General features: G+C 47.8%; 1 long non-coding RNA gene across 1 annotated transcript; it reads right to left on the bottom strand.

Moving 5' to 3' along the window:
• Positions 1 to 26,497: 26,497 nt before the first annotated feature.
• Positions 26,498 to 42,638, bottom strand: LOC142818712 (uncharacterized). The gene is made up of 3 exons (XR_012896316.1): positions 42,202 to 42,638; positions 29,469 to 29,564; positions 26,498 to 28,804 (listed from the first exon to the last, which is right to left on the bottom strand). It is a non-coding gene; the product is annotated as an uncharacterized LOC142818712 (long non-coding RNA).
• Between the last annotated feature and the right edge of the window lie 29,451 nt (positions 42,639 to 72,089).

Genomic DNA, 72,089 nt, shown 5'->3' with positions numbered 1-72,089 from the left:
TGCGGTTCATGTACTGGGAGGCCTGGTGTTCCGGGGCACGGATGGGGATGTGCATCCCATCGATGGCCCCCCCCCGCAGTTGGGGAAGCCGAGGGCGCCGAACCCCCGGATGACGGCGTCTGGGTCAGCGAGGCGGACCACCCTGTGGAGCAGCACCCAGTTGATGGCCCTGACCACCTGCGGAGAGACACAGCAAAGCGCGAATCAGCGGGGCGCCCGGGTGGCTGGGAGTGCTCGTACCCTGGCAGTGCCCCGCACCCCACTCCCGGGAGCAACCCCCCCGGGCGGCGTGTAGTACGGCCGGGAGAGACCGGCCCTCCGGTGCAGGGCACTTTTGCCTCCTCCCCCCCGACCTCCCGTTTTCCCTGGGGCGGCCCATCCCCTCCTTGCAGCCCCCCTCGCCCCCAGCCCAGTGGGTGGCGAGTGCCGTACCTGCATGAGCACCGCTCCGACGGTGGATCTCCCCACGCCGAACTGGTTCCCGACAGATCGGTAGCTGTCCGGTGTGGAGAGCTTCCAGAGGGCGATGGCCACCCGCTTCTGGAGGGGGATGGCGGGCCTCATGCGAGTGTCCCTTCTGCGCAGAGCAGGGGCGAGCCACTCGCAGAGCTCCAGGAAGGTGTCCCTCCTCATCCTGAAGTTCTGGGTCCACTGTCGGTCGTCCCAGCGCTCCAGGACGATGCGGTCCCACCAGTCGCTGCTGGTGTCCAGACGCCAGATGCGGCAGGGCACGCCTGTGCCGGGGCGCCGCCGCAGCTGCTCCATGGCCCCCAGGGCGGCCAGGCGGAGAGGCAGGGGGCTGACATTCACCAGGTGGAACCAGGCAGCCTCGAGCCATTGCTGGCAGGCTTGCAGCAGCAAGTCCAGAAAGTGCACCAGAAAGTGCAGGGTGAGCTCTGGCTCCATGTTGCCACCTGTGGCGGCCCCCCCGAAGGGAAGCACCGACACAGACGGGCACAGAGACCAACGCTTTGCTGTCCCTCAGTGAGGTAGGCAAGCAAGCGGAAAAGCTGAGAACCGGCTGTCCAGGGGGGTCCCTTTAAGCACGAGCCTCAGATAGCCTCAGACAGCAGCCACACAAAGCAACTACTGACCTGATGCCCTGCTGGAACCAGTTTCAGCTGCCCTTAAATGCCCCCCTGCGTCCAATCAGTGTGGACGCGCTAGTTCGAATTAGCAAAATGCTAATTCGAACTAGTTTTTAGTTCTAGATGCACTAATTCGAATTAGATTAGTTCGAATTAGCGCTGTAGTGTAATTATACCCGGAGGGGCTGAAATGTTCTGGTCACAAGCTATGGGAGGTCGGAGCTGAGGCCCAGCACTCTCAGCACCCTGCAGATGTGGAATGAATCTACTCTGGTGTGGTTCTACTTCTCCGGCAGACACAACACAGTGCAGAGCATTATTCATGAGTTACAGAGCCTGGAAGGGAAATGAAAGGGTCACTGAGGTCATGAGCTCTTCTCAGCTGATCCCTGAAGCTAGGTTACCAAGGTTCTTTCATTGCAGGGAAAGTTAATAATCCTGCTGTTTTTCAGGGAGATACCTAAATGCCCTGTCTAATGACTTAAGCTGGGATGTGAATGTTCTGTGCAACTGGGACCATGTACCAATTGCCTGAGGTGCATGGGGATTGATTGCCAGAACTATTGTGGGCACTGTAATATCGTAACGTTTCACTGAGCAGTCAGAGAAGAGAAATGGTTAGCCAGGTGGTTACTTGCTATCAATCTACTATATATTTCAGGGTACTTCTACACTACAACGTTAATTCGAACTAACTTAGTTCGAATTAGTTAATTCGAACTAAGCTAATTCGAACTAATGGATCCAGACTAAAAAACTAGTTCGAATTAGCGTTTTGCTAATTCGAACTAGCATGTCCACATTAAGTGGACCCTGAACCGGAGTTAAGGACGGCCGGAAGCAGTGCCAGCAGGGCATCAGAAGAGGACTTAGAGCATGGAGATGCTGTCTCAGGCTAGCCGAAGGCTGTGCTTAAAGGGTCCCGACCCCCACCCTGGACAGACAGTTCTCAGGGGTGCCCCGCTTGCAAAGCAGTCCTGGCTTGGATTGCCCGGACTTCCCACACTGGGCACATCACACCACTCAGCCATCAGCCCGGCTGCACTTGCCGCAGGCTGCCATCTGAGGAGAGGGGGCAATTGGGGGGCTGCAGGAGAGCTTCCACCCCCAGAAGCCGGCAGAGCCAGCCCAGTCCTCCCCATCGGGGGCTCGTGCCCCATTCCTCCACTTACCCTTCCCTAGGCCCTCTTGTTGATGTACAAAATAAAGATAACGTGTCTTCCAAAATGGAATCTGTCTTTATTGAACAAAACTGGGGGAGGCTGGGAAAAGGAGATGGGAGAGGGAAAGAGAGAGGCTGGGAGAGGAGAGGGCAACTAAAATGATCAGGGGTTGGGAACAGGTCCCATATGAAGAGAGGCTAAAGAGACTGGGACTTTTCAGCTTAGAAAAGAGGAGATGGAGGGGGGACAGGATAGAGGTCTCTAAAAGCAGGAGTTGGGTGGAGAGGGTGTTTACAAGAAAAGTTCTTCATTAGTTCCCATAAAGAAGGATTAGAGGACACCAAAGGAAAGGAATGGGTAGCAGGCTTCAAACTAGTAAGAGAAAGTTGTTCTTCACAAAGCAAAGAGTCAACCTGTGGAACTCCTTGCTGCAGGAGGCTGTGAAGGCTAGAACTAGAACAGAGTTTAAAGAGAAGTGAGATCAAGTCATGGAGGTTGAGTCCACGGAGTGGTATTAGCCAGGGGGTAGGAGTGGTGTCCCTGCCCAAAGTTTGTGGAAGGCTGGAAAGGGATGACACGAGACAAGTGGCTTGGTCACTGTCTTTGGTCCATCCCCTCCAGGGTCCCCAGGGTTGGCTGCTGTCAGCAGACAGGCTACTGAGCTAGATGGACCTTTAGTCTGACCCAGGACGGCCACTGTAAGCTCAGGGCTCAGGGTCGGGGGGTCTCAGTGGACCCCCTTGATTTTCATGCACACCTGCTCCTGGGTGGCCAGGCTGGCAGTTATCCTGCCCTAGATGGCCACTTTCCTGTGCCTAGTGCGGAGGTCGTGGACGAGGTCCACGATGTCCGCACTAGTCCAGGCGGGTGCCCATCTCTTGCGGTCCCGGGCAAGCTCCCGGGAGCCGTCAGCCTGGTCCTGGGAAGAGGGGGTGGGCTGGGGGGCATCTGGTGGCTGGCTCGATCTGTGCCAGGTGCAGGGTCTGCTGGCTGGGTGCTGGCAGTCTTGCACCTGGCCCGGGCACTGTAGCCAGCCCGTGCCCCTTTAAGGGGTCCAGGGCCGGGAGGGAGGCAATAGAGTTTCCCTGGTGTTGGCCAGAGTGGCCACCAGGGAAAGCTGGGGAGGGCTAGCCTCCCACTAGTTCGAATTAAGGGGCTACACACCCCTTAATTCGAACTAGCTAGTTCGAACTAGGCTTAATCCTCGTAAAATGAGGTTTTCCTAGTTCGAACTAAGCGCTCCGCTAGTTCGATTTAAATTTGAACTAGCGGAGCGCTAGTGTAGCGCCTATTAAAGTTAATTCGAACTAACGTCTGTTAGTTCGAATTAACTTTGTAATGTAGACATATCCTCAGAGAGTTTGTCTGTCTGTCTTTGTTCAAGAACTCCCCCTAAGTGGTAAGAGTTAGGACTATCAATGGCTGAACCTCCCCCCACCAATTCATATGGGAACATAGCTGGTGGTTCCCCTTCATCAGGGAGCAAGGGGAATGTGCACAGTTTGCTGCATTCTTCACTTTGGCTGGGGAACACAGGGGGCAGACAAACCTGGACCTGCTTCATCTGGGGGACATGCAGCTCTCTTCCCAACTGTTCCCGCTGGAGCTGCTGTGTCCATGGAGAAGAGCTTTTCACCTGGCCCCAAGCTGCTTCTCCTGATAAGAGGGCTGGGATAGACTTCTCTTCCCAGGGCAGCCTGAATACTGAACCCCTCTTCTCCAGTCCCACCTCAGAGCAATGATTCAAATGAAGCATTAAAAAACAACAAATAGTCTTGCAGCACCTTAGGAACTAACAAAAAATGTAGATGGTATCATGAGCTTTCTGGGCACAATTCACTTCTTCAGATGAATGGCACATTAGAAGTCCAGATCCAAGAATAAATAAGGGAAGGTGTGGGGGGAAGGGGAGGAGGTGAATTAGAGTGTTCAAGTTACAAGAAGCTGATAAGAACAATTTGCACCTTCCCTAAGTGCCCATTGTTTAGTAGTTGGTTAAGTCATTAGGCTGTGGAAGGCGGTGTGCTAGACAGCCAATGTCTTTATTCATACATCTATGATAGGAATCAAACTTGTAAATGAAGTTAAGTTCCAACCCTTCCTCCCTAAGGTGCTGCAAGTCTATTTGTTGTTTTTTAAGTTTTTCCAGTTACAGAATAACCCTCTGAAACTTTCAAATGAAGCATGTACATTTTCATTTTATTTTCCAAAAAAACAAAAGTTACTTGAGTTAAGGTGCTGAGCAATGCTAGTTTTCTGTAAAGGGACAACTAACAAATAGTTCACTATAGCAGGGCTGAAGTTGAGTCATTGGTGGCAGTAGATGGGAAACACTTTTATTCACTACGAACTTCCTCTCAGGGTTCAGAGCTAGCATCTCTCCAGTGCTGGTCTGAACACTTTCTCCCACCTGGGAACTTTATCCCATTCACATGAATACTGGTGCAAAGCTGACCTGATTGTTATAACATTATCAGCAAATCAAGACATTTCTTGGAGGAGGGAAGAGCTTTGTGTGGTACTTTGCCTGTTGTCTTGAAAGGGGCTGAAGTCTGCTGCTCTGACTACCACACACAAGTTCAGCATCCCAGAATCCAGGGCAAAGCATCTGATTCAGAACAGCCAGTGACGTGTACCTGACTGCCAAGCTGAGAGCGGAATACGGCAACCAAGCCTTAGCTGGCACACGGTAGGGTGATGGTATTTTTCCCATTATGTTTCACTTACGACTGAATCTAGCGAGGTGCAAGCCAGGGACTTTGAAATAGGAGATGCACTGCCAATTGCTTAAACGAACCCGCTCTTGTTTAGAATATCCATTTTATTCATAAAAAAGTAACATACTAATGGTGATTATCATGTAAATACGACAACTATAGAACCCCCTCCTGCAAACCCCGATGAACATGTCAAAGTTGAGCATGTGGATGGACTTCGAGAATTGTGGCTACATTTATATATTATCACTTTGCACCGGGGTGATGAAGTGGAGCGTTCTGACTGAGCAAATGCCTGTCACTACAGTTTCTATCTGTCTGGCTGTTAACATGTTTATAGCATAGGGTATGTCTACACTACAGCGCTAATTCGAACTAACTTACGGTATGTCTACACTACTCCGCTAGTTCGAACTAGCGGGGTAATGTAGGCATACCGCACTTGCAAATGAAGCCTGGGATTTGAATTTCCCGGGCTTCATTTGCATAAGCGGGGCACCGCCATTTTTAAATCCCCGCTGGTTCGAACCCTGTGCCGCGTGGCTACACGCGGCATGAACTAGGTAGTTCGAACTAGGCTTCCTAGTTCGAACTATCGTTACTCCTCGAACTACCGTTACTACCTAGTTCGTGCCGCGTGTAGCCATGCGGCATGGGATTCGAACCAGCGGGGATTTAAAAATGGCGGCGCCCCGCTTATGCAAATGAAGCCCGGGAAATTCAAATCCCGGGCTTCATTTGAAAGTGCGGTATGCATACATTACCCCGCTAGTTCGAACTAGGAGGGTAGTGTAGACATACCCTTAGTTCGAATTAGTTAATTCGAACTAATGGATCCAGACTAAAAAACTAGTTCGAATTAGCGTTTTGCTAATTCGAACTAGCATGTCCACATTAAGGATGGCCGGAAGCAGTGCCAGCAGAGCATCAGATGAGGACTTAAAGCGTGGAGCTGCTGCCTCAGGCTAGCTGAGGGTTGTGCTTAAAGAGACCCGACCCCCACCCCAGACAGACAGTTCTCAGGGGTGCCCCGCTTGCAAACCAGTCCTGGCTTGGAGTGCCCTGAGTGCCCACATTCGGCACATCACAGCACTCGGCCATCAGACCGGCTGCACTTGCCGCAGGCTGCCATCTGGGAAGAGGGTGCAATTGGGGGGCTGCAGGAGAGCTTCCACCCCCAGAAGCCCGCAGAGCCAGCCCAGTCCTCCCTATCAGGGGCTAGTACCCCATTCCTCCCGCACTCCTTCCACTTACCCTTCCCTAACCCCCCTTCCTGATGTACAAAATAAAGAAAACGTGTGGTCAAAAATAGAATCTGTCTTTATTGAACAAAACTGGGGGAGCCTGGGAAAAGGAGGTGGGAGAGGGGAAGAGAGAGGGTGGGAGAGGGGAGGGCAACTAAAATGATCAGAGGTTTGGAACAGGTCCCATATGAAGAGAAGCTAAAGAGACTGGGACTTTTCAGTTTAGAAAAGAGGAGATGGAGAGGGGATATGATAGAGGTCTATAAAAGCATGACTGGGGTGGAGAGGGTGCATACAGAAAAGTTCTTCATTAGTTCCCATAATAGAAGGACTAGAGGACACCAAAGGAAAGGAATGGGTAGCAGGCTTCAAACTAGTAAGAGAAAGTTGTTCTTCACAAAGCAAAGAGTCAACCTGTGGAACTCCTTGCTGCAGGAGGCTGTGAAGGCTAGAACTAGAACAGAGTTTAAAGAGAAGTGAGATCAAGTCATGGAGGTTGAGTCCATGGAGTGGTATTAGCCAGGGGGTAGGAGTGGTGTCCCTGCCCAAAGTTTGTGGAAGGCTGGAAAGGGATGACACGAGACAAGTGGCTTGGTCACTGTCTTTGGTCCATCCCCTCCAGGGTTCCTAGGGTTGGCCACTGTCGGCAGACAGGCTACTGAGCTAGATGGACCTTTAGTCTGACCCAGGACGGCCATTGTAAGCTCAGGGCTCAGGGTCGGGGGGTCTCAGTGGACCCCCTTGATTTTCATGCACACCTGCTCCTGGGTGGCCAGGCTGGCAGCTCTCCTGCCCTAGCCGGCCACTTTCCTGTGCCTAGTGCGGAGGTCGTGTACGAGGTCCACGATGTCCGCACTAGACCAGGTGGGTGCCCGCCTCTTGCGGTCCCGGGCAAGCTCCCGGGAGCTGCCAGCCTGGTCCCGGGAAGAGGGGGAGGGCTGGGGGGCATCGGGTGGCTGGCTCGAGCTGTGCCAGGTGCAGGGTCTGCTAGCTGGGTGCTGGCAGGCTTGCACCTGGCACGGGCACCGTGGCCCGCCCGTGCCCCTGTAAGGGGTCCGGGGCCGGTAGGGGGGCATACGAGTTTCCCTGGTGTTGGCCAGAGTGTCCACCAGGGAAAGCTGGGGAGGGCTAGCCTCCCACTAGTTCGAATTAAGGGGCTACACACCCCTTAATTCGAACTAGTAAGTTCGAACTAGGCTTAGTCCTCGTAAAATGAGGTTTTCCTAGTTCGAACTAAGCGCTCCGCTAGTTCGAATTAAGTTTGAACTAGCGGAGCGCTAGTGTAGCGCCTATCAAAGTTAATTTGAACTAACGTCCGTTAGTTCGAATTAAGTTTGTAGTGTAGACATACCCATAGAGTGGTATTCTAGGGCCTTGCGTAATATCACAAAATCATGACTATGGTCTACATTAGGACCTGAGTTTCCTCTTGTGTCTCCTTTCCCAGAGAGAGGGGGAACTTTTAAGAGATTCGTGACATTTTCCTAAACTTCTGTCCTCATTCCTGTCTTGCACCAGTGAGACAGCAAGGTGAGGAAGTTGACAGCATTATCAGAAGAGAGAATCAACATGTGTTAACTTTCTAGACAAATACTAGGTTATGAGCAAGATGCCTCAAAGATTATAAACTAAACCTAACACAAGACACAGGAGCCGAGTTCTCAAGCTTTATTACACTGTGAGCCCCTTTCGAAGACAGAAATTACTCGGTGACCCCAGGAGCTGGAGCCTGCGCCCACTGGAGCCCCACTCGTTTGGAGAAGGCCAAAGTCTGAGCTCCACTGCTCCAGGTGTGGAGGACAAAGCGGCCTGTAATCTGAGCCCTGCCAACCATGACTGAAGACTTTGGGCAACGGGGCTCAGGCTGTAGCCCCAGGTGCCAGGAAGTCTAAGCCAGCCTCAGTGACTCTATTAAAATGGGCTCACGACCATTGTTCCCTCCAATTGTTTATGTCCGTGTGTGGAATGACTTTCATTATGTGCACCAATATCGAGGTGTTGGGGATGGGGCTGAAGGGCTGGGATGCAGAAGGGGGCCCAGGGATCGGGCAGAGGGTTGGAGTGCCGGGTGGGGGCTCTGGCGGGGGGTATGGGCTCTGGGGTGGGGCCGGGGATGAGCGATTCAGGGTGCAAGCTGCCCCAGGAAGAAAGGACTACACCCATCCCTCTCTCTCAGCAGCAGCTTGGGCCAGGTTAGAGGTGCCTCTTCAAGGCCGCCACAGCTCCAGGGGGCACAGCTGATGAAGAGGCGCCTGTCTCCCAAGCCGGGGCAGGTCGGGGGTAGGCTGGGTGGGAGTCAGAGAAGGGCGCCTATCCCCAGGCAGCAGCAGCAGCTCTGGGGCAGCCCCAAATTGGGTGTTGCGGCAGGGGGAGAGGCATACTCCTCTGGCCCCAGCAAAGAGCTGCCATGGCCGGGAATGAGGCACTCCTCTCTGAGTCTCAGCACGGAGTTGTCACAGCTAGAGGAGTGGCACCTCTTCCCGAAGGCCCACGGCAGCTCCGTGGTAGGGCCAGCAAGGACAGGTGCTTCTGCCTCAGACACTGCAGCTCTGTGTTGGAGCCAGTGGACAAAGGTGGCGTTCTGTGTGGCTGCCCTGAGCCTCTGCAGAGGGCTTATTAGGCAGCTGTGCAGCTGTCTGGCCGAGCATCTTAGAGAGAATTTAGGTTGTGCCCATTTTGGGGCCCTCATCCACTGCTGCTCTAGAGTTAATACACTTCTGGAGTAAACCATCCAGCCCATAATGAATGGAACTGATTCTAAAGGTCCGGCTTTGTATGGCCAATAATACTCAATGCAGATAAGGAGAAAGGACCATTGTACTTAATCTCCATTTCCATGCAGTGTCTGAATGTCAGATTATCTAACTACCTTTGGCCACGTGATTTCATTAAAAACAACCACAGTACGTCACCCAAACTGCAGCCACCGGGAGTCAGGAATTGGTAACATTTTTTATAATTGGCTTTTAAAATGTATGATAATATGAACTCTTCTTGTATCTTTTTGCACCTGTGGCTATAAATGGAAATTTCCTTATCTATGACACCCAGAAAACTTGTGTTGGCAGGTCCTCGCTCATTGTTAAGGGCTTGATCTTGGTTTAAGACTCTCTCTTCATTTCCTTTCGTTTATTCTGCTCAGTGACATCTGTTAGGTCTGCCTTGTGATTAGAGCGTTGCTTATAAGTTCTGGGCTGCACACGGTTTATTATTATAAGGTTGCTTATAAGGGCAAAATTACTAAGCACAGAGCTACATGTTCTAAAACAAATGACAAATCTTCACTTTGGCAATCTTTTATGCATTCAGATTCAGCACTGAGATGTCTAATATCTTAATGTACAAATCTCATCTGCAGGCAATAAATGATGGGCTCAGAATAATTATGATTTTTTGTGGCACTGCTGTGTGTCTAGAGGACCCCACTGAGAAGGATACCCCATTGTGTTAGGTGATGTATGTATAAGCTGAAGTCACACTGAAAATCTGAAACATAAAGAACTATATGGGATTTCCAAATCAATAGAAGAAAACACAATACAACCAATGCAGAGCAAATTTCCTCGTGTTAATGTATCTATCATGGCTGGACAACTGTTGGATCCTCTCAGTGAGAAATAGGACTGAATCAAAGTCATGGATGGAAACACCCCCAGGATTTCAAATCCAGATGTGGATCCACGTTCACACTTTGTGTTGTTTTTACTGTGCTCATGGACAATTTTCCTTGCAGTTTTACTGATCTCAGCACTAATCCATGAGGCAGCCCTGGGCTGGAAACACACTCTGAAATGATGCTGGGTTTTAAGACATCTTATAAAAAGACATAAAATTACCACATCATTTGGATGAATTAAATTAATCTCATACTATGAAACAGTTTTATGAGGTGTTTTATATTCGATGTGGAGCTGTTCTACGTGGTGCATGCAGCGTGCCTGCAGAGAGAGAGAGAGAGAGAGAAAGAGAGAGAGAGAGAGAGAGTCAAGATTAGAAATTGCTGGAAGAGACAATCCAGACAAACTGGAAGGTGGTTTTCTCTGCATTATCTATGCTGTACAGAAACAGCTTTCAGTATGTGCGGCTTTTGCATGACCTAACATTAGCTTGGTATGTGTCTATTTTAGTCCTAGCACCCAGGAAAAGTCTCCTGAATCAATATGTTGACGTGAACTGTTTTTTCTTAATAATTTAAAGAAATAAGATTTGGAATAGTTCATGTACATGAGTTTGAAGAACTAAAATCACCTGCTGACCTGAGGTGTAAGGTTGGTAACAGCTGTGAAAGCAAAACTTCCCCCCGCAAGCTGCATTGCATGCCATTCTGTCATCTTTTGTGTAGTACAGACTGACCAGCCTGCCAAATGATGCTAGGTCTTGTGATTATTGTATTAGGTGGACAATTGCTCACAGGAAATCATTTTGCACATTTAAGGGGTGTGAATATGATGGGTGGCAGTGACAGAAAACCCCTTGGGGCTGCTCTCGGTTGTGCTGCTAGAGCCACTGACACTTGCTTCCTTGCTCTCTTACCATCCTGTCTTGCTGGGTCAGATCTCCTGGTCTCCCCCAGCCAAGGCACAGAGCTGAGATCACTGTCCCCTCTGAAGAGCAATGAACATAAGAACGGCCATATTGGGTCAGATGGTGACCAACGGTCCATCTAGCCCAGTATCCTGTCTGCCGACAGTGGCCAATACCAGATGATCCGGAGAGAGGGAACACAACAGGTAATCCTCACGTGATCCCTCCCGTCACCCGTTTCCAGACAGAGACTGGGGATGCCATTCCTACCCAGACACTAAGGGTATGTCTACACTACATGCCTCTGCCGACAGGCATGTAAAATAGGCTACCTGACATAGTCAATGAAGTGAGGATTTAAATACCCCTGGCTTCATTAAAATAAAAATGGCCACTGCGCTGTGCCGGCTCAGCTGATCGTCGGCACAGCACGCGAGTCAAGATGTGGCTTGGTTGACAGGTGAAGCCTTTGTTGACTGCTCCTGTAAATCTCGTTCCATGAGGCATAAGGGAGCGGGCGACAAGGGTTTCCCCTGTCGACCGATCCGCGTCTTGATTCGTGCACTATTCCGACAATCAGCTGAGCCGGCACAGCGCGGCGGCCATTTTTATTTTAATGAAGCTGGGGATATTTAAATCCCTGCTTCATTGACTATGTTGGGTAGCCTATTTTACATGCCTCTGTCGGCAGAGGCATGTAGTCTAGAAATACCCTTAATCATCTCAGCTCTGAGGAGAATGCAGTTTCAGGCCCAGTATCCAGGAAATCAACCCTCAAATGGGATCAGAACCCCACATAAATCATTGAGGCAAGCCCCCTTTAAGAATGAAAGGAGGATGTTCACACTGGGTACATGAACACAGCGTGCTTATTTCAAAATAAACAATTTTGTATTTTTTTTCTGAAATGGCTTATTTCGAAATAGCACGTCTACACTACCTAATATGGAAGTGCTACCTGGATTTAGAGCCCCAGGAGGCACTGGGGAGTAATTACATTGAATGGTCCCGGGAAGGAGCTATTTCGAAATACCAGAAGTGGAGTGTTCACACTACTGCTATTCCAAAATAGTTTTATTTCATGAATAAGTATTATTTCTCATAGAATGAGGTTTACAGATTTCAAAATAAGCTGTCCATTATTTTGAAATTATTTCAAAATAACGGAATTGCCGTGTAGATGCTTGCATTGTTATTTTGAAATAATGTCAGATATTTCGAAATAACTGTGCTGTATAGTCCCACCCTCTGATTGCTCCCCCAGGTAACAATTATTGGCACTGGGCTTGATAATAAATAAAAGTGATTTTATTAAGTACAAACAGTCGGATTTAAATGGCTGCAGGTGAAAATGGACAGAGCAAGATAAATTACAAATTTAAAATAAAGGAAAACACATGGCTAGATCAAACACACTAAAGCTTATCGCAAACTTACCCTAAAACGGTTCTTATTTTGGCTAACCCTCCAAGCCAGGGAAGATCTTTTTCTCCCTGGGGTCTCTGACTCCTTTTGGGTGTCTCAGGCCAGCCAAAGAGAAGGGGCCTGAAAACTTTGCATCTTACCTAGACTTCCTTTTGGTGGGAATTCTTTGTTTCTACATTCCTCCCTTCCATGGAAAATTACCTGGTTAGATCTTACCAGTTGGGGTGGTCACCAGTGTTCCTGCTAAGGTGCATGCCTGCGTGGCCATGCACAAAAAATTCTTCCCTCACGCAGCAGGCAGCTGCTCTGATGGGTGGGGCCGATTGAGACAGTGTGGTTACGGAGCCGCTGGGGTGGGGGACCAGGACCTGCCTTGGCCATGTGGTGGTGGGGGGAGGCCTGCTCTGGTGGTTGGGGCTGCCACATAGCACGGGGGCCAAGGCCTGTTCTGGCAGCTGGGGCCAGGAACGGGATCTGCTGCATGGTGTGCGGGTTGTGTGCTTGCTCCAGTGGTTGGGAACGGGATGTGCTGATTGGCTGGGGAAGTGAGGGGGGTGGGGCGGAGGGTCTGCTCGGGTGGCGGGGAACATGTGTGTGTTAATAAATTGGGTGCCACGGTGGCACACATCCAAACCAGTGTACATGACCTCAATATTGGTGCACAAGCCAAAACTCACTCCACTCATGGTTGGAAATCTTGAGGGGAACACTGGTGGTCACATGTCTTCTTAAGACCAACCACTGCTTAGACTTAAAGAGACTTAAAGGGGCAAAGCAGGCTGTTTATAGGTGATCACCCAGACATTGAGGTGTCCGAGAGTTGGAAACATCCTTGATGGCTCTCATTTGAACATTTAAAACTATAAACCATTCCCTACCCCATATCTCTAACTTTACATACAAGAATGATACATATACCAAATAAGATATGCAGATCCAGCAGACTGTGACATTAAAATTGACAGGTATTTTGTCCAAAGCATCTTTGAATTATGCATCTTTGTATACATAAGACAATCAACCCGGGGCGGGGAGGACGGGAGGAGGGATGAACCTTCACTCTGAAATCCAGTCATCCCAAGGTAAAATAATGTTCTCAACTTAAAATGCCATGCCATGTCTTTTTGTCCCATGAGATTTTCTTTAGTAAAGATAGTGATGCCTGGACCTGTATCAGACAGGCACTTTCCTTTCCAGTCAAATTAGTTAGAAGAATAAAAACACTGAAAATGCTGGATAGGTTGACTCTGCAGATGGTCTTGTATTTTTTCACACCATATAGAACAACATCTCTCTGGATTGTTGGAGTTTAATAATTGTATGCCTGTAGCATGTGATCCAATTTCATTTCATGTCAGCTTCCAACTGACGGCTTAACACAAGTTATTGAACTAGGAGTAAAGGGGTGAATTTTAGGTAATGTCTATAGAGCAAAGTTATTTTGGAATAATGGCCGTTATTCCGAAATAACTGTATGTGTCCACACAGCAATAGCATTATTTCAAAATTATTTTGAAATAACAGGTGGCTTATTTCAGCGTTGGTAAACCTCATCCTATGAGGAATAATGCCTCTTCTGAAATAGCTATTTCAAAATAGGGGCTGTATAGACAGGGCAGATTCAGTTATTTCAAAATAAAGGGTCTCTAGCTCTTCCCTCAGTGCCTTGCTGCCCACTCAGCAAAACTCTAGAGTCACCCCTTCCCCTGGAGCCCTTAAAGCAGCAGCCTCAGAGGAAACAGCTTGTGCCACACAAGAGGCTCTGACTTCCCTGAGCCATCCTGCTGCTGCCACAGCTTCCCTTTGGGTGACATAAGCCAGTCTACAGTAAGGAGGTTAAAATGCAGTTAACTGACTGGTCAACTAGTTGATGGAATTTCCATCTACTAGTCAATAGGCACTTCTGCATTCTTCCTTTGAAATGTACAAGAGCCCCTGCTGTGGCTCGTGTACATTTCAGAGGAGGAATGCAGAACTCAGCGTACAGCCCGGGGTCAGCGGGAAGTCCCTTTGATTCCGGGCTGCACGCAGGTGCCTTCTTTGAAATGCACAAGAGTCCCCAGTGGGTGCTTTTGTGCATTTCAAAGCCATGGAGCCTGGGATCAGCAGGGGACTCCCCAGTTGACCCCAGGCTCCCTGCAGCTGCCCCTTTGAACTGTGCAGATGCGTGGTTCAAAGGGACAGCCGCTGCATAGCTGATCCGCAGACTCCCCAGCTGATCCCGAGCTCCCTGCGGTATTTCCCGGGAACCCGGGGTCAGCTCTGTAACCACTGGTCTTCATCCCCCACCTGCATGACAATGTGATCCCCCCACTCAGAGCTGGTTTCCCTAGCCCAAAAGCAGTGAGTATGTTAGATCTGCCATAGCCAAATGATACATCAATTCATCATCCTCTGAATCTAAATATGATTCTGTCAAAACTGATCCCCACTCTGCCACTCTGAGTGCAGAAGGTAGGGGTCCGCAAAGAGCTTAAAAACGTTGCCTCTTCAGGCTCTGCTGACAAACCACTCCCCTCCAGAGTAACAGATACACTGGCTCTGAGAAATAAACAAAAAAGGTGCCACAGCCAAGTGAAACGAAGCCCTTTCTTCCTGAACCTAGGAAGAAAGCACTTGGACTTCTCCAGGGGTACCCCAACCTCTTCTGCCACAAGAGAGCTTGAAAAAATAAAGAGAGAACCAAGCTGCAGTCTCTGGTAGCTGAGGGTATGTCTACACTACAACGTTAATTCGAACTAACTTAGTTCGAATTAGTTAATTCGAACTAAGCTAATTCGAACTAACGGATCCAGACTAAAAAACTAGTTCGAATTAGCGTTTTGCTAATTCGAACTAGCATGTCCACATTAAGTGGACCCTGAGCAGGGGTTAAGGATGGCCGGAAGCAGTGCCGGCAGGGCATCAGATGAAGACTTAGAGCGTGGAGCTGCTGCCTCAGGCTAGCCAAGGGATGTGCTTAAAGAGACCCGACCCCCACCCCGGACAGACAGTTCTCAGGGGTTCCCCGCTTGCAAAGCAGTCCTGGCTTGGAGTGCCCTGAGTGCCCACACTCGACACATCACAGCACGCAGCCATCAGACCGGCTGCACTTGCCGCAGGCTGCCATCTGTGGAAAGGGGGCAATTGGGGGGCTGCAGGAGAGGTTCCACCCCCAGAAGCCAGCAGAGCCAGCCCAGTCCTCCCCATTGGTGGCTCGTACCCCATACCTCTCTCACCTCCTTCCACTTACCCTTCCCTAGCCCCTCTTCTTGATGTACAAAATAAAAATAACGTGTCTTCCAAAATGGAATCTGTCTTTACTGAACAAAACTGGGGGGAGACTGGGAAAAGGAGGTGGGAGAGGGGAAGAGAGAGGGTGGGAGAGGGGAGGGCAACTACAATGATCAGGGGTTGGGAACAGGTCCCATATGAAGAGAGGCTAAAGAGACTGGGACTTTTCAGCTTAGAAAAGAGGAGACGGAGGGGGGACAGGATAGAGGTCCCTAAAAGCAGCAGTTGGGTGGAGAGGGTGCATACAGAAAAGTTCTTCATTAGTTCCCATAAAGAAGGACTAGAGGACACCAAAGGAAAGGAATGGGTAGCAGGCTTCAAAGTAGTAAAAGAAAGTTGTTCTTCACAAAGCAAAGAGTCAACTTGTGGAACTCCTTGCTGCAGGAGGCTGTGAAGGCTAGAACTAGAACAGAGTTTAAAGGGAAGTGAGATAAAGTCATGGAGGTTGGGTCCATGGAGTGGTATTAGCCAGGGGGTAGGAGTGGTGTCCCTGCCCAAGGTTTGTAGAAGGCTGGAGAGGGATGGCACGAGACAAATGGCTTGGTCACTGTCTTTGGTCCATCCCCTCCAGGGTCCCTAGGGTTGGCCACTGTCGGCAGACAGGCTACTGGGCTAGATGGACCTTTGGTCTGACCCAGGACAGCCATTGTAAGCTCAGGGCTCAGGGTTGGGGGTCTCAGTGGACGCCCTTGATTCTCTTGCACACCTGCTCCTGGGTGGCCAGGCTGGCAGCTCTCCTGCCCTAGCCGGCCACTTTCCTGTGCCTAGTGCGGAGATCGTGGACGAGGTCCACGATGTCTGCACTAGCCCAGGCGGGTGCCCGCCTCTTACGGTCCCGGGAAAGCTCCCGGGAGCCGCCAGCCTGGTCCCGGGAAGAGGGGGTGGGCTGGGGGGCATCGGGTGGCTGGCTCAATCCGTGCCAGGTTCAGGGTCTGCTGGCTAGGTGCTGGCAGGCTTGCACCTGGCACGGGCAAAGTAGCCAGCCCGTGCCCCTTTAAGGGGTCCGGGACCGGGAGGGGGGCATACGAGTTTCCCTGGTGTTGGCCAGAGTTGCCACCAGGGAAACCTGGGGAGGGCTAGCCTCCCACTAGTTCGAATTAAGGGGCTACACACCCCTTAATTCGAACTAGCTAGTTCGAACTAGGCTTAATCCTCGTGGAATGAGGTTTTCCTAGTTCAAACTAAGCGCTCCGTTAGTTCAAATTAAATTCGAACTAACGGAGCGCTAGTGTAGCGCCTATGAAAGTTAGTTCGAACTAACATCTGTTAGTTCGAACTAACTTTGTAGTGTAGACATACCCTGACTTCTCAGTCTTAGGCATGCAGACACACATAGACAGACATACCTCCTGTACCTTCTAGGACACAAGATTTGAATAATCACCTTAAAAAGTGATTTTTATTGCAAAACAAAAGAAAAACTTGATAAAACATACTTAGTTGCTAGATATTACAAAGCAACTAAGGAAAACAAATTAAAACACAGAGAAAATCTCTGGGAACAATACTTAGATGGTAAACGGTGAGGGGAGGCATAGATTCACACAGAGCAGTTCCAACCAAATCACAAAATAAAGAAAATACTTTGATCGTGACTAGATTAACCTTTTCTCAATCTTTTCTTGGTACAGTCCACTTCCATGCTCCGAATTCATTGGAGGCATGGTGGTCCTGCCTGGGTTTAAATAATTCTGTGTCTCTCAACTCCTGGTTTTACTCTCCCACCCAAAGAAAGCAGGCAAGGAATCTATATCCAATTCAGATTTCAACACTCTACCTCGACTGGTTCTTCTGCCCCCCTTTCCCTCCTCCCCCCCTCTCCCCAGTCAACATCCTTGCTAGCTACCTGAGTTTAATCCCTTAATCACCGGGTGCTGGTCAGCACTCCTCCTATCCATCTGATGAATCTGAATATGAATCTGATGAGTCATCATTGTCCTCTAGTGGTCCATAATTGGGTATGCTGCAATGCGTGAAGTCTTTTGCACACTGCTCATGATAAGGGCTAGAAGGCTGGGATCCGTGTTTTTGGTGCTCAAGTTGGTGCAAAAGCAAGCTGGAAACCCAGGGGCATCTGGGAAGAAAAGAGGTGGCTGATAGGATGTTTTTCATGTTCCTAACATTCCGAGTGCTGTATTGAGCTCTCCCAGATGCTTAGTGAGTGAAGATGATGCAAGGTCCTGTGGGAGGCCTACCCACAATGCTTTACTCTTTCTGTTGATGAGGGAGCTATAGATGTGGCCATGAGTTGTTGACAGCAGGTACCAGAAAAAATGGTTTGGGAGTTTCCAGTTTTGGTTACTTTTGCCTGTCGACAGTGCTTTCTTCACCAAAACCTGCCAGTGTAGACATAGTTCAAGACCACAGGGAGTCCGGAAGAAGGGGTGCATACAGATCACACACACAGGCAATACACTGTGTACCCAGCTCTTCACAATGTGCTGTTTGCGACACCCTCAACTGCAGGCTTTTGTTGTGTTGCCTGCATGTAGTTCTTGTGGGTGGTGGCTCAGTGTTTGTGTGCACATAGCAGCAATGGCAAGAGGCATGACAGTGAGTGGGGTCGAGCGAGGTGAACCATGCCTGCCAGGTTCCCCCTCAGTGGATATGGGATACCTCCAAGGCCAGAGGGAGCTGCTAAGCAGGAAACCTCTGTTTCCTCTAGTCTCTCCCAGCCCCCTGGGCTGAGCAGAAAGGGGCCTGGCAGGTGCTCGCAGGGACATGAAGCTAGCACAGAGCTCAAGCTTTTCAAAGGGCAGGAGCTTGGAAAATGCTATTACAGCAAAAGTACCCTCAAGAGTAGGCCTGAGAAGGGGCTACTGAGCTTGTCAAGAACAGCCTGGAGCTCTGGAGACTTGTATCCTGGCTACCCATGCCAAAGGAGCAACCCACAACTAAGAGCTGTGCAGGCCAGGCTAGGTCAGCAGCAAAGGACTGACATGGAGCCTCCATAGTGAGACACACCAGAGACTCCTCCTGGTCAAGAAGCCTGAACGTTATAAACTGACCTTTAATAGAGGCAGGACTGGAAAGGACACCTAGGAGATCTTGGCCTTAACCCCACCCAGACTTATTTCTGAGTGCTCCTGACACTCACCAGGGCTGGCGCCTGTAGGATCTAGCAGATGAATTGTTGTCAGTGCTAGCCTCTGAGTCATGCTACACCTGGCATGCTGAGGAGCTCTGGTGCAGCACTTAGTGATCACTAAGCTCTGAGACCTCGTGGAAGGGCAAGAGCTTGGTTCTCTGCATTGGCGTGGGGAGGTAATGCTCCAGTTTTCCTTGTCAGTCCATAGCAGCCTGGCCAGCTGTGCTCAGGACCACCACCCCATGTCTCCCAGGCATGAGGCATGATGGCTCAACCATAACAGAGATCGACAGCAGCTGCCACACCATCTCAGAGGTCTTCAAAGCATGGGCACAGCCGCAAAAGTGTTAAGGTTGCTAGATCCCAAGGGGACAGGCCCATGACACATAGGTAACTAGACTGAGCAATAGCACCCCCCTCTGAGGTTCAGAGCCCTGTGGGAGTTCCTCCCTGATAGAGTTCCTACACGGAACAGGCGATGGATCTGTGTCTTTGGCCTGTGTGGTCTCTCTGTTGTGGAAGCTCTGCCCCTGAGGCAGCATGTGAAATATGCCAGACCTGACTCTCCGGGAAACAACTTTGAGGACCTCTGAGGAGCAGAGATCAAAGCAGCGATGTGCTGCCAACGGTATCAACAGTGTCTCCCACCACATCGTTCCCCCTCACTTCCACTATCATGGAATAGAAATTAATGGATTGCCAATCATCTCATCGTTATGTCTCACTCTTACCGCCTGACTAACACCGTTTGGCTTTAGCACCTGCCCAGAGGGGCCAGTGGGGGTTTTGCTGGAGCTCTAAATGTCTCATAAAAGATGGGTTGGCTGAGCTGGGTGAGGGGTCGCATGGCCGGAGTCTGTAGGCAAACTGTGCTCGTTCAACCCTGCCACCCTGTGGGAAGCAGGAGTGCTGCAAGGCTCATCCTGCCCGAGCTTATTTTCAGAAGTTTTGTCAACTCAGGCATGGCTAATCCACGTCTCAGTAAGATCTCCTCTCCCGCTCAGGCGCTCCATTATTTCAGTGCCTGAATCGGGAAGTTTGGCTACAGAGCAGGGAGGAGGGGGGCTGCAGGTCACTTCTAGGCAACCTAAACTATGAAGAGTAGCCAGAAGTGGGATACTTTGCAAGACCTGGGAGTGATCTTTTGCTCAGGGGAAATAGTGAAAAGATCCATAACTTCTCCCCGACTCCAGAAAATGCTCCTGGCCTGGCATTTCCCTGCTGTTGATTGTCACAGCCCCTTCTCTTTATCCCTGCCCTCTCTGCTCCATGGTCACTAAATTAATAACACGTGTCATTTGTGACTAGCTCAGGGGATTGCTCATACTGTGCAGAGCCCTTTGCCTTTAGGTTACGAGTTTGACTCCTGTGCAGGTTCACAGTAGAGTCTCGCTCATTTATTGGCCTAAATGAAATAAATCAGATGGACTCCATGGTCTCAATCCATCTCTCAGTAAGCAGATGTCCGTGATGGACAGAAGGGATGGAACAGTTAGGAGCTCAGTTTAGAACAGCAGTTCTCAGATGGAGGCCTGGGATCCCAAAGTGAGTTGTGACCCCATTTTAACGGGGTTGCCAGGGTTGGCAAATGCTGGGGCCTGGGACCCACCACCCAGGGTTGAAGCCACAGCTCAAGGGCTTCAGACCTGGTGATGGGGCTCAGCTTACAGACCCCCTGCCCAGGGCTATATCCCTTGGCCTTACTCCTTCCCCACCACTCAGAGTGATGGAACTTGGGCCTTGGTCCCTGCTCCAAGGGCTGTACAGTAATTTTTGTTGTCAGAAGTAGGGGTGGGGTGGTGCAATGAAGTGTAAGAAACCCCGGCTTAGAACATCCCCATGTGACCATGCACAAGTCATGCGGTACCCACTCCACAACTGCGAGTGAATATCCCAGTGCTTTCTGTTCTCACAGGGCTGTGACAAGGATGCATAAACTGAAGATTATGAAGAGCTCAGACACCAGGGAGATGGGGCCGCCTGAGACAGGCATCTGAGAAACTACTGCGGCAGTTGGCTCTATGCTGTCTGAAAGCTAAAGGCCTCAACAGGCCATGGACACTGAGTTCCTGGGCTAGCGAGCTCTGTCTAGGACAGTCACACTGGAATGGGTGGGATGAAGCTTGCACGACCGCTATCTGTGCTGCCGGTTGTGTGGATGAACCAAGGGCTCTCTTGGGGTCGAGCCAGCACTAAAGTCACTAAAAGCTGTAGTCTGACAATGTAGTGCTGAGTATACCCATCATGTTGCACCTCTAGGGCATGTCTACACTACAGCGCTAATTTGAACTAACTTAGTTCGAATTAGTTAATTCGAACTAAGCTAATTCGAACTAACGGATTCAGGCTAAAAAACTAGCTTGAATTAGCGTTTTGCTAATTTGAACTAGCATGTCCACATTAAGTGGACCCTGAACCGGGATTAAGGATGGCTGGAAGCAGTGCCGGCAGGGCATCAGATGAGGACTTAGAGCATGGAGCTGTTGCCTCAGGCTAGCCGAGGGCTGTGCTTAAAGGGACCCAACCCCCACCCCGGACAGACAGTTCTCAGGGGTGCCCCACTTGCAAAGCAGTCCTGGCTTGGAATGCCCTGAGTGCCCACACTGGGCACATAACAGCACTCGGCCATCAGCCTGGCTGCACTTGCCGTAGGCTGCTATCTGGAGAGAGGGGCCAATTGGGGGGCTGCAGGAGAGGTTCCACCCCCAGAAACCTGCAAAGCCAGCCCAGTCCTCCCCATCGGGGGCTCGTACCCCATTCCTACCTCACCTCCTTCCACTTACCCTTCCCTAACCCCCCTTCCTGATGTACAAAATAAAGAAAATGTGTGGTCAAAAATAGAATCTCTCTTTATTGAACAAAACTGGGGGAGACTGGGAAAAGGAGGTAGGAGAGGGGAAGAGAGAGCGTGGGAGAGGGGAGGGCAACTAAAATGATCAGAGGTTTGGAACAGGTCCCATATGAAGAGAGGCTAAAGAGACTGGGACTTCTCAGCTTAGAAAAGAGGAGACTGAGGGGGGATAGGATAGAGGCCTATAAAAGCATGAGTGGGGTGGAGAGGGTGCATAAAGAAAAGTTCTTCATTAGTTCCCATAATAGAAGGACTAGAGGACACCAAAGGAAAGGAGTGGGTATCAGGCTTCAAACTAGTAACAGAAAGTTGTTCTTCACAACGCAAAGAGTCAACCTGTGGAACTCCTTGCTGCAGGAGGCTGTGAAGGCTAGAACTAGAACAGAGTTTAAAGAGAAGTGAGATAAAGTGATGGAGGTTGGGTCCATGAAGTGGTATTAGCCAGGGGGTAGGAGTGGTGTCCCTGGCCAAAGTTTGTGGAAGGCTGGAGAGGGATGGCATGAGACAAATGGCTTGGTCACTGTCTTCGGTCCATCCCCTCCAGGATCCCTAGGGGTTGGCCGCTGTCGGCAGACAGGCTACTGAGCTAGATGGACCTTTGGTCTGACCCAGGACGGCCATTGTAAGCTCAGGGCTCAGGGTCGGGGGTCTCAGTGGACCCCCTTGATTTTCATGCACACCTGCTCCTGGGTGGCCAGGCTGGCTGCTATCCTGCCCTAGACGGCCACTTTCCTGTGCCTAGTGCGGAGGTCGTGGACAAGGTCCACGATGTCCGCACTAGCCCAGGCGGGTGCCCGCCTCTTACGGTCCCGGGAAAGCTCCCGGGAGCCGCCAGCCTGGTCCCGGGAAGAGGGGGAGGGCTGGGGGGCATCGGGTGGCTGGCTCGAGGCGTGCCAGGTGCAGGGTCTGCTGGCTGGGTGCTGGCAGGCTTGCACCTGTAACGGGCACCGTAGCCAGCCCGTGTCCCTTTAAGGGGTCCGGGGCCGGGAGGGGGGCATACGAGTTTCCCTGGTGTTGGCCAGAGTGGCCACCAGGGAAATCTGGGGAGAGCTAGCCTCCCACTAGTTCGAATTAAGGTGCTACACACCCCTTAATTTGAACTAGTAAGTTCGAACTAGGCTTAGTCCTCGTACAATGAGGTTTACCTAGTTCGAACTAAGCGCTCTGCTAGTTCGAATTAAGTTCGAACTAGCGGAGCGCTAGTGTAGCACCTATCAAAGTTAATTTGAACTAACATCCATTAGTTCGAATTAACTTTGTAGTATAGACATACCCCTAGCCGTGAGGAGACTCGGTACGTCTCAGCTCTGTGTCACAGCGCTTCACACAGCTCAGGTGTCTCTGGGCTCCTGGGAAGCACAGCCCAAGGAAACCGTGGTGCACAGCAGAGGCGGAAGAGCCATGCAGGATGGTAGGGTCTGCAAAGTGGGCTGTGCCTGAGTTAGGATGACTGGAAATGATCAGTCCTTCTGGTGGGCAGCGTGAAAAGTGGGTGTAACTCCTTGATGGGATGAATTTAGCCTGGTATTGCCAAAGAAAACATACTGGTGCATGGTCTCCCCATCAGTACTTTTCTCTGTGTGCATGCAGAGGGTCTGTCTGATAAGGCTGATAGGCATGGTGGACCCATTGCACCACAGCAGGGCAGGCACTAGGCGCTGGTAACCCACGATCAGGTGGACGTGCTGTGCGTAGGGAGAGGCAGCTCCCAGGATTGTCTCAGGAAGGTGAGGCAATGCTTTGGGAAATAAGCATGGAAGAGAAAGAACCTCTCATGCACTCCCCTGCCCTGCCAGCCCCCAGATGCCTTCCACATGGGGCTCATGTTGCTTAGTTCCTCAGCCACCCAGGAAGGATCTCAGGTCACTGATGAGCAATGTTCCTTCTAATTTTTTCTATCCATGCACGGAATGAATTTTCTTATGTGCATCAAGGCGCATGTGAAAGTGCACCACCAAGAGAAACACATGCTGCCTGCTGCACTGTGAGCACTCTGCTAATCGGCTGGGCAGTACCAGAATCTTTCCTGGGTGGCTGCCCACAAGCCACTGCTGATGATACACCCTTGTCCCCTAAAGATCTGATAACCTCTCTGTTTTGCTCTCCTCTTCTCTGTTTGATACAGTCTCATCACTGCAGTATCTGAGTGCTTGTAAGAATTTAGAGCACAATAGTCACTTTCTCTTTCCCATCCCCACCTGGAGGAGAACTAGCCAGATGAGTTTGCAGGATGGTTTTGATCCATTCACATTTGTTTGTGTGAGTGTGTTGGGTCTGTGTGTCATGTGTATTGTGACAGACCCAGGGCAGCTAGCTACAATAGAATGGTGGAGGGCAAATATAAAGGATACTGGGTGAATAGTTTTCTGTTCCCTGAGTGAACTGGCCAGGGCATGTAATAAAGGCAGGCACCTAGGGGTCAATTACGAGCTTGCCTGAAGCAGCAGATTAATTAGGGCACCTGCAGCCAATAATGGCCTGCTGGGGCCATTTTAAAAGGCTTCCCCTCAGGGAGGAGGTGCACTGAGAGAGAGCTAAGGGCTGAAAGTGTGGTAGAGCTCTGTGGAGCAGCAGGAAGGATTGCTCAAGTCCTAGGGAGACGGTATTGGAAGGGATCATTTGGGGGAAGTGGCCCAGGGAAAGGCTGCAAGACTGGGCAGGGGGGAGAAATGTTGCCAGTTGCCACTGTTGTAGGGTCCCTGGGCTGGAACCTAGGGTAATAGGCAGGCCCTGGTTCCCCCCCAGCCTTTCCTATGCTACAACAGAGTCTGCCCCTGATTATAGACTTGCCTATGATGAGAATGGCTCAGTGGACTGTGACCTTTGCTTCTACCGGAGGCTGTGTGGAGAGTCACAGAAAGCCTCTGGGGCAAGCACTCTCTGCCAGGAAGCACAGGACCTTTGGGGCACAGCCAAAGATTTGCCACAATATGAACATGTGAGTGACAGTTAAGTGATAGAAATGAGTTTTGCATTTGCTCCTGGATGTACTGAGGCATGTGGCCTCCCCCAGGAGTGAGCTTGGTGATCATCTGCAGGTAAAGTAGTGGTGAAAGTTCAGTCTCCTGCATTCACCAGTCCTCTCCCTGGACTGGCAATATCACTGCAGCTGTCGTGCGCTCTCATGGTCGGGGAAGGAGCAGCTCTGTGGGGGATGGGTGCAAAACTGGGAGAGGAGGAAATGCTGCCGGTTGCCACTGCCTTAGGGCCCCTGGGCCAGAAACTGGAGTAGCGGCTGGGCCTCGGTTCCCCGCAACTCTCCCCATGCCACTACAGAGTCCCTCTCTGAGGCTACGTCTACACTGGCGGGTTCTTGCGCTAGAATGCTTGTGCAAGAACACGTCCACACTGCGATGTGCTTTTGCGCAAGAGCATCCATGGCAGTGTGGACACTCTCTTGGGCAAGAAAGCTCTGATGACCACTTCAGCCATAGGGCTTTCTTGCACAAGAAACCCCGGCCGTGTGTCCACACAGCCCTCTTGCGCAAGAGGTCTCACACCTGTTAGAAAAGAGCGTAGCTCTTGCGCAAGAAGCTCTGTCTTCCGATGCCGTACTGTAAATCTTCTTGCGCAAGAGCGGGTGGGCAGTGTGGATGCTCTGCGGGTTCTTGCACAAAAATGGCCGTTTTTGCTCAAGAAACCGCCAGTGTAGACATAGCCTGAGAGGGGGCACCAGGAGTAGTTGTCCCCACAAGCCCTGGGGGGGTTGCTCAGAGAAGAAGGCCCTAAGATATTCCAAGACACTTCCATTCACCCCTGCTGCACCTTGGAGGTAAGACAGGGAATTTGCTGCTCAGTGATTCAGGATGCAGCCCAGCAGGTTGACTATGGACATCATTCTTCAGTCAATGAAGAGGAGGTCACCCAGCTGTGCGTCGTGTGCTGGCTGAGTGCTATTGCCCTGGCAAAAGCCAGGCTGGAGTGATCCAGGACACTGGCAGCTAGCAGCCAACGCAGGAGACTGCTTTTTTTTGCAAGCCTTACAACTTGCTCAGAAGAGGGAGGTCAGACCCTTTCATTCCAAGGCCCAGTCACCAATGCTCTTGTTGCTTCCTGTGGGTCCCAGCTGGTGTACGGTGCCATGTGGCATTGCTTTTGTAACATTTATATCAGACTCCTGCCTTGTCTGGACACTGAACGAGCTGTAATGGAGTTTGTGTAAGAAGAGCCCTACAAATCCGTAGGTAATGGCTTGATAGACAGGGGTAACCACATCTGCGGGTGTGAATGCAGATATTTGCCAATCATTTACACAGATGCAAATTTTGTATCCATGCAAGGCTCTAAGTATAAGGGCTATGTAAACCCATCCACTCCCCGTCTACCCATGACAGGGGTACTCTGCTAGAAGTGACAGTTGAGTGCTCCACAGCCCTTCCAGGCAGTTTGTTTAACAAGCGCCACATCCTGCAGGTTTCCCCTGGGACGGACGTCAACAAGACACTCTGGTTTCTCAGCAGAAGCCAGTGCTGCTTTGGGTGCCAGTCATAGCACCAGCTTTGCTATGGCTGTGAGTTGGGAAGGAACCCCCCGATGGCAGCAGTACCAAAGTGACCGGCCTAACCCTGCTTTGTCACCGCAGTCTGCGTCGAGGAGGTCCACTGAAGTCCATGGAGTTGCACAGGCATCAAACTGGGGTGAATGAGAACAGAATCAGGCCCTGTCTGTGTAGGGTTGCCAGATGGTTTCCACAAAAATACCGGACACACTTGACATGACATCACAACTACATTACATCTTATTTAGCGAATATCGGACGTTTCTATTTTCTCAATTTGTTTCCTGAACAAAAAGCTCAAATACTAGACTGTCCGGTTCAAAACTGGACACCTGGCAACCCTATCTGTGTCCCAGGGGGCCCATGCTGCCAACTCTTAGGATTTTATCACAAGCCTCTTGTTTGGTGTTTTTCATTAAGCTCCAGCTCCTGGAGTCACATGATTATGGCAGAATCTCAGCTTTTGTTTTCAGGGATACATTTTTCTAGCCCTCATGGCTGCAGAGAAAAACTTGAAAATGTGACCCAACTAAATCAAAGGCTCATTTAACAGAAGATAAAAAACCAACCAACCAATAACCCCCCCAAAGCCCCAACTCCTCCCCCCAAACAAGCAACAACAAAAACCCAAATAACCTAAATGGATTGTTTTCAAAATCCCAGCACTTTTCAGCCAATCTCCAGTTTCGGTGGGCCCAGACTACAGATCTTAGAATGCTTGAGGCTGGTAGTGCTGCTTTACTAATGAGCCATTATTCCTGGAGTCTCTAGTTTGTAAATCTGGCCCTGAGTGCATGGGGCACACTGCTAGGACAGTGAATTGGCAGGTTCCTGTGGTCCTCTTCCAATACAAACAAGACTTCGCTTGCATGTGCACTGTATGCACGCAACTGCCTACAGGCCTGGATTCACTCAAGGCTTTGCTGGCTACATGCAAATAGCAAATGGTAAAAAAGGAGCTCTGTGCTGCAAGTCCAATTCTTGCTCTCTCTTCTCCATCAGTCACCTGCAACCTACTGAGCCCTGGGGGCAGTGGAGGCAGAGCCTCGCATTGCTCAGTTGTGCCCATTGTGGCTGAATGAGCAGGCTTAACAGTTCTGAGGGGAGACTTGTTCCACATTGCTTGGCTGGGAGATGCTGGGTGAGGGAGTGGGTGGTGTGGAGGAATGCCAGGGTCCCTCCTCGCCAGAGCAGCATAATTTCTCCCCTGCTCTGATGGGAAAGACGTTTACAGTCAAAACCAAATCCTCTTTGTGCGCACGGGATTGATAAGGAGAATATTTTGCTCCTCTCTACACAGAGACAAATTCCTTTATCTCTTCATTAAGCTACATGACCCACCTGAGGTAAGTAACTTTACTTCCTTTTTACCATGGAGGAAGTTGAGACAGGGACAGGGGAAGGGATACTCCCAAGGTCATCCAGTGAGTCAGTGGCACAGGCAGGGGTTACGCACTGACCATCCAACCCTGTGCTTTAGCCAAGGGACAGCCCTTCCACCCTGCTTTGATTTAATACTGCCTTCCTTCCAAAAGTAGCTCATTTCTCACTCCAGGGGAGGGGGCGAGGACGGGAGTTGCATGTGTATTGATATCGTTCAAGATTTGAGCCAATGTCTCACTGACGTCAATCTTGACCCCTTGTGGAAGCCAAGTCTCACTTTACAGTTTAGCGCTTGCCTTAGGGAGTGGTCTCTCCCTGTGAAGAGTAGCTCTGAATGCAACAAATGCTCAAGACTGGAAATAAACTAATTACAAGATCCTCCCCAAGCGAAAGTTTAGCCCTTCTCTTGAGTAAACAAAAGATACAAAGTCAAAGCTTATGAGAAGCAAACTCACTCCCACCAGGGCCTGGAACCCCAGGGTTTTATCTAGGGAACGCCGACCCCCTGCCCTCCCTCCCATGATTAAAATAACCAGCTAGGCTAGATAACAGAGCGCTGTCTTAGGAAGAAGGGACCGATGAAGTAAGATTGAAAGAACTGGGCATGTTTAGGAAAGTTTGAATGTCCAAGCAGTGTGTGGCAAGGTCCAACGGGTGAGGGTGTGGGAGCACCCCGCGACTCCGCTCGTCCGTGCCTCTATCGCCCCTTTTGTCTCTGCCCTGCTGTCTCTGCCCTCGGTCCGGCACGGGAGCGCCCTGGCTTGCTCTCAGCCAGGGTTGTGGAGGGCTCGCTGCCCGCGGCCCTACTCACGCGCTGTTACCGGAGTCGTGTCCTCTGGCGGGCTGGCCCTTCTTTGCTCCTTGGGCTGGGAAGGCGAGGTCGACCGCTGGCTGCCTCCGTCCTCCGGTTCCCGGGGTAGGTCACCCCGGGGTTGGTCTGGGCTGCAGGAGTCCGGCTCTCCTTCCCCGGTCTGCCGACGTCACCCCCGGTGTTGCCTGCAGGTGCAGAGGGAATGCCGCCAGCCCCCTTCCCTGGCTGCCCGCCCCCTTTATGCGCTGGCACGTCCGGGACGTGCTGGTTCACCCTTTGCCCCCCGGCCTCCTCCTCCCGGGTCCTAGCGCCCGCCGCGGGCGGCGCACCTGCCGCCGCATGCGGCCCGGCGGCGGCCCGGCCCGCCGAGCACTTAACCCCGCGCCCCCCTCGGCCGTGCCGCCCGGCACCTCTTTGAGGGCACGGGTGGCAGTACAGGGAGTGTCTTCCCCGTCACACAGTGACACAAGGTTCCATGAGACATGGTTCAGAACACACCACACAGTCACTTTACAAAGGCCAGCCGGCAATGCTGTGGGGTTGCAAAGGGAGATGGTGACCTTCCCCAAAAGGTGTCCTCTTGCTCCCCCCTTGAAAGTCACTTCTCTTGCCTTTTCTGACAGTGAGGCTGTGTGCTGTAGGCAGGCTGGGCTCCATCTCATCCTAGTGAAGTATCAGCAAGCTTGGGAGGGTTGTATATAGGTTCTGTGCAGAAGTCTTCAAAACAGCTCCCCAGGCACTGCTTGGGAAAAAAAACCCCACTTAGCACCTGCCAAGTCATTATGTCTACCTGTTCCCCTATGTTTTAATCCACGCAGTGCCTTCAGCTCTGGGCTGTGGAGTGGCTGCTATATTTGCTAATGCAATAGCTCTTTCCTCCTTCTCCCAAACACCTATGCATGAACTCTCAATCTTGGTCTACCCCAGGGACATGTCTGCACCTGCTATGTTGCCCCACATTTCCACCACTGCTACCACCAGTTCATTTCCAAGAGGGGGTACAAGTCCTAGCTCATAAAGAGATAGAGGAGGCCACTGGCATTTTAAGTGCTGGATTGTATAACCTTTCTCAGCCGAGATCTGCATAATACAGTGCTTAAAATGCCAGGAGCTACCAGCTCCTCTTCTTCCTCTCCTGCTACTGTCTGAGGTTGCGCTGGTGGTAGTGATGGTGGGAAACTGTAGGAAGAGTTTCCTAATGTAGCCGGGGCACCATTTCAGATTTTGGTGGTGGGGGCGTGATGACCCATGCATGCTGTGATGGGGGGGGAGAGTGGGTAGAGTGACAGCAGGGGGATGGTGGACTGAGGACAGTGGTTTCAGCAGTGTTACTGAGCCTGCTCAGTACAAGTCAAGAAGCAAATGGGGGTGGGGTGGGGGGGGGAGAGGGAGAAGAGACCAACCTCGTCACTTCCTTCCAGGAGTGGAGGTACTGGAAATCTCTAGTTTTTTTGGCAGAAAACTTATCAATTAGCTGACAGGAGCACTGCATCTAATTCCTATATAAAGGAAAGAAAATTAAATAAATGTTAAACCCACTCAGCTCTAATACTAACATATTCTGACATCTTATGGCAAATTACTTAAAGGACACTGGCTAGCCTTAAAATTTGATTCTACATTCTTACTTCATTAATAACTCTGTGGAGGGAGAACGACAGACCCTGTTAGGACTCATGGACTCTACCTCAGCTCTGGGAAGGGAGTGGGGTCTAGTGGGTTACAGCAGGAGGCAGATGCATTTTACCTCTATAGATCAGAATGGCCATAACCTTTGGTCATGACCTTTAGTCAGACCAAAGGTCCATCTAGCCCAGTATCCTGTCTTCCAACAATGGCCAATGCCAGGTGCTTCAGAAGGCATGCACAGAAGAGCCAATCATCCAGTGATCCATCTCCTGTTGCCCATTCCCAACTTCTGTCAAACATAGCCTAGGAATACCATCCCTGCCCATTCTGACTTGTAGCCAGCGTTCCCTGAAGCTGAGCGCTTGGGCACCCTCTGAGTAGAGTTTCAAATGCCACCGAGCTGATTAGTAGAGCACCCACAGCCTCCCACAGCTAGCAGTGTGTGTTTCTACTGGTGGTGCACATTGGCTCAAGTTTTGGCATACATAAAATTTATTCCACACATGAATGAAAAAAATTACAGGGCACACTGCTAGTAATCATTGATGACCTATCTTCCTTGAACTTAGTTTGTTCTTGTTTAAGCCCTATTATAGTTTGGGCAAAGAGTTCCACAGGTTGACCATGAAGAAATAATTTTTTGTTTGTTTTAAGTCTGCTGTCTATAAATTTCATCAGGTCAGCTTCTTGTGTTATGTTAGTGAAGGAATAGATAACATTTCCTTATCCTATTTTTCTACACCATTTAAGATTTTCTAGACCTCTAACATACCCCCACACTTAGTTTAGTCATTTATTTTCAAAGCTGAAAAGTTCCAGTTTCTCATCTCTCCTTATATGGAGACTGTTCCTAATCTCTAGCATACCATGACTTTATAGAGGCAATATATTTTCTGTCTTAGCTATTGCTTTCTTAATGATTCCCCATATTCTGTTAGCTTTTTAGATTGCCACTGCACAATGAGCAGTTGTTTTGAGGGACCTATCCACAATGGTTCCAAGATATCTTTCTTGAGTAGTAAGAGCTCTTAGACCCCATCATTTTGTATGTACAGTTGGGATATTTTTCCACGTGCATTTCTTTGCATTTATCAATGCTGAATTCCACATGCCCTTGTGTTGCTCAATTACCCAGTTTCCCGAGATCCCTTTGTAGCTCTTTGCAATTTGCTTTGGTCTTAACTATCTTGAACAGTTTTGTATCATAAGCAAATTTTGCCACTTCACTGCTTAGCCCTTTAAGACCATTTATGAATAAATTGAATAGCAATGGTCCAAAAGCAGACCCCAGGGGCCACACCACTAGTTAGTTTTACACTCCCCCCCCTATATTTTAAATGGAGTACCCAGAAATGTTTTCACAGTCATCTAATGATCCTGCAATTAATTGAATGTCAGGCCTTTTGTTCTCTTAATCAGAGCCTCCTTCTGTTTATAAAGTTAGCAAGTTAGAGAAATGGTCAGAGGTAAACAGGATGAGGTTTAATAAAGAGAAATGCAAAGTGCTCCACTTAGGAAGGAACAATCAGTTCCATACATACAAGATGGGAAGCGACTGTCTAGGAAGGAGCATGGCAGAAAGGGATCTAGGGGTCATAGTGGACCACAAGTTGAATATGAGTCAACAGTGTGATGCTGTTGCAAAAAAAGCAAATATGATTCTAGGTTGTATCAACAGATGTGTTGTAAGCAAAACTCGTGAAGTCATTCTGCCGCTCTACTCTGCACTAGTTAGGCCTCAGCTGGAGTACTGTGTCCAGTTCTGGGCGCCACATTTCAAGAAAGATGTGGAGAAATTAGAAAGGGTACAGAGAAGAGCGACAAGAATGATTAAAGGTCTAGAGAACATGACCTATGAAGCCAGGCTTCATGAACTGGGCTTGTTTAGTTTGGAAAAAAGAAGATTAAGGGGGGACATGATAGCGGTTTTCAAATATCTAAAAGGGTGTCACAAGGAGGAAGGAGAAAATTTGTTCCTCTTGGTTTCTGAGGACAGGACAAGGAGTAATGGGCTTAAAGTGCAGCAGGGGAGGTTTAGATTGGACATTAGGAAAAAATTCCTAACTGTCAGGGTGGTCAAATATTGGAATAAATTGCCAAGGGAGGTGGTGGAATCTCCCTCTCTGGAGAACAGGTTAGATAGACATCTGTCAGGGATGGTGTAGACGGAGCTTGGTCCTGCCTTGAGGGCGGGGGGCTGGACTCAATGACCTCTCGAGGTCCCTTCCAGTCCTATTGTTCTATGATTCTATGATAAACAAACTCCCTGTCCCAAAGGCAAAGCTGGGAGCAGCATAAACTCTGTTGGAGCTAAGAGCTGCCTCTAGAGCCAGGGCATGTGTTTTAAGCAGAACTGAACATGAAATTCAAGGGTTCAAACTTTGGGAAGTCTATAGACTCCCATAACCAGCTCCCTTGTAGTGTAGATAAGGCTCTAGTCCAGTGGTTCTTGAACTTTTTGGCTGTGGCCCACCTGGCTCAATGCAAACCTTTCTGTGGACTCCCAGTTACTAATGGAAACTTGCTGGTAATTACATAATTGCACCTGAACCATTTTGCTAGTGCTGCAGCTAGGCAGAATGGTTTAATTTAACCAATAAGAAAGGAAATATGAATTTAAATTATTAAACAGAAGAAGTGCTTTAACTTTCTCATGTTACTTAATGAAACTTCATTTTAAATAAAGTAAAATATTAATTTATGTCCAATACAAAAGGTTCCCACGTTTTCTTGATGTATGGCAGGGGTGGGGAACCTTTTTTGAATCAGGGGCTATTGGCTCACAGAAAGATCAGTTGGGGACCACGCAAGTGAGAAGAAAAAAACCCTCCAAAAAAACCCAACTCTCACTGATGTGGCTCCCAACTGAGACACTTCACTCCTCTGGTGCTCCAGCCTCACCAGGGGACGGGGAGGGACAGGGAGGACTGAAGTTCAGGGCTTCCCATAGGCCAGATTTACTCTTCTGGAGTTTCAGAGTTAGTGGATTTTGTGGACCCCTCTAGGCTCTGGGGTTGGGACAAAAATGAGGGGTTCAGTGTGTGGGACAGGGCTGCCAGCAAGAGGGATGGGAGTGCAAGGTCTGGGCAGGAGGTGGGGTTAAGGAGGGGGCTGAGGGAGGGGGAGCACTTCTTCCCCATGAGTCAGATCATGCAGCGAGGCTTGGGGCTTTCTCTCCTCCTGCTCCCGCCAGCAGGAAGCTGGTGCGGGCCTTCTAACCTCATGGGTAAGGGAAGGCAAAGCTGGAGCATCAGCGCAGGCTGCCTGCTGTGGGGTGAAGGAGGGGAGCTGAGCTTGAGCTGTGGACCACCTGGAAGGTGGCCGTGGACCAACAGTGATCTGCCTTAGTGGCTCCAACCTGAGAAGAGTCCAGGGAGAAGGTTGCACTATGTATGTTGCTGCTTTAACACAGACATTCTTGCTTATTGCATTATGTTAGTGTGCCATTAGGATAAAGGCGCAAACTCAGAGCGACTCCTGGTTCTGATTTGTTTGGAACACAGTCTTGGGAGATGGACGAAAACTATTCACCCTGAGCATTTCCCAGCAAGCTGCCCTGGCTTCCGGTCAGCGTAAGCCTCGGTCTCCCTGATTTAGCTCCCAACTGGAAGCTCCTCACTGAACTTCCTTTGAACCAGGGGCAGACAAAATACTGCCCAGGGGCTGGATCCATCCTGGAGTCCAGCAGGAGCCTTGGGCAGGTTTCCTGCCAGCCATGCCCCCTTCCCCCCAGTTCAAAATGTCTTGCTGCAGGGACTACGTGCTTCTTTGAGCACCGCAAGCCACTGGGGGTCTTCACGCACCTCCCCCCCAGCATAATTTCACAGCTTCCATTGGCCAGAAACTGGCCAATGGCAACTTCCTGGGCTTTGCTTGCAGCGTAGGCATCACACAAAGTACCACTCTCCCCCACCCCATCCATGGGCATGTGGCACATAGAACACTTGGCCCCTACAGCCAGCTGCTTTGAGTGGTGTGTGGGGGCAGGGAGCCTGCCTCAGTTCTGGTGAGCTGCTGGTCAGGAGCCACGTAGGTAAGCGCTTCCTGGTCAGAGCCTTCACCTGGCATGCCAGCTTGTCTCTCCCTCCAACCATCTGCTTCCCCTCTTGCCACAGGTCATAACCCCCTGTCAGACCCTGCATTCCCTCTTACACCCCCTCCTCCAGGTCAGAATCCTCCTCTGCACCCCCATCCCTTGCCCCAGGTCATTAGCCCCTCCATCTGTACCCCTTCTTGTACCCTGAGCTCCCTTCTGCACCCAGCCTCCATCCTAAACCCCACACCTCATCCATTAATATCATAGAAATGTGGGATCCTTAACCACTTGCCAAATTCTCGTGGTGCCCCGCCCAATCGAAATTATTGCCCACACCTGCTCTGAACTCTGGTTGGCAATTTGCCACCACTGTCAGCCTACAGTAGCAGTGGGGCAGAGGGTCCTCTGACATCAGAAGACTTGAACACCCTGACACTGGGGTGTTTCCTCTTGGGAAAAATTGTTTCTGCAATCAGTGTGTCCGGCCCTAGTCTCAGCGGTAGGAAGGAATCAGACGTGGGTTAGGAAAACAGCACAAGAGTTTCAGGAGATGGATGCAGCTGAATTTAACTGAAACAAGGGAGAGAATTGGAGTTCTGACCAGCTGTGTCCCGCAGTGCTCTCCCGCACGCTATTGCTACCAGTGTTCCAGCGTTCTAGCAGAGCCAGTCTGCAGTTTGAGATGGACTCTCACGGGGCTCACACATCAAGGCCACGTTGCCTGTATAATGTTCCCCTGCCGAGTTCCCCGAGAAGATATTTTAAGGTTTCTCAGGCATTTTCATAGCATGGACCACATCTTAACAAAGACTCTGGTACAAGGCCAGCTCTTCTCATTCACAGCCATAGGGGACCACCCTCCCTCCCATTCATGATTGCATAACATTCCTGTGCCTCATGCTTGCATAGCAAATACTAGCAGGAAAGTATTCCATGTATTTTTAGCTACCTTTAATGGGATGTAGCAACTGGAAGCAAGAAACAGGTCAGCAGGCAGCTTTCTACAGCTTTCCCACAGATTACAGATTAGGAACTAGTAGGCTATTCTATACAGGGACTGTATCTGGTGAAAGGTAGAGGCTGCTGTGACCTGCAGAGGACTGCACTGGTTCCCAGCCAGCCCCAGAAGCCTGGTCTGCAAATGTGGTATATAGGTCCCCTGCAAAGAAGTTCCAGGGTTATGGCCCATCTACTAACCAGCTAGGCGATGCAGACAATGATAACCTACCTAACATTGATATTTTTTACAGCAATCAGTGCCACTATTTACCAGATTTATCATGTCATTATATAGCGGGTCATGCGCTCACTGATACAGCACCTCCTGCTGGTCTCCTCAAACCTGGAATAATCCCTGTTGACCAGTGTCTTGCCCTGAGTTACCTCTCTTCTGTGCAACTTCTTCAGGCCCCTATGTCCCTTCCAGCCCTTGCCCCTTTCCTCACAGTACTGTCCCGCAGCAGTGGCCTTGAACTTTGAGGTCCTCCTCTCCCAGGGAACCCCAATTCCCTTATAATCACCTCACCTCAGTGACCCCACTGCCAGTTGTCATCTAGCCCCTGCCTCAGGGGCAAGCTGCAGTTTGAAAGGGCCACTCATCATTGGCAAGAGGGTGTGGACCTGCTACCATCTCCTGCTCTGGCTGCTTCCCTGAAGCCCTAGTATCTCTCAGGCCCCTGTATCAGGTCTGCAGCCTGGGACTGGGTCAGGCCAGAGCTCCCCGGCCCTGCCTGCCTTTCACCAGAAGTGCTCTGTCTCATGCACCCTCTGTAAGCTTCCCAGGCAGCCAAGTCCTTCCTGCTCAACAGCTGGAGCCAGAGTGATCACCATTCCTCCTTTGCAGCCTTATATAGAGCCCAGCATGGGCCTGATTGGCTGACTGCTCCCTGCCTTAATTGGCCAGGTTTGTGCATGTCTCCTCTGGTCTGTCTGTCACCCTCTCCCTGTTGGAGTGGGCGACAGCACCATTTCACGTTACCACAATGAAAACATTTTGCAACTGTGCTCTCCTCTCCAAAGTATTTCTTTGACTGATTCATGCAAATATTTTCCTGCTAATTAGATGGAATGACAAATGTGAGGACAGTGAAAACATTTCCTGGAGCCACTGACAGCAAACAAAAGGGAAATTGTCTAGATCCTTGGAATTATATCAGGAATGGAGAATTGGGGAAAAAATGTAATGTGTGTGAAGTGCAAAGGAATGTGAAACCCCAGTAAGTGGGTGCTTTCCATTCACATTCTTATTGGGCAGCCTGTTGTCATCGGACAACACAACTGCTCCTCTTCCTTGCAAATAAAGAACATGCAAAGATATATGTGCACATGGTAGACCGATAGGGAGAATCACAACACCATGGGACTCAGGACATCCCACTCCCTTGGTGTTCCAACTGGAGAGAGCTGGTTATACAAATCCCAAGGGAGGCTTGCAGACCCCACTCCCTCTTTTCAGAACAGCAGCTAACTACATCTACAATGCCTTTTTTTGAAGAAGAAGAAGCAATGCAAATGAAGGCCTCATTAGCAACTTCTCGCACTTCATTTGCATATTCTCTTCTGATGCTTTTTGCGGAAGAGGTTTTTGTGCCAAAAAAAGCAATGCAGATGGGTCCATTTTGTGCAAAAATACCCTTTTGTGCAAAAACATGTAAACCTCATTTTTGGAGGAATAAGGGTTCTTGTATAAAAGGGTTTTTTTGTGCAAAACGGACCCGTCTACGTTGCTTTTTTTGGTGTAAAAACCTCTTCCGCAAAAAGCATCGGAAGAGAATATGCAAATGAGAGTGTGAGATATGCTAATTAATGCTCCATTTGCATTTCCTCTTCCGCAAAAAAGCAGGAGTGTAGATGTAGCCTAAGTGTGTGGGAGAAATAGTAATAATTCTCCAGGCCAGGGTCTATCTCTAAGCATCAGGGTTAAAATGAAGCATAATTAAAGAAGCAGGCGAGGAAGCTCTCTGGGTGCTGCCAGCAGTTGTTAACATGTCAAGTGAGGTTTCCAGGCATGAATAGGACAGACTGTACAGCTCTTAAGGACTTATCTACATGGGGATTTTTGTGCCCAGTGTAGATGCACTACACCAATGCAATGCACCCCAGTGTGAAACCAGCACATCTGCATTGGGGTTTTGCATGAGCACAGTTATGCCCATCCTAAAAGCCCTGATGCAGACATGCTCTAAGTTGCCTTGTGCCCTCTGTAATGTGTGAAGCTCCCAGCTCAGGTACTAAAACTTCTCTGGGGCATTGCTCTTCTTCAGTGTCCCAAATAGAGTGAAGGGAAAGATGTTGTTCAGTCCTCCTCGAGCTCAACAGGGAAAGTGGACATATGAGAGCAGGGACACTGGTAGGCACAGGCTAAAGTGCCCATCTGGAGTGTTACATATTAAGGGAATTCTACTGTAGGAAGAAGGCCCTGGCAGCCTTAGGGTGGAGTCTGGACAGTGGCAGAGTTGTCAGCAGGGCTCAGAAACACCCCCTCCTGCAGAGTTCTAGGGAATAAAGTTAGACATCTGTGTCTGACCTGTGCCAGTTGACTTGGGCTCAAGGAACTTGGAGTAAGGGTCTGTTGATTGAAGTGTAGAAGTTCAAGCTACCTGAGCCCACATGTCTACACTGCATTTAAACAGCCTCTTTGCCTGGGCGCTTGAGTCAGCTGGTATGAACTGATTGCAGGCTTTTAACTGCAGTCAGACCCTAAGATGCTAAAAGGAGCTGATATGTAGTGGAAAAAAGCAGAGTATAAGAACCAATCTAGCCTACAACTGGAGTGTAATATGGAGCCTTTCACTAGGTCACACGTTGAAATCCCAGTGATGCTAAGTCTTGTGATTTATTGAAACACTCAGGATATTTCATGAAGTCTCAGCTGCAAAACTAGAGAATACACAAGAGCCTCTTCTTCCATTTAAAAAGGACATTTCTAGGCCCCTCACAGTTGCAGAGGGAAGCTTGAAGACATGCAGCAATTGTGGCCTAATGGCTGAGAAACCAGAAGGCAAAGACAGAGAGCCCCAGATGCATTATTTATATAAAATCACATGACTTTTGGGGGCCTGTCCCATGATTTTTGGATGCGTGAGCTTGTCAGTATTGAAGTGCAACCCTAGGTATTGGTGACTAAACAGCTAAGGGCTGCTCTGTGGTTTGCCGCGTCAGTGCCGTAATTGCTGTCTAATGGGACAGTTGTTAGCCCATTACTTGGGCTGTTCACCCACAACCTGGCAAATCTTTTTAGGTTTCCTCCTTGCCCCCAAAATTGTTGTGAGATCCAACTTTATATCTTACTTGCAAACCAGGAGCAGTGAGAGAACTCAGTGCCAGCGGCTGTCCCATACAGTACGCATAGCACTCTTCTCCCATTCTTTACCTCTGCTCTGTGCTTGTCTGAGGGCTTGCTCATCTGACTGTCAACCCGCCCTCCTCCTCCATTTACTTTTTTCCTGGTCTAGCCATTCTCTAGAATGGCTCCTGAAAGTCTCACTGAGGATCCAACATGACCTTGCACTAAATCCTCTGTGCCATAGGCTTGGCACATAGATAGGAGCATTACAAAGCTTTATGATCTGTTTCTGTTTCCTGTAAAAGTGTAAAGGGAGCAAGTCACACCAGAGCTGCCTGTGTGCGTGGGAATGCGCATGAGAAGCTAACCACATGAAGGAGACCAGAATAAGCTCGAGGGAGTAAAGATGGCAGTACAGCAGACGCTGGGTGGTAACAGAAGAAACCACTGAAAGGCCAGGACTTTATCAAGACTATTAAAAATGAACAATGATAGTGTTAGTGTTCTGCTAAACCAAGCCCTAACCACATTTGCTTCCTGTAAGGTGCTATTTATCAGTAACATGCAGCACACTCTAAAGCGGTGTTTCTGGAAGTGTGCCGCAAAATCACTTTGAGCAACACATTAACTCGCCTCCCCAGTTTGTTTATTTACTGGTGCCGTGGCTACACAGAGCCTCGCTGCTCCCATTGGCTCTGTTTCATCCTTAGGGGAGCTGCAGGAATCGGCGTGAGGTGGGCCACAGCTCCCCTTGGCTGCAAAGGATGAAACGGAACCAATGGGAGCCACGAGGCTCCGTGGCCACAGCACCAGTAAATAAAACTGGGGAGACCAGTTAATGTGTTGCTCAAAGTGATTTCGCGGAACACTTTCAGAAACACTGCTCTAAAGCACAATAAAGTCAGAGAAAAAAATGCTTTGGCTCAGAACCCGGTCAGGATAAAACCTTATAGCTCCACTGGCTTCAAACTGCTGAGGCCAGTTTGTAACAGGTGAGGATCTGGCTCATTGTTTCACTTCCTGGCTCATTATTTGATAGCAAGCGATCCGAGCCCTGGTTGTGTGAGGTGCTGCACATCTCTTGGAAAGTGCTGAAGGCCCTCAGTTCTTTCTGAAGTTTACAGTCATTGAGAGCACTCAGAATACCAAGAACTGGGCCACTGGAAATGGTTCCCGGCAGCTCCTATTGGCGAGGCCAGGGTAAGGTGGCCACCCCACTGCATTTGGCTCAGCGTGAGGGACTCTCTGCATTGTCATGGGACATGTGCACACACATCCCCGTACTCCCACACACACATTCTGGTGACCTGATATACATGTAGAATTTCTTGCTTTCTAACCTGTCTCACACCATAGCTCCATCCAGCCTTCTGTACTTCACTTGCCTTTGGCAGTGTTGTGATTAGACTATAACAAAAATATTGTTTTATTTTTTCAGTACCCTACATTTTATGCCCATTTTCTTCCTTGGGGGCAACTGTCCCCAGGAACATGTTTGTATTATGAGCCATTTCTTCCTTTCTGCCCTCCCCAAGGCCACGCAGTGTATGTGCACCTGGGGAAAGGCTGAGAAAACAAACATATGACAGATGTTAGTTGTGGGCTGTGTCTAGACTGGCATGATTTTGCGGAAATACTTTTAACGGAAAAGTTTTTCCGTTACAAGTATTTCTGCAAAAGAGAGTCTAGATTGGCACGGATGCTTTTGTGTAAAAAGTGCTTTTGCGCAAAAGCATCCGTGCCTAGCATAGACACACTTTTGCACAAGAAAGCTCCGATGGCCATTTTAGCCATTGGGCTTTCTTGCGCAAAAATTAAAGGTGCATGTCTACACTGGCCCTCTTGTGCAAGTATTCTTGCGCAAGAGGGCTTATCCCTGAGCGGGAGCGTCAAAGTATATGCACAAGAAGCACTGAATTCTTACATTAGAATGTCAGTGCTCTTTTGCAAATTCAAGCGGCTAGTGTAGACAGCTGACAAGTTTTTGCGCAAAAGCAGGTGCTTTTGCGCAAAATCTTGCCAGTCTAGACGCACCCGTGTTGTTTAAGGCTCTTTTGAAAGGTGTTCAGATGCTTCAGTGATGAGGACTCTATAAGACCCTATATTTAATTCAGGGACAGCCCGTTCATACAGGCGAACTAGGCGGTCGCCTAGGGTGCCAAGTTAAATGGGGTGCCAAATGGTGGCGCAATATCATTGAGGGGTTTGGAGGTGGGGGTGCCGATTGCATGGTTCGCCTAGGGCGCCAGTTGCTGGCAGCTAGTCTAGGGCTGCCCCTGATTAATTAAATCTGTTAAGGCACTCTCTAGCCCTTTGCTTAGCACTGATCTGCCTGTGGTGGCAAGGACTCAGACAAGCAGCAGCTGTTACAGGTTGTGTCTCCAGTAAGGGAATATGGGAAGACACTTTTCCTGACACAGTAATAGCAACCCCAGGAATGGACTGCCTGTGCATTTTTTGGAGTCTAGGTTGACCCATTCAAAGCACGTCCCAAACCTCAGATCAGTAGAAGCCCAAACCTGCCCAGGGTCAGACCTTAAGCTACAGACAGGCTGTCCTGGGGATTGCTCGCATCTACCTGCCTGGTGTGCATGACTAATCTTTGTGATGCTTTTCATCTGTCAATCAGTGGAGTCTTCTGGGCTACTGGTCTCTAACCAACCTAGTAGAACTAGAGCCTGAAAAGTACCTGATGGGTAGGAAAAATGGAGTACTCAGTGTGATGAGTTGGGCTCCAGAGATCCCCTTGAAATTGTCACTTGATGGGCTGATCACACTACTGAACCCTTCTACTTGCTCTCAGGGGTACCCCAACACCATCTCCTGCTGAGCCAGAAGCTCTGCTCTTCCCCAGTAAAGGCACAGAGTTGAGAAAACAGCCCCATAGCAAAGTAACACAGACACTGAGAACAGCTCAGCTCTGGGAAAGTTCAGTCAAAGGGACTTGACACAGCATGCTGGTGCACAGCCCAAATGGGACCAAGATCCAAAATAAATAACCCAGTTTCATGATGCATAATGCTTATATAGAGTGAGCTCATAAGGTGTTCTCCCCCTTCATCAATGAGAAGTATGCACAGCTGCTGCCCGTCATCCCCGATTTAACAGTTATTTACACTGGGTTTGATAATAAACAAAAGTGATTTTATTAAGTGTAGAAAGTGAGATTTAAGTGGTTTCCAGTGATAACAGACAGATCAAAGTAAGTTACCAAGCTAAAACCAAACAAAACGCACTAGCTAAGACTGATACACCAAGGCTTTGTCTACACTTAACATTTAAAGTGCAGCTGTGTTAGCACTTTAAACTGAAAGTGTGGCCATTACACAAGCGCTAGGTGAGAGCTCTCCCAGTGCTCTATGAAAACCACCTGAGTGAGGGGAGTAGCTCACTACACTGAAAGTGCAGCTTCCAGCACTGTAGTTTGGTTCACACTGGTGCTTTACAGCTCTGTAATTTGCCGTGCTTGGAAGATGTTTTTCACACTCCTAAGACAGAAAGATACAGAGCTGTAAAGTGCCAGTGTAGACTCGGACCAAGAGAAGTTGTTACAAATCATAATTTCTCACCTTAGTTCTTATTTAAAGTAAAGTCCTTCTCAGGCCAAAGCTGGTATTTTTTTCTGACCTGGGTCTGGCAGTTTTTCTCCACCCTTGTCATTAGAATTCTTTTATTTCTATGTATCCTCTTGGGGTGGGGAGCACTCTGTGAAGCCAGTCGAAGACAATTATTGTTTGCTTCCCATTCCCAAAATTCAAGATGGCTTCCATCACCAGGTGGCATGGTCACATGTCTTTGTAGGTCCAACCATAATTCAGGCTTACAGGAAAACCAAGACTATTTACAGATCATTGTCATGAGCACTAAGCCATTAAGTTCTTTTTCTACTGTATTGCTAATGACCTTCACCAGCACATCTAGATATATAACTAGCATTATACTTCATAATTCTGACTTCATATACAAGAATGATACATGCAAACAAATAGAATATACACAATCAGGGCTTTTCAATGATAGGTCACATGCCCCATTTTGCATAAAGCATATTCAGGTTATGCATATTCATATTCAAAACCACATTTCCATAAAAATATGGGGGTGTAGCATCACATTTACTGATTTGGAAATCAGAGTCCACTGAGGAGATAATACAGCTTAACAGGACTAAGACCTGGCCACATACCTCCCAAGCAGCTCCAACGGACTTTATAAACATCAATGAATTAAGTGTCCCAGCCTCCTGAGACGGTCTCCTGTTTTGCTTCAGGAGAAGTGAGAGTCTGTGACTTGCCCATTCTGAGAGACAGCCAGGAACAGAATCCAATCCTCCTTCCCAGGCCTCTGCTTTACCACACATCGAACTAGGCTTGTATTTGAGGGCACAGTAACTAAAGGGTGATAATGAAGTCTATGAGGAGAAGGCCGGAGCATGATGAAATGTTGCCTTCTGGGCTTGTAGTCTCCATGGACCACAGCTCTGTACTGACCAAGGTCACCGTAACTTTCTGTGTTAAACATTAAGTACTGCTCTTAAACTCCCAGGAAGTTGACCCTGTGGCCCTAAAGCAAAACAAAGTGTGTGTTTCTCTCATTTAAGTGACTCTGCTCCTTTTCACTCTGGTTGCATAACTTTTCAATGCTTGTTCTGCCTCCAGTTTCAAAATGACTGTGTTATATATCTGCTGTTTCCCGTCCCCAACCCAGCCAAGCCATGCGCAGACCAGGTCTCAATCTTCCCCCTGCACAGTCAGACAGCAACAGCACCACAGAGAGATCCTGCCACTTCCTTCAACAGGATAGTGACAGGTCGCTGCAGGAAGCACCTTCAGCAAATGGCTACATTTATGACAACTTTCTCAGTTCAGATTATCTGCTTGCCCCGTCAGGGGAGGTCTGCAATCCATGCAATTTAACTAACCAGTGTCTTGTCAATCTCTGGATAGCAGTGTTGCCTAGTGAATAGTGCACAGGGCCAGTAGACTGGAGCTCTCTTCCTGAGCCTGCCATTAGTTGCATCATCATGGGCAAGTCACTGCCCTCCTGGTGCCTGAATTTCCCTTTTATGTGGGGATGATGCTACTGACCTAGTTTACAAAGCGCTTTGAGAAGTACTGATGAAAAGTGCTATGTAATATTATTATGGGGAAGTTATAATATTATAACTCCTTGCCAGAGGATGTGGTGAAGGCTAGAACTTTAACAGGGTTCAAAAAAGAGCTAGACAGATTCATGAAGGTTAGGTCCATAAATGGCTATTAGCCAGCATGGGTAGGAATGGTGTCCCTAACCTCTGTTTCTCTGGAGGTGGGTGACAGGGGAGGGATCACGTGAGGATTACCTGTTGTGTTCCCGCCCTCTGGGACACCTGGTATTGGCCACTGTCAGCAGACAGGATACTGGGCTAGGTGGACTGTTGGTCTGACCCAGTATGGTCATTCTTATGTCCTCAGAGACCAAATGTCCCTCTCCAATCCACTACAATTATCTGTTTTTATGCGTCAGCAAACTTCCCAATTGAACGGCTTGAGGGAGGCAGGCTTAAGGTGTATTTGGTAGCAGGCCTTGCCTTTGGAATTTGCCTGCACTAGAAATACAGCGGAGTACGGCTACAGTCAATAAACAGTGTAAGACTGTTCTTTGTGCAGGCCCCTCTTCCCTGAACTTCCATTTCTGTTTTGCAATACTGCAGTCCAGGGTGGGGGAGTGAGTGCAATTGTGTCCCCTGTATTTTGCAAGGTCTGTCTGACCTTAATGGTAGCCAGTAACTCACTGGACCAGGTGCTGCACTGGAGAGCCGCTGTTGCGAACTTCCATGGTTTTCAGTGGGTATCAAGAGCATTCAGTATCTTGTGGGCTCAAGCCCTCTGCTAGGTCCCATTGCCTAGAAGACACTTCTTGCTGAGGGAGAGGGTCCATTTGCTGAGTGTGGTCAGTCAATATATGAACTGACACTTAGTTACCATCCCTATTTAGTGTTTCCATGTCTGCAATGACAGAGTGGTGCTGTGTGCTCTCTCGCTGTAATGGCTCTTCATGTTTGTCCCCAAACACTCATTTCTGCATTGGTTTCTGTTTGGGGTTGCTGCTGCTGTTGCTACAATACCTGCTGCCTATTTTTAGCAGCAATTTGTTTCTGCCTCATAAAAAACAGTGCTGGCTCAAGGTGGTGGTGGTGAGGAGTGGGCAGAACATGGTATTTTCCTTCTGCCTGGACTGGAGTGTTACTTCAGATCACAGACACAAGTAATGCTTTCTACAGTCTCCAGCCTGTAAAATGTCAAATAAACCCTTTTAAAGGGAAGTCCGGGGACTGGGGAATATTATTTTGAACTGGACTCAACTGAGCAAAAGAATCTGCTCCCTCGACCACTTTCTCATGCATGTGCCCCAATTTATTCCTACTGGTAAATATCAATATCTGGAGGCCCAACATGCCTATGCAAATTTCAGTTCCTGGCCCTCCCTGAGCTGAATAGTGAATTTCCTGCCACCTCACTCTGAGCACGCAGTGGGTGACAGATGTGAAGAAGTGGAATGCAGCTGCCCCACTGCCTCTCAAAACCAGAAAGTAACCTGAGGCACCAACCCACGACCCCACTCCTGTGAATAAAGCCCCGCCCCCTTTTGACTGAGATCCATGTTTACCACATCCTGCTCCCTGAAGCAAAGCTTCTGTTTTGGGAGAACACATTTATAGAGTGATTAGAAGTCACTGGGAGAGTCAGTCAAGCCCTGAGCCAGCTCTTGACCAAGTCTCTTGTAGCTGTACCTGACATGCCCAGTCTTTTGCTTGGGTTGCTCAGTACTGAAGATCTGACAGACTTTGAGTGGAAGTTCAGAACCTCACAAACTCTTCTCTGTTTTCTCTCCCTGTTGCGTAACAGGGGCCTGATTCCAATAGGAAGCTTACCCCGATCCGTCAAAGTCTAAGGGCTCGTTTAATGGAGCATACAATCCTGCAAAGCACCTTCGTAATCCTGCAGAAGCCACCCACAGCACCACTGATTTTTTCTTTGAAGAGGAGGCTCCGCATTTGACCCAAAGCAGTGGGTGGCACCTCTTGCACTGCAGAGCTGTCCGCGGGGCTGTCACCATCATGTTGCCTTTTGTTCTGCAAGACTGAGTCAGGTTTAAACGTTGTCAAATATTTATTTATTTATTTGGGTGCAATCTGTGCCATTGAGTGCAAAGGCAAGATCTGGCCCAACCACTCTACTGTTGCAGGAAGATCCACAGAAGCTTTATTGGTTCCTGGAAATAAAGGAAGTGTTGCTTCAGTACCAAGACAGAGAGAAGACCATCACCTGTGAAGCACAACTCTTCGTGCCACCTGAGTTTTTCTCGGGTGTCCCATCACCATGCCAACCAGATGTCAGTCTGATGGCTAAGAGGAAAAGGTGGCTCTAGCACCTCTTGATTAAAGTGATGGAAACGGGTGAAACTTGGGTTAACGTCCTCTCATGTGTCTGTTGATGACATTTGTCTGGTAGTGCTTTGTGTAGGCCGGGGGTTTTGCTTCAGCATTTTGTTTTGGATGCAGCTGCATTTCTGCACAACAGTAGTTTGGAGGACTCAGTGCCTTCCAGTAACCAGTCCTCACATTGTAAATGTGAACTAGGGAACTCACCAGGATGCCATCCAGGGTAACTTCTCGAATGGGCTTGCAGGGATGCCCCTGAACAATAACGGAGCGGTGTAGGCATCTACATGTGCCCAAAGTGCAGCGTTCCTCATATGGACAGAATGGTAGCTCATGAACCATTCCCTCTGATGGCTGAGATTGCACAAGGGCTCAGTGTGTAGAAAGACTCCTGGTTCAGATGCTGAGGGGCATGAACTTGACCTGACACCTGGAACTTGGTGAACCCATTTATGCACCTTCTCTCCTTACACAGAAATCATTGTCTTTCTGCAGCACAGGTGCTCTATGCCAGTGTTTCTCAGCCAGTGGAACAAGTACCCTTAGGGGTACTCAAGAGAAGTCTGGAGCATATATCAACACAACTGAAATTTGGAGAAAACTGAATTGTTGTTTAAAGTTTTACAGCATTTTATTATTTTTGTACTTTTTACACCCAAAAATTTCATCACGCGCCCGGCTACGGTTAAGTTGTTTAAACAAATGTATTGCAATGGTAGACAAAAAAAAATGTAGGTACTGGAGGTACTTACAATTTTCTTTTAAAAGGGGTACTTTATAAAAAAAGATTGAGAAACACTGCTTTATAGTTCCTTGGGCCTTGGAGACCCTCTGATCACGTTCACTAGTGGAACACAACCTGACTGTGAGGGGAAGGTGTCAAGTGGGCAGTAAAGAACACAGGAGCTAGTGAGCTCTCCAAATACAATAACAGTTGCCCATTTCTGGGTCACATTGTGCCCTGAGATTTTGCCTGATTCTACTATTCCATTCCTAAGTTCAGCCTCACTTGTCCTGGCAAGATTTCACAGTGTGCGTCATTGCTGGCGGGGCTCAACTTTCACATCAAAGAAACCAAGCAAGAAAGATTGGCTGTTATTTCTTTCATTGCAGTTTGAAACCTCTCCCCAACCCTTTATCCCCCTCCCTCCTGCAGTAATATATCTCTAAGCATCCATCTTCCCCAGCGGATTCTGTTTCCAACGGTGTATAAACAAATCAAGGAATGCAAAATATTTTGGTGGCAACTAATTGCACATCTTCTGAAATTGCTTAAGTCCCACAGAATTTCGCAGGGATACTTTGCTCTGCAGTTCCTCTTATGAGCCAAGGAAACCCAAATCCCTTTCTTGCCTTTATTTGCAATGCTTCTGAAGAATTTCCTGCTTAAAACATAAAATTGTATGTTAGTTCTGTCTTCTTCATCTCAACTGAAGCTAATATCGTGAATAGGGGAATAGTCTTATCTATTAGTTAACACTAATGACTTTATAAAATTGCAGCTGTGTTAAAATTAGAAAGATTTGCATTAAAGACAGATAAAAACAGGCAATTTGCTGGCTTGAATAACATGGAAATTGCCTCGAATGGATGTAGCCTGCTAGATAAAAGCTTCTCAAGCCCCTAGAAATTGCAAAAGGAATTAACTGGGGCTGTTAGTTGTTGGATTATTATGTTTACTACCACATTAGACTCACTTACATCTGGAGAGAGGGATTTTTACCTTGTATTTATAGTCATGGAGTATTTATAAAGAGCATATATACCTTGCAAAGTAAAATCCTGTACAAGACATCTTGATGGTCCATATTTTTCTCTCAGTTGCTACCAGATCAATTTTGCTCACTTCACAAGTACAAAAGTGGCTTGGGTTGTTGGGACCAGAAAGTTCAGCTGGCTGCTTTCTGCTTCCTTCATCATGAGCCGCTATGAAGGGTCTGCTATTTTTTAACCCAGTCATTAAATCCAACCATACAGAAATACATAGGGACAAGCCATGAAATGGAACTAAGTGAGACTGGCCTATGGGACAAAAATGACCTTTATTTTCACTGGGAATTTGGTGATGGGTCTAGAACCCTGCATCCTGTTGTTGTGAAGCTTTTCTGAGTGGGGACTGGCCGAGCAGTGCTGCAGCCCACCTTGGCAGCTGGCAGCAGCTCCTTTGCTGGAACTCATTAGGCCTGAGGCCTTGAGGAACCTGCGTCTGGAGGAGGACACTACGGACTCTAGGTCAGGTCTACTCAACTTTGGAAGCTCCAGGGGCCACAATAATACTCACAGCACATGCCAAGGGCTGCAACTTAAATGTGGTTGCATATACATGCAAATAAATATGTAAATATATGCAAATAGCCTCTTTTACACTGACAGGCACGAATACAAAGATTAAGGCAATACTACACAACATGCAGGTCCCATTTAAGTCAGTTCTGCTGATATTAATAAAATGCAATATTTACCCAATTTCCATCCATATGACAGCACTTTTAATGAGCAGTCTGGGTGACCAAAGCAAAGCTGGGAGACATGAATTAAGCCAGGAACCCAGGCATGGAGTATCCAGCAGCATTCATGCCTAGGGAATCACTAACACTTGGAACAAGAGATATGTGAATAGAACAGGGAATATTTAGTCAGATGTGATCAGGTTATTTTCTTTAGTTTTGGATTTGTTGGACTTCCCTGTGCTGAGCACATGTCGTTACCCCCTTACACTGTAATTTTCTAGAGTGAATCCCAGGGAAGAAATTCTCTGTGTTTTAATCTTACTTTTGTTCAGTTGCTCTATAACACATAGCAACCAAGTAATGTTTCAACAAGTATATTTTCTTTGTTTTGTTAATAAAAATCACACTTTTTAGACCATGATCTGATTCCTGTGTCCTAGGGGTCAGCAGTTCTGTGTTCATGTGCTTAAGACTGCATGCCTTTGGCCTACTACTAGGAAAAATTATAGTTTTTCAAGCTCTCTCCAGAGGGCAGGATAAACCCCATACAACAACAGGAAAAAGCACCAAAACATGCACACTGTTCCCTCACTTTGACTATTTCCTTTCCTGTGATGATGCGTCACAGTGCAGTGACAGTACTGCTGCACCGTTAGCACAAGAGTGATGTTTTGAAAAACAAAAGTTCTCATAAATATCTCCTGAGTGACAGAGAGAAACCCACATTAATTTGTGTGGATTATAGAAGGCATGGGTTTATGACAATGCATATTAGCTATTAGCTATACTCCATACAAGGATGCAGATTGAATTTAGCCTGCAAATTAGAGTCTTCCAGGTGCTTTCTTGCAGACAAATACTATACAACTTGCTGACTTCCTTCTGCCAGATGTGTGGCCTTCATCCTCTCTGCAAAACATTTTGCCTGCAGAGCATGTTTTCTCAGCTAGTGTCAGATTTTCCTAATTAACCGACTGCTACTGTGCTTCAGCCTTTCAGAAACTATTTATTTCTGCCAGTGGCCAAATCTGCAGGTTGCAGGATGATTTTATGTTTAGAGATGGAATAAAATTTGCAGGATGACAAATCCAGATAAAAAAAGTTTTCTTTGTACCTCTCAAATTTAAAGGCAGGAAGATGATTTTCCGAATAACGGTTGAGAATTAAGCTAGTTCCCAAATTGGTACATGAAAAGTCACAGCCTTATTGTTTCGAGGAAACATGTGTGGTTGTGAGCCATGTACAATGTATTAATTCAGTAACTAAAGATTTCATTATCTCCTCTGGTATCAGCTGAAATTAAGGGGCATTTCTTGTGAGGTGCTGTTTTTTTTTTTTTTTTAATTAAAAAGAAGAATTTTAGGGCAGACAAAAGCTGATACATTGTTGCGACTAATACTCTAGCCAGTACAAGTTTTTAATTAGTTTTCTGTCAGAGCTATATAGAGGGGCCATCAGATCATTTGGAATTGAGTACACTTTTCAGACTGCTTTATTCTATACACAGTTATAGTCTTTATGTTTCGTTGGGACACACCACCATTTTAGGCTTCATTTTATACTTGGATTTTGATTCATTGATCTTAGTATAAAAATCAGCCTCTTGGATCTTGGACTCCAGTCTAAATTTGTGGACTATAAACCAGAGGAGACCCAACAATAGTCTCCCATAGTCAGAGCTTACACATACCCAAACTGAGGCCCACATGCTGAAGTTTTCCTAGTCGAACAGAAAGGGAACTATGTCTTGTCTGTGAGCTAGGCGTGTAATTCCCAGCTCACTGGCTCAATGAGCGCAAGTAGGAGTATAAATAGTGTAGCTCCAGTAAAGATTGAAGTGGTGGCGAGGCTTAGCTGTGCATCCATAGAGTTAAGGTGCATTTCCTGTCTGATAAAATCTTCTCATGCCAATCTGCATTCACCATGCCTTCTGAGAGCTGTGTGAGAGGGCACTCAATAGATTGCAAGCTCTTTAGGGCAGAGAGTGTTTATTTCCTCTGTGTTTGTACAGTGCCTGACACAGAGTGGGGGGCATCCTGGTCATGCCAGGGCACTACCACAATACTAATAATCAATATCAACAAGGAGAAGAACATTACTACAGGGTAGTCTGCCCATCAAACAGAGCCCTGTTCTGTTATCACACCCAACTGAGAAGTCTTAGAAAGGAGGCTTCTGGGTTGCATGAGGAGCTGCAGGAGGGATGTGTTCTGGGAGTTGGAGGAAAGGGTGTGTCCTGCTTCAGCACTGATAGACAGAGGAAAGGCTCTGTGAGCTGTAGCAGGGGAGAGAGGAACTGCTCTATTTTGCCTAAGTTTTATGATTAAAGAAACAAACTGCCCTGAGAGAAAGGTCTGGATGTGGAGTTTTTCCTGGGAACTCTTCAGCCTCTGCACCTGATCCTGAATGTGGCTGAAGCATGGTTGCTGATTGGCTGGGCTTGTCTTTCATCTTTCTATAGATGCTGCTGTGGGTTTATACTGGAGAAGGCAAGTGGAAGTCCACTGAGGGCTTGGAATGGAAGATGGCAAGGCTTTTGATGTTCCCTATTTCCGATGAGAGTTCATTGCCAGACCAGCTTTATCCTTATTGGAGAGAGTTCCTTGTGCAACAAGAGCAGAATTGTTGACCATGGTCTTCATTGTGAAGCTTTGAGTTGAGAGCCTTGAAGATAGGGACCTTGAACGTGACAGTAATCTATTACTCTTCCTGAGCTTTAGAGACAGCTTACCGGGTCTTTTGGAATAAGTGTAATTTGAATACTATTGGAGTTTAGCTGTAGTTAAACCACAGTGGATTTTAGATTTTTTTTATTACTGAAATAATCTCTTTCAAAGACACAATTGAGTTGAGGTTTATCTCACAGAAGTATATTTATACTATGCTGCAGCCAATAAACCCTAATAAAGAAGCTTCCAATAATCTGTTGGTATTTACAACATAGAAAAACTGTGGGAGTGCGAGGTTAATGCTTGTAATTAAAGAGTATGTAATCATGAAATTGACAAGCATGAGATTAAATTGACTCAGTGCTCATTTGAAAGCATATTGGTTAAGCCATGTCTACACTACCACTTATGTCAGCCAAACATATGTTGCTTGGGGTGTGAAAAAAAATTGATTGACATAAGTTTTGTTGCCATCAGCATTCACATACACAGAGCTTTTCCCACAGACATAGAAACTGGTGCTCGTTTAGGTGGTTTTATTATGTCAGTGTGGGAACTCTCACTGATAGACATGGCCTTTGTGAGGTCCTAGTTTGCAAGTGTTTATTCTGACTATGCTTAAACGTCCCTTAAGAATCCACATGTGGCTTTCACTGAATTCAATAAGCATCATTCATGTTCATCCAAGGACAGAAGTTTTCTCTCTACACACTGGAGAAATAAAAGGGTTATAGGAATGATGGGGTCTAATGGTCAGTCTATCTGTGGGAGCAATAAAATGCTATTTGGTACCAGCATAATAGATGGGGTTCACAAAGGGTAATAAAAATCATTATAGGCTTGGAGAGACTTCCATAGAAAGAGACTGAAATAAGTGGGGCTTTAGAGAGCAGATGAGTAAGAAGGGATATGAGAAGAAAGACGATGCTCCAATTTTTGCGTTCATAAATCAAGAACAAGGAGACATTTGGTGAAATAGAAGGCAACACTTTTCAACAGATAATAGGAATCATTTTACATAGGACACAGTTAACCTCTGATACTTAATGCACAAGAGGTCACTGAGTCCAAGAGAATATATGATTTAAATAAAGAATAAGCACTTATAAGGGAATGAGAGCATCCATACTTACTTTAGAAAGGATTAAAAGAGCATATGTATTCCAGTCTCTAAAGGATTTATAAAGAAACTCTTACAGTGGGCGGGTTACTCCATAATTCTCCATTACGGAGTGGCGTAGGTTTTCTGTCAAGCAGCTTGTACTGGTCTTTGTCCCAGACAGTGGATTAGACGGAGCAGTGTAACACAGAGCAGCACTTCCTATGTTCTCTGGGATTGATTAGCCTGTGCTAGAAGAATGGTACATTGTTTAGGTGTCAGAATCAGTGAATTAATGGTGTTGGTTTGTAATTTCACATCTCCTTATAAAACTATTTACTACAAGTTGCCTCTCTTTGGTGGACTTTGGAAGAAGTTCCATTACAGCTACTGATGGATTACACAGCACCCATGCAAACCTTCTTTACAAAGCCCTGATGTTTCTACAGTAACTATAGGTGGTCACCTTATTATTAGGCTGTTTACATGATAATTGGAAGGCTTTCCATGCCCCAGAACTTTAGCAAAACCACTGTGATGATGACCCAAGTGGGGGATGATTGCTTCTTGTGAATGAAGATAGCAATTACCTCTTTTAGAGATCTTTTCACCCCTAGTTCTCCCAGTGCTTTACAAGGGAGGCCAGTTTCTTTATCCCTATTTTACAGATGGGGAAACAAAAGCACAGAGAGATGAAGTGACTTGCTTGAGGACTCAGGGACACACTAACCTTATAGGAAAAAGGCTGCTATGAAAATTACTGCATGAGGTATCTGCAGACCATTGCCAGATACTATTAGATACAGTTATTTGCTGAATTATATGTTGAAATAAAACCCGAGTGCATTTATTTCCATTGCAGAGTTGCAGGCATTTGGCCTCACTGTGGCATGACGTGTGCTTTCTTTTCACTTGCTCTTTCTTGGTTAAACTCTGAATTATAGAGCTGGGTGTTTTGCCTGCCTATTAGACTCTAAGGCTACGTCTAGACTGGCATGATTTTCCGCAAATGCTTTTAACGGAAAAGTTTTTCCATTAAAAGCATTTGCAGAAAAGAGTGTCTAGATTGGTACGGACGCTTTTCCACAAAAGCGCTTTTTGCGGAAAAGCGTCCATGCCAATCTAGACGCTGTTTTGTGCAAGAAAGCCCCGATCGCCATTTTTGCGATTGGGGCTTTTTTGCGCAAAACAATACCACGTTGTCTACACTGGCCCTCTTGTGCAAAAACATTTGCGCAAGAGGGCTTTTGTCCGAACAAGAGCAGCATAGCATTTCCACAAGAACACTGACAATCTTACATGAGATCGTCAGTGTTCTTGCGGAAATTCAAGTGGCCAGTGTAGACAGCTGGCAAGTTTTTCCGCAAAAGCACCTGCTTTTGCGGAAAAACTTGCCAGTCTAGACACAGCCTAATTGTATCTGGCTAATTTAACTGGAAGAGTTGATGTGGTTCAATGAACCCCTGAGACCTAGCTGAGACACTGTTAGCTAGTGGTTTAACATGTGTCAAATACTTGCCAGGTTAATGGGACTTCTTGCTGAAAACTACCCAATCTGTTTTCAGTGTGCAACCTGAGATACACTGGAAAAGAGGAGTGGGAAAAGAAAGGGGAGGAAAAAGATGGGGAGGAAAGTGAGAGAAACAAACGTGTGCAGAAAAGACAGAATTTATCTTCCTTTGGGAGGCTTTTATCTGGAAAAATAATTTTTGCCCCCAGACAATTTCTGAAAAGTTCTGTGAAATCTCTAGCACTTAAAAGTTGTATAGACATAATGCTACTATATTGTGAACATAGTTGCCACAGTGATGAATTTGCCATCTCATACAAACTATGACAGGTGGGGAGAACTGGGGGAGAGAGTCATTGGTAGAGGTGGAAGAGCCTGACACTGAAAAAGTGCAACACAGAGACAATCTCAGTGAAAGAGCAGACAGTGTTCTATGAAGTTTGTCTATTGGAGAGCTGCTTCCTGCCAGACTTCGGCAGACATAGGAACAACCTGATAAAGCGTGGAAGCAGATAATGCTTAGGTAATTATTGCTAGTGACACAGGCAGAAATGTTGGTATTATTATCAGCTAACTGCAGCATGAGACCGCTTGATTGGCATTGATCCTGGGGGAGGAGATGCCTGTGTGGACGACTTGTGATGCAAAACTCCACTCCCCCTTGCAGCATGAGGGCCTCTGCAGCTAGGTGAGGTAGACAAGAGGTGGGCCTGTTCTTCCAGAGCAGTTTCAACTGCAGTTGAATTTTTCTCCGTTCCTGGGATTTTTCTCAGCCAGCCCCAGTTAGGCTCAGATACGGCAAAAAGGGCCTGGGTTCAAGAAAGCAATGCTCATGGGTCATAGGAGCAAGAGAAGGAAGAGACCAGCTTATATTACTGAATCAATTAATCTGAAAAGTAGGGTATAGACCCCCCCAATAGAGGATACACCCAATGTTAATACTAATAGTACGGTGCACTTTCCATCCAGTCAGATCTCAAGGTGCTTGACAAATACCAATGAGTTAAATTTGCCCAGCTCCCAGGGGGTGGCGATCAGTTTCCTATTTTACTGACAGGGAAATGGAGGCTCAGGATATACAGTGACTTAGGTTAGCTCACACATCAGTTGTGGGTTGCACCAGTTATGGGACCTGGGAGTGCTGCCCTTTGCTCTAGTCTAGTCACTACAGGAACAGATTTGTGTCTCTTTACCTGAGTCCACCACTTGGCGAGTGAAGAAAATGAATCCAGAATTTTGACTGATTAATCCCCCCTTCCACTGATCAGCTGACAGCAGCACTCTGTGTATTGGCACCAGAGATGGAGAGGATGTTAGATAAAGTTGTAAAAGGAAAATAACTTTCAAAGAATTAAAAAGCGACAACATGGTCAGAGTTCCTAGCAAGTTGGGGAAAAATGGACAACTACGGGCAATGCTTAATCCACTGTGCACCATTCTCTTGAGCGGAACATTTATCCCTAAGATGCTATAGGTCATGCTGGCACTTGGCTGGAGCCCATGTCATACAGTCATGCATACAAATCATGAGGCTTAGCCCTTTGGGAAGAACTGTGGGAAGCTTCTTTATTTCTATGAAGCCCATTCTGATCACTTTAACTGACACCAGTTGCTGGTCAGGTTACCCACAGCCACATCATGAGTGGGGAAGTCTCATGGCCTGATACAACCACGTTGTTGGAATAGTGCAGCAGGACTATTCAACGTCCACAGTTGTTCTGGGGTTTCCTTGAGCTCGTTCTCCTTCTGCTTCAGGGAAAAATGTTGCTGTTCTCTTTGATTTAGTGGATGATTCAATTATTCAGTCTGATTTTCTGGAAATGACCAGAAAGGGCAAAAAGACAAGGTAAAAACTGGGGATGGGGGGAAGGTTTAGTATAAATGATTTGGTCCCTGAAGCTTTAGATGTGTTCACCAATGTTTGAGTGCTCAGTTAACCCAGTGAAACATACCTGAGCTCAAACAGCAGAAGGGGCTTTGCCCTGCTTTTTCTATCCCATTTCACAAACACCATGGCTGTGTCTACATTGGCACCCTTTTCCGGAAAAGGGATGCTAATGAGACAAGTCGGAATTGCAAATGCCGCGGGGGATTTAAATATCCCCTGCGGCATTTGCATGAACATGGCTGCCGCTTTTTTCCGGCTCGGGGCTTTGCCGGAGAAAAGCGCCAGTCTAGACGGGATCTTTCGGAAAATAAAGCCTTTTCCGGAAGATCCCTTATTCCTGAATTTAAGACACTGCTCTTCTGTTGGCATGGGATGCCGTGTCTCCTGATTCTCCACAGGCCTGGGTTTTCCTGCCTGGCAATACTCTTCAGTGGTCTCAAACAGCTTTGCCTTTCTGCCTCATGACAAAGCGAGCCGATCATCTGTGCACAAGCCTGCTAACAGGGAGGTGGAGGGGAAATTGCCTTGGGGCTTGGCGATTCAAAAGAGCCTTGAGGGGTGCAGAGTGGCGCACTCTGTGCAGCACTGAGGCTGCCCCCCACCCTACCCCTTCTGCCCAAGGCATCACCCCTTCAAGGAGTGCACAGTCAGCTCCCCAACTTTGCCTAGGGGCCCGGCAAAGCTCTTGGCCCCCCCCACCGTCTGTGCATGAGAGAAAGTGGGTGGTATACCTCTGCTTTCTGCGGGGAGCCTTACTGTATTTTGGGAGCTGGTGTATCCATCTGTTACACTAAGGTTCAGACATAGCAGCACATGTATTGGGATTCCCATGTTTTCTAGGCCAGACAGAGCCACTATTATCCAATTCCTGAAACATCCAGTGTGATTTTCTACTTCCCTGAGTGTCTTAGCCTGTGCTTCTGTTGTCAAAGTATTGCTGGGTGGCTTTTCCTTTCCACTCATCTCAGCCACAGACCCAGCAAGGAATGTACTTATTACATTTTGCCATTAGCCCTGGAAATCCCACAACAGGTTTCCCTGGGCTCTGAACACATCTCAACAGCTCTCCTGTGGTGCTGTTATTCGTTCTATCTTGGCTGGGATTATCCCTCATGGCTGGTTGCCCAGTTTAGGCTGTCGATGATGTACTACAGGACAAAACATACACAGCTCAATTCATCTGGAGATATATATGTGGCTTAGCTGATGTCCCCATGTGTTGATATCTTCCTATTGATCAGAAGGACCTGGGAGTAGTAAAAGAATGAGTCACTGTTGCAACTATTGTTCTAGTCTACAGCTAGTTATGAATTATCTTGGATACAGACTTGTAGAGTAGAGCTCCAACTGCTGTTTCTAAGCTGGTTGAACTGCTGCTTTTAATCTTCATCACTTGCGATTGCTTTCATTTGTTGAATTGAAGTTAATCACATAGGGTATGTCTACACTACCCTGCTAGTTCGAACTAGGAGGGTAATGTAGACATTCCGCACTTGCAAATGAAGCCCGGGATTTGAATTTCCCGGGCTTCATTTGCATAAGCGGGGAGCCGCCATTTTTAAAACCCCGCTGGTTCGAACCCCGTGCAGCGCGGCTACACGGGACACGAACTAGGTAGTTCGAACTAGGCTTCCTAGTTCGAACTACCGTTACTCCTCGTGGAATGAGAAGTAATGGTAGTTCGAACTAGGAAGCCTAGTTCGAACTACCTAGTTCGTGCCCCGTGTAGCCGCGCTGCACGGGGTTTGAACCAGCCGGATTTTAAAAATGGCGGCTCCCCGCTTATGCAAATGAAGCCCGGGAAATTCAAATCCCGGGCTTCATTGGCAAGTGCGGTATGCCTACATTACCCTCCTAGTTCGAACTAGGAGGGTAGTGTAGACATACCCTAACAGCCCCTGACTCACAAGGCAGTTGAAGTAAATAGTCCCAGCAGTAGCGTCCCATTTGGGTATAAGGGTGGGGTAGGGAGACCTGGGTCTTCCCTCTCCACTGGATCTCCTTGCCCCACTCTCCTTATGCCTCATGAAATGGGAGCTGTTATAGACTTGGGCTGCTGGGCCCTATTGCCCCTCGCATAGGGGATTGTTATAGAATCCTAGAACTTGAAGGGACTTTGAGAGATCATCAAGTCCAGTCCCCTGCCCTCATGGCTGGACCAAGCACTGTGTAGACCATCCATGATAGAAGTCTGTCCAACCTGTCCAAATATCTCCAGTGATGGAGATTCCACAACCTCCCTGGGCAATTTATTCCAGTGTTTAACCACCCTGGGTATGTCTACACTACAGCGCTAATTCAAACTAACTTAGTTCGAATTAGTTAATTCGAACTAAGCTAATTTGAACTAACGCATCCAGACTAAAAAACTAGTTCAAATTAGCGTTTTGCTAATTCGAACTAGCATGTCCACATTAAGTGGACCCTGAACCGGTTAAAGATGGCTGGAAGCAGTGCCGGCAGGGCATCAGATGAGGACTTAGAGCGTGGAGCTGCTGTCTCAGGCTAGCCGAGGGCTGTGCTTAAAGGGACCCGACCCCCACCCCGGACAGACAGTTCTCAGGGGTGCCCCGCTTGCAAAGCAGTCCTGGCTTGGAGTGCCCTGAGTGCCCACACTGGGCACATCACAGCACTCGGCCATCAGACCGGCTGCACTTGCCGCAGGCTGCCATCTGGGGAGAGGGAGCAATTGGGGGGCTGCAGGAGAGCTTCCACCCCCAGAAGCCTGCAGAGCCAGCCCAGTCCTCCTCATCGGGAGCTCGTACCCCATTCCTCCCTCACCTCCTTCCACTTACCCTTCCCTAGCCCCCCTTCCTGATGTACAACATAAAGAAAATGTGTGGTCAAAAATAGAATCTCTCTTTATTGAACAAAACTCGGGGAGACTGGGAAAAGGAGGTGGGAGAGGGGAAGAGAGAGGGTGGCAGAGGGGAGGGCAACTAAAATGATCAGAGGTTTGGAACAGGTCCCATATGAAGAGAGGCTAAAGAGACTGGGACTTTTCAGCTTAGAAAAGAGGAGATGGAGGGGGGACAGGATAGAGATCTATAAAAGCACGAGTGGGATGGAGAGGGTGCATAAAGAAAAGTTCTTCATTATTTCCCATAATAGAAGGACTAGAGGACACCAAAGGAAAGGAATGGGTAGCAGGCTTCAAAGTAGTAACAGAAAGTTGTTCTTCACAAAGCAAAGAGTCAACCTGTGGAACTCCTTGCTGCAGGAGGCTGTGAAGGCTAGAACTAGAACAGAGTTTAAAGGGAAGTGAGATCAAGTCATGGAGGCTGGGTCCATGGAGTGGTATTAGTCAGGGGGTAGGAGTGGTGTCCCCGCCCAAGGTTTGTGGAAGGCTGGAGAGGGATGGCACAAGGCAAATGGCTTGGTCACTGTCTTCGGTCCATCCCCTCCAGGGTCCCTAGGGTTGGCCACTGTTGGCAGACAGGCTACTGGGCTAGATGGACCTCTGGTCTGACCCAGTATGGCCATTGTAAGCTCAGGGTCGGGGGTCTCAGTGGACCCCCTTGATTTTCATGCACACCTGCTCCTGGGTGGACAGGCTGGCAGCTCTCCTGCCCTAGACGGCCACTTTCCTGTGCCTAGTGCGGAGGTCATGGACGAGGTCCACGATGTCCGCACTAGACCAGGCAGGTGCCCGCCTCTTGCGGTCCCGGGCAAGCTCCCAGGAGCCGCCAGCCTTGTCCCGGGAAGAGAGGGAGGGCTGGGGGGCATCGGGTGGGTGGCTCTGTGCCGTGCCAGGTGCAGGGTCTGCTAGCTGGGTGCTAGCAGGCTTGCACCTGGCACGGGCACCGTAGCCAGCCTGTGCCCCTTTAAGGGGTCCGGGGCCGGGAGGGGGGCATTCGAGTTTCCCTGGTGTTGGCCAGAGTGCCCTCCAGGGAAAGCTGGGGAGGGCTAACCTCCCACTAGTTCGAATTAAGGGGCTACACACCCCTTAATTCGAACTACTAAGTTCGAACTAGGCTTAATCCTCGTGGAATGAGGTTTACCTAGTTCGAACTAAGCCCTCCGCTAGTTCGAATTAAGTTCGAACTAGCGGAGCACTAGTGTAGCGCCTATCAAAGTTAATTCGAACTAACGTCCTTTAGTTCGAATTAACTTTGTAGTGTAGACATACCCCCTGACAGTTACGAAGTTTTTCCTAATGTCTAACCTAAACCTCTCTTGGTGTAGTTGAAGCCCATTTCTTCTTGTCCTATCATCAGAGGCTAAGGAGAATAATTTTTCTCCCTCCTCCTTGTAACACCCTTTTAGATACCTGAAAACTGCTATCATGTCCCCTCTCAGTCTTCTCCTTTCCAAACTACAAGCTCTATTCTTTCAGTCTTCCTTCATAGGTCATGTTCTCTAGACCTTAAATCATTCTTGTTGCTCTTTTCTAGACCGTCTCCAATTTTTCCAAATCTTTCTTGAAATGTGGTGCCCAGAACTGGACACGATACTCCAATTGAGGCCTAATCAGTGCAGAGTTAGAGCAGAAAAAGTTACTTCTTGTGTCTTGCTCACAACACTCCTGTTAATGCAGCCCAGAATCATGTTCATCATCTAAATTGTTGATGAAGACATTGAACAGGTCCCAATATAGTCCTCTGCAGAACTCTACTCATTATGCCCTTCCAGCATGATTGTGAACCACTAATAACTACTCTCTGAGAATGGTTATCCAACATGCACCCACCTTATAGTACCCCCATCTAGGTTGTATATCCCTAGTTTATTGATAAGAAGATCACGCGAGACCGTGTCAAATGCCTTACAAAATCTAGGTATATCATGTCTACCAGTTTTCCCTTTTCCGCAAAGCTAGATATCCTATTAAACCTTATGGACCTTGACCACCAGGCCCGACTGCCTCGTGAATCATGAATGGGGGGCTGTTATACACTCGGGTTGCTGGGCTGTATTGACCCACACCGAGGGGACTGTTGTTGATTCAGGCAGCTGGGACCTATTGCACCACGCATAGCGGATTGTTGCTGACTTGGCCACTGGTCCCTACTGCCCTGCTGACAGGGGTGGCCACGGAGACTAGACTCTTGTATAGGAGAAAGGGGGTAGTGCGAGGCCTGTGGGTATGGGGAATTGTAGCTTTCATGGGGTGGAGCACATATTGCGGAACCTGATCGGCTCGATGCCCTGCCTCAGAAGGGGCTGGACATACCCACCTCATGACAATTCCATATAATAAGGAGCTCTGGAGAGCATAACAGCTCAAATGCACCTTCCAGAGCCTATCAAACATTTTGACTGTAAACCATGCTGTTTCAAGCAGCTCTGACACAAACTGGGCAAAGATCACTGCCAGCCCAACAAACAGCACTTTACAGGAGGAATTTAAGAAGCTGTTTATAACATGCCACAGATAGTTAGCACATAGTAAAATAAAACTTCTAGGAAGGACTGAGGAGCTGAACAAAGTCTTCTTTGAAATGCTCTAGTGGTGCCAACAGGATTGAAATCCATTTTAAGACATTGGCTGAAGATTTCTGCTAATGTAGGTGAATTGCCAGCAGATGGTTTTGGTGGCCAACCCTGTGTCCACCCCTTTGGCATAGTTTTTTTTTCTAGAGGGGAGAGTTTTTTATGCTAAAACCTCACCTAGGCATTTACATCAGACTCCTTCCTGTACCTCCTGTGGGAGCTTTACTACAGCCCTGAATTTTATGTTCACCATTCCTATGAGTTTTGCATGTGTTCATTTCAATTGTGTGCAGTATAAGCAAGCCCCTAGGACTTCAGGTCATCACTTTAAGTTGTATGCCTTGAGTGCTCAGAACTTCAGTGTAGACAGAACTCATATCCTCCTGCCCCTATGAGCTCTTGCCCCTACCACCTGGGCAAAGAGAGAATCTTCATAAGTCGTTAACAGGACTGGGTCTATGTAACATGTGTCTGTTCTAAATCCATATTGCAGAGGCCAGTGCTTACCCATATGCACTTGTCACTTAATTGTAATGCAATTAATTACAGCATTTAAATGGCAATGTATAAATGGCATGAAAGAATAGTCAGAAACATAAATGCAGAAGATTATTTCCTCTGTCACTGAGCATGAAAGGAAAACTTTCCAGCCAAAGGATTACAATGAACTGTTAGCAGACCTGGCCTATAATAAGAGTTTGACTTCTAGTATTCTAGAGGGAGGCACTGGGCAGAAAAGCAATGCTTCAAAATATATGGGGCCCAAGTCCATTTCTGGCACAACTCCATTAATTTAAAGATACAATATACCACGGGAAGACCTAGAAAGGGAACACATTGCCTGCCTGCATGCCCTGCCACAGTCTGTGGAGCAGCAGGACTGCAGGTTGGATGCCACCTGGAACTATGCTACACCACCTGGAAGGAGCTGTTGCAGCAGGCCTGGAGCATGTGCATGGCATACACCGCCGCCGTCAACTACCTGGTGGCTGCCATTGAGTGGTTCAGCAGCTGCCCCCCAGCTCCTGCTCCTGCTGCCGCTCCTGCTCCTCCACATTCTCCCACTCTGTGGCCGCTGAGGCCCACTGAGCTAGCAGTGAACCACTCCCCTTCTGATAGGGCCATGGGCTGGGATCCAGTGGAGAGAGAGGGCCCAGGTTCCTCACTAACCACATACAGGGGATCTCCGCTTATTGTTCTGACACTGGCTACTAGGCTGTACTAGTCTGACCACAGGAGGAATTGTATTGACTCTTTGACTGTGGGCTGTACTATCCTGACCATGGAGGAAATTGTATTGACTTTTTGGCCATTAGGCCATACTACCTTAACCACACAGGGAATCATATTGGTTCCTTTGGCCATTAGACCGTACTGCCCAATGAGAGCAAGAGGGGCATGAAAATGGACTCAGGCTATCAGGCCATGCTGCTCCAAGAGAGAGGGACATGGTTACTGCCTCTGGCTCTTAGGCCACACTGCCCCAAGAAGGAGAGGAGTATGATAATGGACTCGGGCTGTGATGCTACACTGCCCTGAGGGAGAGGAGTGACTACTGACCTTGGCCATTAGGCCTCGTCACCCTGAGAGAGAGAGGGGTATCACCACTGATGCATGCTATTAGGCCACACTGACCTGACAAGGGGGGGTGGGCATTACTATAGACTTTGGCCATTAGGTTACGCTGCCCTGAGAACAAGGGGTTGAGTACAGTTTAAGGAGTTGCAGAGGGCCTGACGTTTCCCTCAAAGGGAGATGAGCAAACGCCCCCTGACAATGACAAATATGAGGCAAATTTCACATTAGGAGGAATAGTTTGAATTACTCATTTACATTGCACAGTTCTAAATTAACAGTGGCTACCCCAGGGAAAGGCATGGGGATCATTGTGGACATTTCAGTGAAGATCGTTGCTCAGTGTGCAACAGTGGTAAAAAAAACCAAAACAAAAACAAAATGTTGAATGTCTAAAGAATGAGACAGAAAATATGACAACACCATTGTTGCAAATCAATGGATCACAATCAGCTGAAATACTGTGTTCAGTTCTGGTTACTCTATCTTAAAATATACAATGTAGAGAAGAAGGAGACTCATTCTTTGCAAATGATTAGATGTGGTGGGCATGTTTTCATATAAGAAAAGACTAAAGGGATAGGACAGCTTCTTTTAGAAAGTAAATGAATAAGAGGGAATATGATAGAAGCAAACAAAATCATTCAGACAGAGAAGGTAAAATGGGTGCCCTACTTTATCCTTGATTTATACAAGTCAATGAAGACAAAGACATTGCAAGGCAAGAAATTTGAAACAGATAATAGGAAATACTTTTTACACAGTGCATAACTAACCTGGGGAACTAGCTGCCATAAGATATACTTGAGGGCAAAAAATAGAGTTAAAATTAACTTCATAACATAAGAAAGACATAATATGTGGTAGGATATTTACACAGTTACAGATATTATATAAACTAGAGCTCTTACACCTTTTTCAAATGTCAAAATTATGTGAAATTTTCATTGGTATTATAAATAGAAGACATAGAGACAGCTTTCTATCCTGCATCTAGGAAGTAAAAGGAGAGAGTGCTTACATTAACTAAAATAATGAGCTCTGCCCAGCTCATTGGAAGATTCTGCAAAAGACTTTGGGTGAGATAACACAACTTTAGATAGGAGGTCTGATGGGAACTGTGATCACCTGTACTTGCAGAGGCACAGGTAAATATAGCTGCAGTGGCCCACCAGGGGCAGGACAGGACCGCCAGAGAGTGGGATAGAGATGGGGGTGCAGGACCTGGGTAGGAGGTGGGTTGAAGGAGGGGGTGAGGAGGACAGGGCCTGGAGGGGAGTTTGGTGGCAAGAAAGGGTGTGGGGTGAGAGTACAAGAAGGAGTTTGGGGGTGGAAGGGACTTTGGGGAGAAAAGGTGAGAGGGTGAGAATGCAGCCAAACGGCTGCACATCAAAACCCACGTGGTTGGTTGATTATTGTGCTTCCATCTGTGGAAGGGGACCGAACATTGGTGCTTTTCTGGGTTATGATGGAGATTTGTGGTTCCTATGGCAACTATATGACTCTGAAACTAAGTAAAAGAAGAACATTGATTCACTTTTATATGGAGATGTTGAAGCAGCTATTTAGATTAAAAATCCTAAGCCAACAGGTATTCAATAACATGGAGGGGAGAGGTCTCCCTCAGCCCAGCTTGTTTTCTGGCAATCCCAATGAGGTGTTGTCAATAATGCTACGTCTACACTGCGGCAGTTTGTCAGAAGAGGAAATGCAAATGAAATCTTGTGCTCTCATTTGCATATTGTCTTCTGAGCCTTTTTGCGGAAGAGGTTTTTGTGACAAAAAGTCCTGTGTAGACAGGGCCATTTGTCAGAAAACCCCCGCTTTGTGAAAAATCCTGTAAACCTCATTTTTTGCTGAGAGCAGGGCTGAGCTACTGAAAATCAGCTCGAATGCCACTTATGGCACACGTACCGTAGGTTGCCGACTCCTGATCTACCTAATCCCTAATAGATGTTTATCTAACCTGCTTTTAAATACCTCCAATGATGGAGATTTATTCTAGTGCCTAACCACCCTGACAGGAAGTTTTCCTAATGTCCAACCTGAACTTTCCTTGCTGCAATTAAAGACTATTGCTTCTTGTTCTATCATCAGATGTTAAGGAGAATAATTTTTCTTCCTCCTCCTTGTAACACCCTTTTAAACATTTGAAAGCTGTTATGTCCCCTTTCAGTCTTCTCTTTTCCAAACTAAACAAACCAATTCTTTCAGTCTTCCCTTATAGGTCATGTTTTCTTGACATTTAATCATTTTTGTTGCTCTTCTCTGAACCTTCTCCAATTTCTCTATATCTTCCCTGAAATGTAGTGCCCAGAACTGAACTCCATTTGAGGCCTAATCAGTGCAGAAGAGATACTTCTCGTATCTTGCTCAGGACACTCCTGTTAATGCACCCCAAAATAATGTTTTTGTTTTTGTTTGTTTTTTTGCAACAGAATAGGCTACGTCTACACTGGCATGATTTTGCGCAAATACTTTTAACGCAAGAGTTTTTGCATTAAAGTATTTGCACAAGAGAGTGTCTACACTGGCATGTGCCTTTGCGCAAGTGATGTGCTTTTGCGCAAAAGCATCCGTGCCAGTGTAGATGTTCTCTTGCGCAAGAAAGCTCCAATGGCCATTTTAGCCATCAGGCTTTCTTGCGCAAGAATTTAATATTGCCTGTCTACATTGGCCTCTTGCGCAAGAAAAGATGCACAAGAGGGCTTATCCCTGAGCGGGAGCATCAGAGTATTTGCGCAAGAAGCACTGATTTCCTACATTAGAACGTGAGTGTTCTTGCGCAAGTACTCGCAGCCAGTGTAGACAGGTGGCAAGATTTTGCGCAAAATCTTGCCAATGTAGACACAGCCATAATGTTGACTTATATTTAGCTTATGGTCCACTTATGACCCCTAAATCCTTTTCTGCAGTAGTCCTTCCTAGACAGTCACTTCCCATTTTGTATGTGTGAAACTGATTGTTCCTCCCTAAGTGGAATACTTGCATTTGTCCTTATTAAACTTCATCCTATTTATCTGAGACCATTTCTGCAGTTTGTCCAGATCATTTTAAATTATGACCCTTTTGTCCAATATACTTGCAAACCCTCCCAGCTTGGAATCAACTGCTAACTTTATCAGCGTACTCTCTATGCCATTATCTAAATCATTGATGAAGAAGATACTGAACAAAATTGGTCCTGAAACTGATCCCCATGAATCGCACTTGTTATGCCCTTCCAGTATTACTGTGAACCATTTATAACTACTCTTTGAGCATGGTTATCCAACCAGTTATGCACCCACCTTATGTACCATCTATGTTGTATTTTCCTAGTTTATTGATAAGACTGTCATGCGAGACTGTATCAAATGCTTTACTAAATTCTAGGTATAGCATGTATACCCCTTATCCACAAGGCATGTTATCCTGTTAAAGAAGGGGCTGAACACTACACAGGAATGCTTCAAAGAGGTTCAGGAATTGGGGGTGAACCTATTGTTAACCTACAAAACAAAGTAAGAGATGCCTAGCCTAATGGAGTGTGATGCTTCACTGACTCCTGGTCTGAGGAAATTGACATCCAGTTAATCTCAAGCAAGTCTCCCTCTTATTAGAGGCAGGTGAGTGACAAGGTGTAAATAAGAATGGTCATGTTAGGTCACAGTAAAGGTCCATCTAGTCCCTCCACCCCTACCTTCCCATCAAATCTTCTCTTTTCCAAGCTGAAAAGTCCCAATTTTATTTATCTCCCCTCATAAGGAAGCTGTTCCATAGCTATATTCATTTTTGTTACCCTTTTCTGAACCTTTTCCAATTCCAGTATATCTTTTTTTTGAGATAGGAAAACCACATCTGCACACAGTATTCAAGATGTGGGCATACGGAAGGATTTATATAGAGACAATATGATATTTTCTGACTTATTATCTATCTTTCTTAATGATTCCCAATATTCTGTTTACTTTTTTGACTGTGGCTACACATTTTAGTGAATGGTCTCAGAAAACTATCCACAGTGACTCTGAGGTCTCTTTCTTGGGTGGTAACAGCTAATTTAGACCCCATCATTTTATAGGTACAGTTTATAGATGAAAGTTGGTTGGGACACCACCAATTTAACAACCATTGAAGGTGCAAACAGCTCTCTGTGTTTTATCCTTCCTGACATGGGAGTATATCTATTGACTTTGATTTTTATCTGCTTCGATTTAACTAGCCAATCTTCAGATACTTACTGATGCTATGTCTGTCTCCCACCCTCCCTCCCTCTCTTTTTCTTCCCTCCCCTCTCCTATTTATTTCGGGTGTACACATCCCAAACTCATAACTCCGGTCATCTGAAGAAGTGGGCTGTGCCCATGAAAGCTCATGATACCATCTACATGTTTTGTTAGTCTATAAAGTGCTACCAGACCATTTGTTGTTTCTATTCTGGGAGGACACCCTGGGCATTTACATTCTTGTCTTCAGGATTGTCATGGAACAATGTTGTAATGCAAGACAGTGGCATGACAACATTGTCCTAGAAAACAAAATTTAAAGGTGGACAGCTTTCAATTATTTTCTCACCAGGGACTTTGCCATGCACCTGCTCAGGCAATGAGGAGCTCAGTAAACCTGTCTCACTCTGATTATTGTCCGCCGTACAATTTCTCTGACTTGCTAACTTCTTAGTACTAAGTGAGCTACGTGCCAAGAAAATGCACACCTTATACCGTGAATTCCAAGGCAGCACGGACTGAAAGGTCAAGCATCAATCAGCCATTCAAGTGGTATCTGTTGTGGCATCTTCCAATGGGAAGCACAGTAAAACCAGAGCCTATTTATATGTTTGAAATGTGCTAATGTCTGAAATATTTATAACCATGCTCAGAACCTTATACCGCCTAGTCTTTCAGTTGTTTGCCTTATAAACATAACACTTCATAATCTCCTTAAACAATCTTGCTGAAAGAGCCAAGCACTTTATATAACATGTCCACTGTTCAGGAGCCAAAGCAGCTTAAGGGCACAAGACATTTTAGGAATCGGAAAAGGCCATTGCTATGGTTATATAACTGCTGCAGCTTGCAGGTGAGAGGACCGGCTGCTAATGCACTGTCTCCTGGCTAGGCATGATGTAGCAGCTCATTCCTTTCTAGCCCATCCTGCCAACAGTCACTAGTTCTGTGGTGGTCTTTCTCCTGCTCAGCCTGCCAGCCAGGACACATTTTATTTTCACCTCTTCCATGGTAATCACAGATCAGCAAATAACAGTCCAAAGCCTTACACCTGGAGTTTGGCCCTTATCTCTCATCCCCATGGTCCTTGCACCCTTCTCTTGGGGCTTTAAATTGTCCGTATCCCCTCATGTAATGCGACTTCACATCAACTTCTCAGCAGTTGGGAGGGAAACCCAGGCCCAGCCTCTCCACTGGGTTCCAGTCTGGGGATCCTAGGATGGGCAGCCAAATTGTGCTCTGTCACACACCTTGCTGCTGCCTCCCTGGACTCCGTCCTAAAACTAGTCTCTCTTCAGGCCTTTTCCCCAGCCACCTCCCAGGAATCTTCCCTGGGTCTGGTTCCTGCCCTTGAATCAGGGCCAGCCACTGGAGTCTGCTCTATTCCTGTGTCTTTGAAATACCTTCCTGCCGGGTTTCCTCTTCATCCTGCAGCAGCCTTCCCATTTAGCAATTAGCTGACAGGAGCACTGTATCTAATTCCCATATAAGAGAAAGAAAATTAAATGAACATTAGATCCATTCAGCTCTAATATGAACATATTCTGACATCTTGGGTCAAGTAACTTAAGAGACACTGGTTAGACTTAAAAATTTAATGTATATTCTTATGTAACTCCCTTTTTCCTCCCCGGGTTACTCGGGAGCAGGTCACACTCACAGGTGTGCCTGGGCGCCTGATGGTTTTAACCCAAAAGGAGATCTTGAGCACCCCAGTGGTGATGGTGTTTAGCTGGGGAAAGCCCTATCTACCCCCTTGCTCGTAATGAATGTACAATGGCGGTGCCTCCACCTGGCTGGCCTTGTACACACTTACTGGTGTGCCTTGAAATCCTCCAGGAATATACTCATTCAAGCTATAATCTGGATCTAATTCCAGAACAACAACTACAAATCGTATACATCTAATAGATTACATTAAAATAAACAATCTTTACTTAACTTAAATAAACAGGGGTTAACAGATTAACAATGAATAGCATTAACAAAGCGCACAACAATAATTGGAACATATATATCTAGCATTTACACTGCCAATAGTGATCCCACCCCAGAGCATGCACACCCCGGACTCAGAGTCCCAGACTCTTGCTTGCGTGGGCGTGCATGAAGAACTGCAGCTGTAGTGGAGGTTCTCTGCAGGCAGTGTGTATGAAGGTCGAAACTAGGCAGCAGCTCTGTCCCATACAGCACTTTCCCAAAAAGGCCCAATTACTTACAGCCTTTCCCCCAGCTCCTATCAGGAGCAGCCTGCTAGATCCCAGTTCCATAGGCATCTAATCCCAGTCTGTAGCTGCACTCTAAGGGTATGTCTACACTATCTTGTTATTTCAAGCTAGGTAGGCAAATCAGGCAACCAGAGTTGCAAATGAAGCCTGGGATTTATATATCCAGGGCTTTATTTGCATGTTCCCGTCCGGTCGCCATTTTTAAATCCCCCTTAGTTCGAACGAACTGCCCGCCACTACATGCTGCAGTTTAAAGTTAATCCGAACTAAATCCTTAGTTCGGATTAACTGTTACTCCTCGTGGAATGCGGTGTAACAGTTAACCCAAACTAAGTTCTTAGTTCGGATTAACTTTAAACTGCCACGTGTAGCCACAGGCAGTTCATTCAAACTAAGGGGGATTTAAAAATGGCGGCCGGACGGGAACATGCAAATAAAGCTCGGGATATTTAAATCCCGGGCTTCATTTGCAACTCCGGTTGCCTGATTTGCCTACCTAGCTTGAATTAATGAGCTAGTGTAGACATACCCTAACAGCCCCGGTTCCCCTTCTGTTCCAAACTCCAAGGGCAGAGTCCCAGACTGCTAGGCCTTTCTTTTCATGCACATGGAGAGCCTTGATTTCGCACACAAGAGTAACTTCCTTCCTGTTTTTCCCAAGGGCTCATGGGAATTGTAGTCTGTGAGTCTGGATTGCAACACACAGGGTCTTTCCAGAAAATAAGCAGAGGCACTGTTAGTAAGGGGACTATACTTACTTTGTTACCAACTATGTGGTGATAGAGAGACACATAATCAGGACTTCTGGGCTCCATCTCAGCTCTGGGGAGAGAGTGGGGTCAGGTGGGTTACTGTGGGAAGCATATACATATGAGTTCTACAGAAGAAGGAGGAAGGAGAATCCAGGGGCCTACAGCCTCATCTCAGTCCCTAGAGAAATCATGGAGGAGATCCTCAAGGAATCCATTTGGAAGCTCTTGGAAGAGAGGAAAGTGATCAGTAATAGTCAACATGGACAAGTTATGCCTGACCAACCTGACCGCCTTCTATGATGAGGTAACTAGCTCCATGGATATGGGAAGGTGGTGGATGTGATATATCTTGATGTTAGCAAAGCTTTTGATACGGTCTCCCACAGTATTCTTGCCAGCAAATTAAGAAAGTATGGATTGGATAAAGGGACTGTAAGGTAGATAGAAAGCTGGCTAGATCGTTGGGCTCAATGGATAGTGATCAACGGCTTAAATGTCTAGTTGGCGGTCGGTATCAAGCAGAATGTGCCAAGGGTTGGTTCAGGGGCCGTTTTTGTTTACCATCTTTATTAATGACCTGGATGAGGGGATGGATTGCACCCTCAGCAAGTTTGTAGATGATGACTAAGCTAGGAGGAGAGGTAGATACGCTGGGGAGTAGGGATAAGGTCCAGAGTGACCTAGACAAACTGGAGGATTGGGTGAAAAGAAATCAACAAGGACAAGTGCAGAGTCCCAAGCATTGTTACAGGCTGTGGACTGACTGGCTAAGCAGCAGTTAGGCAGAAAAAGACCTGGGGATTACAGTGGATGAGAAGCTGGATATGAGTCTATAGTGTGCCCTTGTAGCCCAGAAGGCTAATGCCATACTGGGGTGCATTAGAAGGAGCATTTCTAGCAGATCTAGAGAATTGATCATTCCCCTTTATTCAGCCCTGGTAAGGCCACATCTGGAGTATTGTGTCCAGTTCTGGGCCCCCCACTATAGAAAGGATGTGGACGTATTGTAAAGAATCCAGCTGAGGGCAACCAAAATGATTAGCGGGCTGGAGCACATGACTTATGAGGAGAGGCTGAGGGATTTGGGCTTCTTTAGTCTACAGAAGAGAAGAGTGAGGGGGGTTTTGATAGCAGCCTTCATCTACCTGAAGGGGGATTTGAAAGAGGATGGAGAGAGGCTGTTCTCAGTGGTGACAGATGACAGAACAAGGAATAATAGTCTCAAATTGCAGTGGAGGAAGTCTAGGATTAATATTAGAGAACAATATTTCAACAGGAGAGTGGAGAAGCACTGGAATGGGTTACCTAGGAGGTGGTGGAATCTCCATCCCTAGAGGTTTTAAAGACCTAGCTTGACAAAGCCCTGGGGCTCTGGATGATTTAGTTGGGATTGGTCCTGCTTTTAGCAGGGAGTTGGACTTGACGACCGCCTGAGGTCTCTTCCAACCCTATGAATCTATGATTCTAAGAATGTCAGAATACCCATAGTGGGCCACTTCATCTAGCATAGAATCCTTTCTTCCAACAGTTGCCATTGCCGGGTGCTTCAGAATGAACATAATAGGTAATCACCAAGTGATCCCTCCCTTGTTGGCCATTCCCAGCTTCTGGTAAACGTAAGATAGGGACACCATCTCTGGCCATCCTGTCCAGTAGCCATTGAAGAACCTATCCCTTTGGAACTTATTTTGTTTATTTTAATCACCTTGCCTCCCTCTGTTTATAAATAAACTCCCTGCCCCCAGAGGCAAAGCTTGGAGCAGCACAAAGTGTATTGCTGTTGAAGTGCATTCTCTAGCCCCAGACACAGCTCTTAAGCAGACCTCAAGAATAAAATTCAGAGGTTCAAACTATGGGAAGGGGGGACTCATCTAGGATTGCCAGGTGTCCGGTTTTCTACCAGACAGTCTGGTATTTGCGCCCTCTGTCCGGTAGAAAAATTCAGAAAATACCAGACATGTGCAATGTCCGGTATTTTCTGAATTTCTGGCTGGGCGCCAGATGGAAGCCTGGTGGGTGTGGGGGAGGGACTGTGGTCGCGTGCAAAAGCCAGGACTCCCAGCCACTCCCCCAGACTGGCTTCTGCACGCGACCAGAGGCTCTCACCTGGGAGCCTCTGGTTGCATGCAGAAGCCGGGCAGGGAGAGTGTCTCCCAGCCCCTCCCCCGCCCCTGCCCGGCTTCTACTAATAACTAGAGGGAGTGCCTGCTAGGGACGCTGCCTGTTGGACTCTGGCTGTGGCCAGCGGCTGCACCCTCCCCCCCGCCAGCTCTGCTTCCCACCCCCCTTTCTCCGGCCCCCCCCCTCCCATCCAGCCCTCCCGACCCCCGATTCCCCCCAGCTCTGCTTCCCGCCCCCTTTCTCTGGCCCCCCTTTCTCCGGCCCCCCCCTCCCATCCAGCCCTCCCGACCCCCGATTCCCCCCAGCTCTGCTTCCCGCCCCCTTTCTCTGGCCCCCCTTTCTCCGGCCCCCCCCTCCCATCCAGCCCTCCCGACCCCCGATCCCCCCCAGCTCTGCTTCCCGCCCCCTCTTCCTCCCGGCCAGCCCCATGGCCCCCAACCTCCCCCACCAGCCCTGCCTCCCGCCCCCTTTCCTCCCCAGCCAGCCCTCCCGGCCGGTCCCCCCCCGCCTCCACGATCAAGTGTGTCCGGTTTTTTTGGGGGGACTACCTGGTAACCCTAGACACAGCACCCTCTAAATCAGGGTTTCCCAACCTATGGGTGGCCATTTCTTTTCAAAAGGGTCGCCAAGTGTTTCCCCAGGTGCATTCACACATTTGAAAAGGTCCCCGTTGGGCGGCTCTGCAGCTGACAGTCTGAAGGAGCCATTCACCTGAAGT

Source organism: Pelodiscus sinensis, chromosome 17 (genome assembly GCF_049634645.1).
Source record: "Pelodiscus sinensis isolate JC-2024 chromosome 17, ASM4963464v1, whole genome shotgun sequence".
In the NCBI taxonomy this organism is placed as follows: Eukaryota; Metazoa; Chordata; order Testudines; family Trionychidae; genus Pelodiscus; species Pelodiscus sinensis.
Note: the sequence above shows the minus strand (reverse complement) of the source record. Positions and strands in the feature narration are given on the sequence as shown.